The 51467-nt window shown below is 31.9% G+C and overlaps 5 protein-coding genes across 14 annotated transcripts; 3 read left to right on the forward strand and 2 right to left on the reverse strand.

Annotated features, from left to right (window-relative positions):
- The first annotated feature begins 8784 nt into the window (after positions 1-8784).
- On the forward strand, positions 8785-19679 carry LOC114187160. 9 transcript variants are annotated; one of them, XM_028075310.1, is made up of 12 exons: positions 8785-9544; positions 9623-9753; positions 9852-9891; positions 14326-14567; positions 17114-17240; positions 17504-17796; positions 17877-18127; positions 18221-18433; positions 18522-18614; positions 18691-18792; positions 18876-19226; positions 19469-19679. In XM_028075310.1, the coding sequence occupies exons 6-12, from the start codon at positions 17565-17567 to the stop codon at positions 19469-19471; spliced, it is 1245 nt and encodes a 414-aa protein (XP_027931111.1). In that variant the 5' UTR covers positions 8785-9544; positions 9623-9753; positions 9852-9891; positions 14326-14567; positions 17114-17240; positions 17504-17564; the 3' UTR covers positions 19472-19679. The 9 variants fall into 9 exon arrangements, 7 of the variants coding, with proteins under 7 accessions (XP_027931111.1, XP_027931113.1, XP_027931115.1 ...); XM_028075312.1 differs by lacking the exon at positions 14326-14567; XM_028075314.1 differs by lacking the exon at positions 14326-14567 and having other exon boundaries at positions 17117-17240.
- On the reverse strand, positions 16122-16518 carry LOC114187161 (peptidyl-prolyl cis-trans isomerase FKBP20-1-like; the record flags this gene model as incomplete). The annotated part of the gene is made up of 2 exons (XM_028075316.1): positions 16122-16301; positions 16381-16518. Coding segments are annotated over 2 exons (300 nt in total), but the record flags the coding sequence as incomplete, so codon positions are not given.
- Positions 19680-21264: 1585 nt separating the features above from the next.
- On the forward strand, positions 21265-26186 carry LOC114188187 (tryptophan synthase beta chain 1). Its single transcript, XM_028076742.1, has 5 exons — positions 21265-21790; positions 22921-23277; positions 24061-24503; positions 24610-24704; positions 25785-26186. The coding sequence occupies exons 1-5, from the start codon at positions 21440-21442 to the stop codon at positions 25958-25960; spliced, it is 1422 nt and encodes a 473-aa protein (XP_027932543.1). The 5' UTR covers positions 21265-21439; the 3' UTR covers positions 25961-26186.
- Positions 26187-31303: 5117 nt separating this feature from the next.
- On the forward strand, positions 31304-40021 carry LOC114186802 (DDB1- and CUL4-associated factor 13). Its single transcript, XM_028074824.1, has 17 exons — positions 31304-31531; positions 31642-31731; positions 31848-31959; positions 34297-34324; positions 34958-35056; positions 35152-35221; positions 35308-35342; positions 35444-35518; positions 35621-35716; positions 37447-37510; positions 37754-37807; positions 37946-38031; positions 38114-38174; positions 38263-38327; positions 38780-38885; positions 39413-39501; positions 39630-40021. Exons 1-17 carry the CDS (start codon positions 31466-31468, stop codon positions 39790-39792), a joined length of 1359 nt encoding a protein of 452 aa, XP_027930625.1. The 5' UTR covers positions 31304-31465; the 3' UTR covers positions 39793-40021.
- A 3242-nt stretch (positions 40022-43263) lies between these two features.
- LOC114187946 (glucose-6-phosphate/phosphate translocator 1, chloroplastic-like) lies at positions 43264-48065 on the reverse strand. Of its 2 annotated transcripts, XM_028076383.1 has the most exons (7): positions 47883-48065; positions 47778-47795; positions 46930-47618; positions 46227-46452; positions 45644-45866; positions 44479-44692; positions 43487-43667 (listed from the first exon to the last, which is right to left on the reverse strand). In XM_028076383.1, the coding sequence occupies exons 3-7, from the start codon at positions 47434-47436 to the stop codon at positions 43656-43658; spliced, it is 1182 nt and encodes a 393-aa protein (XP_027932184.1). In that variant the 5' UTR covers positions 47437-47618; positions 47778-47795; positions 47883-48065; the 3' UTR covers positions 43487-43655. The 2 variants fall into 2 exon arrangements, with proteins under 2 accessions (XP_027932183.1, XP_027932184.1); XM_028076382.1 differs by lacking the exons at positions 47778-47795; positions 47883-48065 and having other exon boundaries at positions 43264-43667; positions 46930-47436.
- Between the last annotated feature and the right edge of the window lie 3402 nt (positions 48066-51467).

The raw sequence follows: 51467 nt of genomic DNA on the forward strand, positions 1-51467 counted from the left end.
CAGAAGCCATTAATGGTGATAATTCTGATAAGTGGTTAGATGCCATGAAAGATGAGCTTAAATCAATGACACATAATGACGTATGGGACCTTGTGGAATTGCCAGAAGGATGCAAGAGAGTTGGGTGTAAATGGGTCTTTAAGACTAAGCGTGACTCTCAAGGCAATATTGAACGTTACAAGGCCCGTCTTGTTGCCAAAGGTTTTACTCAAAAAGATGGCGTTGACTATAAACTTTTTCGCCTGTTTCTAAGAAAGACTCTTTTAGAATTATCATGGCATTAGTAGCTCATTATGATCTTGAGTTGCATCAAATGGATGTTAAAACTGCTTTTCTGAATGGGGATTTAGAAGAGGATGTCTATATGGACCAACCGGTGGGGTTCGCTGAAGAAGGAAAGGAGCACATGGTGTGTAAACTTAAGAGATCGATATATGGACTTAAACAAGCTTCTCGGCAATGGTATCTTAAGTTCAATGATACTATTGTGTCCTTTGGATTTAAGGAAAACACCGTTGATCGGTGTATATATCTGAAGGTCAGTGGGAGTAAGTTTATATTTCTGATTCTGTATGTTGATGATATCTTGCTTGCGACGAATGATCTTGGTCTATTAAGTGAGACTAAGAGGTTTCTCTCTAATAACTTTGAAATGAAAGATATGGGTGAGGCATACTATGTGATAGGAATAGAAATATTCCGTGACAGATCACAAGGATTGTTAGGTTTGTCTCAGAATGCATATATTAATAAAGTTTTAGAGAGATTCAGAATGGATAAATGTTCAGCATCTCCTGTTCCAATACAAAAAGGAGACAAGTTTAGTCTCATGCAATGTCCAAAGAATGATTTGGAACGGAAACAGATGGAAAATATCCCTTATGCATCTGTTGTTGGGAGTTTGATGTATGCTCAAACCTGTACGAGGCCAGATATTAGCTTTGCAGTTGGTATGCTTGGTAGATACCAAAGTAATCCAGGTCTGGAGCATTGGAAAGCTGCAAAGAAAGTTTTAAGATACCTACAAGGAACAAAGAATCACATGCTTACTTATAGAAAATCTGATCACCTTGAGGTGATAGGTTATACAGATTCAGACTTTGCCGGCTGCGTGGATACAAGAAAGTCTACATTTGGTTATGTGTATCTTTTAGCCGGAGGAGCGATTTCATGGAATAGTGCGAAGCAGTCTGTCATTGTTGCATCCACCATGGAAGCTGAATTTGTGGCATGCTTTGAGGCCACAGTTCAGGCTAATTGGTTGCGGAACTTTATTTCAGGACTTGGAGTAGTCGACAGTATTTCCAAGCCGCTGAAAATTTATTGTGATAATTCCGCAGCAGTCTTCTTTTCTAAAAACGACAAGTATTCTAAAGGTGCTAAACATATGGAGTTGAAATACTTTGCCGTTAAAGAAGAAGTTCAGAAACGTAAAGTGTCAATAGAACATATTAGCACAGATCTTATGATTGCTGACCCTTTAACAAAAGGGTTACCGCCCAAATTGTATGCTGGTCATGTAAAGAATATGGGCATTATGTCTACTAGTGAATGTTAAATGTTGAATGTTAATGTTTTTAATGTTGATGTGACACTTTGAGCTCCCTAATGTATAAATTTCTGAAATCTGTGTTTTCTTCTTTATGTTTATGCATGCAAATTATGATGAAGAAAACAAATTATGTTATGTTATTGTTTTGTAAAATGACATTATGTTTGAACCCATTATGGACTTCTCGTTTTTAAGGTCATATTAAGGAGAAAGGGATGATATAGTAGTACATGGAAGGGATCATGTCGATCAAATGATGTGTGACCGCCATGACTCTTATTATGTCTGTATCTTTAATTATGAATAATGATGGAACCAATTTATGCAAGGTCTTTTATTGCGCATTATGTTTATGTATTAAATCACATAATGTTATGACATCGTATGAGTCAAGTGGGAGAATGTTAGAATTAATTGACGAATTAATTCTATTAGTGACTCATTTGAAATATTATGATGGGCCCAATTGTGATTTAATAAATATAGAGACTTATTGGTTATTATTATGGGAAGTGATAATAAAATAAAATAAAGATAAAGATAAAATAAAACTCAACTTGATGGACGTTGGTATAAAAAGGAATTGGGGTTCTGTCTCTGGCCATAAGGTTCTTTTCACTGTAACCCATCAAGTACGTGTGAGAAGAGAAAGAAAGGCAAAGAGATAGATTGGGAAACGGTGGTTGAAGAGCACACAAGATTATAAATTTGAAGAACGCATATTCACAGGATCTCTCATGGATCAAGGTTAGTGCTCTATTATGTTTTATCGAGTGAGAATCATAAATCTTAAAGATCCTTAATTAAGTTTTACAAATCTTCCATTCTATAACCTCTTACAAAAAACTAGTTTTCAAATTCAACATTTAGGAAAATAATTCTTGCATTTTTCATAGAACCAACTGATCCATTGGATCCAAAATCTTAAAAAAATTATAAAGATGTTTATATTTAAAACTTCAAAAAAAATTAAGAAAGTTTTCATTAAAAAATATTATTTTTATAAATTTTACTAAAATCCACTTCGAGTAGTCTTGAGACAATTAAAATTCCCCTTAAACAAATTAATCAATTTAAATTCACATAAATCTAAATTTAAGCCATTCAACTTGAACAACCTATATAGATTTTAGAGTAGACATTCAATTTAAATTAAATTTTTGAACAAAACATTTGAAAAGTTACCTAAAGAGTTGTTACATTCTCTTGAACTATAACTATAGGTGTGATGGTGTGTTTTTCAAAAGGACAATGATACCATGACTTCATCATTTACTTCTTTACGTAGTTTAGTGTGGATCATTGATTAATGTATCATTATCTTTTCCTTTTTCTTTTGAAAAAATCATTTACTCACATTAAGCCACGCTAGAAGTAAAGGATGAGAGTAAAAAAATGGGAGTCAAAGTATAATTTTCCTTCTCAAGAATAGATTAGTAAGTATAATCAATTATAACAAATTGAAATTAATTTTTTTTAATAAAAATATTGAAAAGTATTTATCAAATAGTTAGTTTCACTTAAATGCAGTAAATGGAATATGTGAAAACCTAGAAAATGATTATGAGTAGGAAGATGTTTTATAAAATGAACTATTCAATATTTTTATTATGTTTAATTACTCGGAACATGTCCAGTTTGATTCCAAAATTTTAAAATGGTACCCACTTTTAAGTTTGTCTCAATTTAGTACCCAAATTCGTAATGTGCATCAATGTAGTACCCTCATTTAAGTTTTCGCAAACGCCATTAAGTACCTTGCCACGTGTCAGCCTCTGGTTTTGTTACATTGATATTTTTTATACTCATGAATAACAAAGTTTTGGTAAATTTGTTATTCATGACTTTTACCATTAACTTTAATATAAATTTCAATACTTAATTTTATAAGTCATTTTTAGTAACAAATATCAATATAACATTTATATAAATAATAAATTTTGTCTTAAAAGAGATACAATATTTCTCTATTTTTAAAAAAAAAAATATTTGAACAAAATTCAAACAAATAGAGCGTGTACTAAATTAAAACAAATAGACATATATGGGGACTAAGTTGAAATCAAGACAATGACAATTGGCAGCTATCTTGCCACGTGTCACTGTCAATGCCACGTGTCACATCAAGGATCTGACACGTGGTATTTTTTAAAAAAAAATTAAAAAAAATTAAAAATTAAAAAAATAAATAAAAAAAAACCAGAGGCTGACACGTGGCAAGGTACTTAATTGCGTTTGCGAAAACTTAACGGAGGGTACTACATTGATGCACATTACGAATTTGGGTACTAAATTGAGACAAACTTAAAAGTAGGTACCATTTTGAAATTTTGGAACCAAACTGGGTATTTTTCGAGTAATTAAGCCATTTTTATTATTAAATAGTTAGGTATAAATAGAATTCTATTAGAAACATCTATCTATCTATCTAGAAATTCTCTTTAGAAATTTTCTTGTCCTCTCTAAAAATCTAACTCCATCTTTCCTTTTTTTTTTCAAGATTCAAGCATACCTTTGTATTCCTAGCATCAAGAGTAATATTCTTGACCTATCAATTTCTCAAATAAAATAAGTTCATTTTTTCCTATTTTTGACTCAAATTTGATCTTGATTGATTTAGAAAGTTTCATCGTTTTTCTTGTTCTGTTGTAATTCTACAAATATGCTTAGATAATTCATCTAAGCTCTGTTTGTATTTTAGCACATCTTGTGAGACGTAGAAAGTAAAAATAGTTTAAACATAACATTTCAAAAGAGGCAAGGAAAGTTAGTTTTAGTTTCTTGCTTGTGATAATTGTTGAGAATCGTAACTTTGAATTATTTGATTAGAAGATGCTTGGCGGATCTTGACGAATAATGTTGGGGAGCCAAAAAATACGTTCAAAATTTATATATTTAATTACTCTCACAAATACAACAAAAATGAATACAAAATTTAGCATAACTAAAACTATAAAATAAATCACATATATTTGAAGGATTGTCCTTCACTCTCGCTCTTTCATATTTTTTAACTCATAAATAATTAAATCATAACTAACATTTTAACTATTTATTTTTCAATGTAAATAACAACAAAAAAATTAACCTTACCAAAGATTAACATAATTCAAACATGTTAATAAATCTTCAAATATGGACGGTTAGGAGCATCAACAACAATTTTTTTTTTAACGTTGTATTTCATATAGCCCCAATTTTAAATAAGTTTTTATACTTTCATTTCTTTTACTCATTACATATTCTCATATTTGAAAACATTTTCTTGAATCATGTTTCAATGAATTAATATGAACTTCTCATATGTAATTCTTTTAACATTAAGAAAGGCTCCTCTAATTGCACAACTAAATCATTAGCAATATGTTTTAAAATATGTTAAGAAGTTGAACTTGTTGTCTCATCCTCATTCATAACTTTCCTTTTATTACTTCTAAGAAAATAATCTATTATTTTATTATTCATCTATATACTTTTTATCTTTTAAAAAGAAAAGTTGAAGACTATAAAATAACTTATCATAATTTAATACAAAAATTGAGAGACGTCATTACTAAAAAAATCTATAATTATAAAACACAAATAAAAATCGGTTATGAAAAGATACATTATACATAATTTTTCTTTTATATTCATAAAAAAATAAATATACATAAACTAAAAAAAAATATTAAAGTAATATTTTACGATCAAGTAAGACAAGAAAAATGTATTTTTTTTCAAGAATGAAACAAAAATAATAAAAAATGAATGAAAATAATAAATTTGTGTCTAACTTGATTTTTTTTTTCTTAAAAACAAAAAAAAATGACTAAAAAAATGCCTAATTTATATATTACATTTAATTTTTAGTATATATTACATTAGTTTAAAAAGTTTCAAAAACTTTGGGGGGCCATGGTGAACCCTGCTCCTTCCTAAATCCACCGATGCTTGATTGAGTTGTTGGACTGATTAGATGTGTGAAATTTGGTGCTTAGATGTGGGTATGAATGATTATTGTTTTCTCAATTTCGGAAACTGGATGTGAGAATTGGGGTTTCAACATCTATATGAAGTATACCATTTTTACAAAGAAAATAGAGAAAAAAGTAAAATGTAATAGAAATAAACAAATACAAAAACTATATTATACTATTTATTATATGAATTGAAAGAAAAAAAAAATATATATATATATATATATATATATATATATATATATATATATATATATATATATATATATATATATATATATATATAAAATTTGAAATACAAGGTTTCTCAGGACTTTGTTGAAAAATACTTGTTTTTTTTAAAGAAATATTTGTATTGATTCATTACAAACTATGTCTACTTCTTTTTCACCAATTTATAAAAAAGTTCACTAATTTATATCATTACACACTGTTTTTTATATTACTCCATAATACAATTTAATTATAGTTTATTTTGTGGATACTATTTAACCTGGTTTCAATTTTAATTAAAATATATGGATATTTGTATGAGTGTGTAATACTTGATATTTTAATTTCAACCTAACAAATATGAATCTTTTACTAAGTAATTTGCAAAACTTGTTTTAACTTTTATTTGGTCGTTAGTTTTGTGTTGTTGTTTACTCATTTGTACTCTTTTCTATATAGTTATTTGATCTTTATCTAATTATTGCCAGATATGTATAGTTATAGTTTCTTTATTAATAATTAACATTGAAGGAAAAAATAATAATATTGAATCATTGATAATATATAAACCCCAAGTGAAAACAAAAACATAAAACTTTCATCAACAACTCAACCATATAATACAAATTGGTCTCTAGATGATGATTAAATTAGTAAAAAAAAGTTTACATGGAAATAAGATGGAATAAGTTAAATCACATAAGGTAAACAAACATGTACCCATAGTAACCAAGTGCAGAACAAAAACATAAAAATTTTATCAACAATTGAACCACGTAATACAAATTGATCTCGTAAGAGATGATCATAAAAAGTAAAAGAAAATTAGATAAGATTAAGAAAAAAAATAAAAATATCATAACAAATATAAAGTAAGATTAAGAAAAAGAAAACAATAACATTACAAATCCAAAAGAACCCAACAAATATACTCTTCAATATGCTTAACTCCGCAAAAAAAAAAAAAAAAAAAACACAACCCAAAAGTTAAGAATGGCAAGGATATATTAGAACGAATATACGAGAAAAAAAATAGGTTCAAGAAAACCAAACATTTAGGACTATAGTTACCGGACAAATAGCCATGGTCCCCATTTCTTTTTTTTATATATATTTATGTAAATTGATATATAATTAATATACTTAATATATTTTGTTGTATAAATATTCTTGCTTTCATCTATTTAGGATCAATTTTTCAAGTGCAAAGTATTTTTTTTTTCATTGTTGTCTCTTTACAAAGTCGGTTTAAGGATAAAGTAAATAAAACACTGGTTTAGACTTTCAGAAAAAAGAAGGCCTCAACATTTTTTTTATTACTAATATTTCTTTATTAAATTAATTATAAATTATGTTTAAGAAAAAAACACTTCATATTTTTTTCTGTAATAATATACCTCTATTAAATTAATTATAAAATTATGTTTAAGAAATAAAAAAAGGTCTAAACAAAATATTTTATTACTAATATATCTCTATTAAATTAACTATAAGTTTATATTTGTGAATAAAATTCAATTAACTTATTATTAGTATATGTTAATTTGTCTTGGTATTAATAACGATAATTAATGCGTTAAAATTTTTAGTTAGTAAATTATAATTTTGTTTAGGAAAGAAAAAATAATTAGTTATCTTTATTATCTTATAATGAATCAGGATTCTATTTTCTTCTTCTTCTTTTTTTCCTTTTTATCTCTTTGTGACTATCTTGCCTCTAGTTACTTTATTCTCTTCTAAAAGTCATTTTTTTTAGGGTTTTGACATATTACATTTCTTGAATCTTATATTGTTCGTGTGTACCAATTTTTTCATCCTCATTTACAGTTAGTATGTTTTTTTATTTCGATTTGTGTTGTTATTGTTTTTATTCTGTTTTGGATTTGTATAGAATTATAAATGCATTTCTTTTGCCCAATTTTGTTTTTCGCTACTTTTCAACTTACGAGTTTCCAGAGTTTTTTGTATATATCTTGACGAAAAATTGATTTTTTTCTACAAAATATTAATTAGATTCGAGTTTAGTCATCTCAATTTATTGAGTAATGATTTACAATCAAAAGATATGTGTTTTAATGAAACTATTGAACAATTAAAAGGTCTTCTTTCATTTCTTATAATTGTCCAGAGAAATTGGAATTGTAAATGCATTGATTTCTGCAAAGGAAATTGCTTTTGAAATGAATATAAAATCTAAGCTTCGTAAAAAATGTATTAGAGGTAGAAAGAAACAATTTGACAAAAACGTTGAGAATGAAATTGTAAAATCTTTTCAATAATCAATTAGAGTTGATTACTTTTTGTATGCAATTACCACACTTCAAAGTATATTTCAACAATTTAAAATATGTGAAGATATTTTTGGTTTTTTTTATTTAGTGTTAAAAAATTAAAGTTACTAGATTGTACATTTTTGAAAGAAAAATGCTTAAATCTTGAAAAATCTTTAAAATGTGATAATTTGTTGGATATTAATGAATTTGATTTATTTTCAAAATTAAATATACAAGAGAAATTATGTTTGGAAAATGATAGACCAATTGACATTCTTAGTTATATAAAGAGAATATGTTTTTTTTTTTCAAATGCATATATAACTTATAGAATAATGTTAACATTTTGATGTTAGTTACTTTTGAGAGGAGTTTCTTAAAACTAAAAGATAATACAAATTTATTTAAGATCAACTATGTTTGAAGAAAAATGATATGAATTAGTCTTATTATTTATTGAAAAGAAATGTTAAATAGAATTAATTGTCACAATTTAATAATTATTTTGCATAAAAAAATTCAAAAAATAAATTTTTAAGTTTGCATCGGCTCTTTCAAACTCTTGAACCGGCCCTTAAGAGGTGAACTTGGATTACTAAAAAAGTGCATTAATTTAACTTTGTTGTTTCTTTTATTAGTGAAGTAACTTGATTTCTTTCAGAGAATGATCAGACATTAATTTCACAAGACACAAATAAATAAGATGACTCAGAACTCAAACTTTTATTGATAATTATATATATATATATATATATATATAGACACTACAAAAAAAAGAATATATAGCATGAGTCATTTTATGGAGGTTAAAAAGACCTCCACAAATAAAAATCATATAAACTGATTATGATAAATTTTCTAAAAGCTAATAATAGTGGAGGTTTTCTATTTTTTTTAGGAGGTTTACGATCTCCGCAAATTACGACACATTCTTCTCTGAAGTAAAACACATTCTTCTCTGAAGTAAATGAAATTTTCCAAGTGAAAGCTAAGTTAACACTGCCATAAGTTCACAGTGCGGAAACCTCATCCAATTGAAAACCTAAGTCGACCAATTGAAACCATGTCGTAGCTCCGTCGCGCTACACCGTCTTCGTCGCATCGTCGCGCCCATCTCCGTCGCGCTGCGCCGTCTTCGCCCATCTTCGTCGCGCTGCGCCGTCTTCGACCATCTCCGTCGCGCTGCGCCGTCTTCGCCCATCTCCGTCGCGCTGCACCGTCTTCGCCCATCTCCGTCACGCTGCGCCGTCTTCGCCCATCTCCGTCGCGCTGCGCCGTCTTCGTCGCGCAGTCTTCGTCGCGCAGTCTCTGTCGCGGCGTCTCCGTCGCGCACTCTCCCTTACGCCGTCTCTGTCGCGCAATCTCTATCGCGCCGTCTTCGTCGCGCCATCTCTATCGGCCTTCTCTTCTTCGCTTCATCTCGGTCGCGCTTTCTCCGTTTCCCGTCTCCGTCGCGTCATCATCCCGGTTAGCCTCTGTGGTAGCCTCTTTCGTTACGCCCTCTCCTTCACTCTGGCCCTCCATCACATTCAGTGGCTTCTTTACAGGTACACCTGGAAATTTGGATTGTGATAAACCTTTGAATTGCCTGTGTGAAGAGTTCAATTTCTTTTACTGTGACGTAGGAATCATAAGTATCATCTAGAAGAGAGATACAACCAATCAATTTGCTCTCTATCTTTCTTGCAATACTATATTAAGCTTTGTAAGTCATGGTCACTGACCACAAATAACACTCAACTACCCTATCTCTTGCGTAAGACACCTTTGTCGCACTATCTCTTGTCCAATGCTTTCTGAGAGTATCACTTATGGTCAATTAATGTGTTTCTTCACTTTTGTTTTTACTTGCAGCTGTCAATGGACTCATTAATTAATCTCAACTAGCATCCTGGTTTTATTCTCTCTCTTTATTCATTTGTCATTTGTCATGTTTATGTTGCCTATATTATTAAAACTAGCATTATTTGTGTAGCCTACATTGAAGAACAACTACCATCTGTGTTTTTAGTCTTGTCTTTATTCTGCAGAAAATTTAAAAACTGTTCTAAAGTATATCCTAATACTAAAACTTACAAAACATTATTATAACAATGCTAACAAACCTAAATTTTCCTTTAGAAACTATTCTTAAAATTATCTACTCTCTAGAATTATAACAGCAAAATAAAAAAGTGCACTTATGAAAAAAAAATACCAAAACTAAAACTGCAGCAAAACTCCAATCATAAAAAAAGTGTGCCGTACATTTCCTATAGAATATAATTTACTTTTTTAATAGTCTTTTTATAATACATTATGTGTATCTTTATTAGTATCTCCTTTCAATTTTAGAGCACATTATCATTTTGATCATTATTCTTCCTACATGCATAATGGACTTCAACTTAATAATTGGTTCTCAAATTTTATTTTCTTTGTACCGATTTAAATTGGTTATATGTAACATTTCAAATGAGAAATTCTTTATTAGTGAGAAAATGAAATAAAATTTGTAAATAAAGATTAAAATGAAAGGGTTACATATTTATTTATTGGTGAACCATATTTCTTATATTCTTCTATGCTTTATAAGTGTTTGTGTATTTTATAAAATACTCATTGCCATTTTGTTTAGGTATCTATTCCAATGGATAAATCTTGGATTGTTAAGCCTCGGAATACAATTGAATACTCAATTGGTTTAAAAAAATTCTTAGATTTTGCTTTTGAAAATGGGGCTGTTGGAGATACAATTAAATGCCCATGTCCTAAATGTGGGTTTATGAAATGGCAAACTAGAGGCGTAGTTGAGGAGCACTTGATTTTAAAAGCATTTCCCAAAAATTATGTTATATGGAATCTTCATGGTGAGAAACAAATAGAAGATATTTCTAGTAATGAAGATGATATACAAGAGGCATTTCATTATGAAAATCCAATGGAAACAATGATCAATGAAGCATTTGGGCACTATAGGCAAGAAGGTACTAATCTAGGCAAAACACAACCATTGGGTGTAGATGATGTTTTGAATGAAAGGCCAAAGGAGTATCATAATGAGTTTATTGATTTTCTCAATGATGGAAATCAAACATTGTGTGACGGGAACAAGTACACAAAATTAGAGTTTGTAATCAAATTATATCACATCAAGGTTTTGTGTGGATTAAGTGACAAGGAAATGACTATGATCCTAGATTTGTTAAAAGATGCATTTAATGAAGCAAACTTGCCTCTTTCTTTTTATGAGGCTAAGAAAACCATCAACAAACTTGGTCTTAGTTATACCAAAATAGATGCATGTCCGAATGATTGTATGTTATATTTAAGAGATGATGAAAAAGATTTGCAAACATGCAAACATTGCGGTACATCTAGATGGAACCCAAAGAAGAAAAAAAAACAACCTGCAAAAGTTTTGCGTTACTTTCCATTGAAACCAAGATTGCAAAGATTGTTTATGTGTTCTAAGACTGCAGAGCATATGAGATGGCATTCTTTAGAGAACAAAGATGGGTTCATAAGGCATCCAAGGGACGGTGAGGCATGGAAAACATTTAGTTTATTGCATCCTGAGTTTGCTTCTGATCCTCGAAATGTTCGTTTAGGCCTTGCTAGTGATGGTTTTAATCCTTTTGGTACTATGAGTTCTACTTATAGTATTTGGCCAGTGTTTTTAATTCCATACAATCTTCCACCATGGATATGTATGAAGCACACTTCATTGATCCTATCCATGATCATTCCAGGCAAGCAAATGCCAGGAAATAATATTGATGTGTACTTACAACCCCTTGTGGATGAGTTACGTGAGCTATGGAATGATGGTGTGGAGACCTTTGATTCTTCATTGAATGAAACTTTTAGGATGCGAGTAGCTCTTATGTGGACAATTAGTGACTTTCCTGGCCTAGGCATTTTATCTGGTTGGAACACACACACAGGTTTAGCTTGCCCTACTTGTAACTTTGATGCAATACCTTGTCGTCTTCCTTATAGTAAGAAGTGGTGTTTTATGGGGCATCGTCGCTTTTTGAGTAGAAACCATAGATTCAGATTGAATCGTGTTCGCTTTGATGGAAACACTGAAACAAGGAATCCACCACTAAAATTATCAGGATCTGACATTTTTAGGCAAGTTGAAAATATTAATGTTACATTTGGGAGAGGAGTAATTTTGGATGGTAGAGGAAAAAGATCTAGAGAAGAAGTTAAACAATGGAAAAAAAGAAGCATTTTCTTTGAACTTCCGTATTGGGAGTCTAATTTGTTACGCCATAATTTAGATTTCATGCATATTGAAAAAAATGTATTTGACAATTTGGTATATACTTTGTTAAATGAAAAGCCTAAATCCAAAGACAATGTAAATGCTAGGAAAGATTTAAAGGAAATGGGCATAAGAGAGGATCTTTGGCCAGATGATAATGGAAGATATCACCTTGCTTTGTTTTCACTAACTCGTGATACCAAAAAGTTGTTTCTCAAAACTTTGAAAAATGTTATAGTACCGGATGGTTACTCAAGTAACATTTCTAGATGTGTTGATGAGGTGCAACAAAAAATATTTGGGCTAAAAAGTCACGATTGCCATATTATTATGGAGCAATTACTACCGCTGGCAATACGTAATTTGTTACCAAACCATGTCACTGCAACCTTGGTGGAGTTTTGCTCATTTTTTAAAGTCCTTTGTAGTAAAAGTTTAAATCCACAAGAACTTGAAATGCTTCAAGATCGCATTGTGCTAACACTTTGCCACTTAGAGATGTTATTCCCACCATCATTCTTCACAATTATGGTTCATTTAACTGTCCATCTGGTAGAGGAAGCAAAACTTGGAGGTCCAGTTCATTATCGATATATGTATCCTATAGAAAGGTAATGCTTAGTACTTTTAGATTAAGGTATCATTATCATAAATATCCAAGTTGTTTACTATAATTATTTCTCATTATTATAGGGAATTAGGTCATTTAAAGACCTTTGTACGAAACAAGGCAAAACCAGAAGGTTCTATAGCTGAGGGATACTTAGCTGAAGAGTCTCTTACCTTTTGTTCTAGATACATTGAAGATATAGAGACAAGGTTCAATAGACCAAGACGTGTTTGTGATAAAACAGGTGATAATGTGCCTTTTCTGTCATCTATCTTCCCACAAGGTGGGAAGCCAGTAGGAGGTTCCTCGAATTTTACTTTAACTCAGATGCAAAAACTACAAGCCCATCGATATGTGCTTTTAAATTGTCCAATAGTCACACCATTTGTTGAGTGAGTAATCTACATTAAGTGTGTGATTTGTATTTAAACTAATTAAATTATATTAGTCATGTTGTTTGATTATATATGTAGTGAATTTAGACAACTAATAAAAAGAAGTTCAAAGGGAAGGCAACCTTCAACCACTGAGATCGAAACTAGAGTGTTTAAAGAGTTTGTTGATTGGTTTCAAAGGCGGGTAGGTTATCAAATAGTACACTTTCTGTTATTTACTATGTTTTCTTTCAATTATGGCTAACATAACTTCTTTATTTAGATTATGAATCCAGAAACAACAAATACAATGTCTAATGACTTAAAGTTTCTAGCACGAGGTCCATTGGAAAATGCTAACAGATTTACTGCGTACAACATCAATGGGTTTAAATTTCGAACATTGACTCGAGATGAGGGATTGAGAACACAAAATAGTGGTGTGTTTTTAACATCTAATACAACTTGTGTATCAAGCAGTGTTGACAGGAACTTAAGGCAAGTGGACTTATCCTATTATGGAAAGTTGGAGGATATCATTGAGCTTAATTATTATGGTCAATTCAAAGTTGTTCTTTTCAAGTGTAAGTGGGCAGATACTACACGAGAAAGAGGATATAAAAAGGATCAATGGAATTTTAATTGTGTTAACTTTGATAGACTAATTCATATTGGAGATCGTGAAGAACATGAACCTTATATTTTGGCATCTCAAGCACAAATGGTATATTATGTAGATGATGTGGTCAATAAAGGATGGAGTGTTGTTGTGCATTTAAAGCCAAGAGATTTGTATGAAATGGGAGAAATAGTAGAAGAGGTATATGAAAATGAGCCATACCAAGATCAAGAGCTAGAGAAATTTTATAGTAATGACAATGAATATGTGCAATTGGCTACAAACCATTTAGATGGTGATATCCCTGACTCAAATGTATGAGTTGAAAAAATAATTAGTAATAAATTTTATCTTAAAGGTAATATTTTTTATATTCAAAGTTATTTTCAATGCATGTATACTTGACTCATGTTTGATTTCTTAATGTTATTTTCTTAAGGTGATTATATGTTGCTTCCTCTTATCAATTTCAGGTTAGGAAGGACATATATATAAAGAACCTATAATAAAAAGTGTACTCTTTATTCTCTGGTTCTCTTTCTTCTCTAGTTCTCTTTCTTCTCTGGTTCTCTTCACAGGTTATAACTTATATATAGTTTCTTGCACTTCATTAAATGCATTCTGGTTGTGAATTTTAACTATCTAAAGCATTTTTTTTCATCTGTTAGGTCTGACCTTGTTGTGAACTTACCAATTGTTCTGATCTAAGTGCACCGTAAGTGAAATGGTTCACTCCTAAAGAAGTATTTATTAATTTCCTATAAATTGCAGTGCTTTTATGTTATCCATCATGATTTTTTCTGTAAATGATGTTGAAACTGAAACTGAAACTGAAACTAAAAATAGACATGCTGTAAATGATTTTTTCTGTTACAGTCACTTGGTACTTTCATCAAGTGAATCATCAAATTCTATAAGCTGTGGCAGTGTTCCCTTCAAGTGAGGTAGGTCTACACCATGCAGCAGAGTGATGAGATCAAATTATATATATTGTGAACTTTGCCACACAAACATTACCAAAATAATTGAATATCAAATTAGGATAGTGGTTCCACACAAGAATGCATAGCAGATAGTGACCGAAATTTGGCTTAGAAAAATCATAGGTACTGTATGATTTGTGTTGACTGCCACACCTTTTTCAAATTTGTCTCAAGGGAAATTATTGTTAGAGATATTAATAGATTCCACCATTTTAAAGATGGCTCATGTTCCTGTGGTGATTACTGGTAATATCATCATCATCCATTCCCAGTTTCATAAGATACGTAGATTCTTTATCTTTACTACTGCAATTGTTTCATGACTATAGTCACTATTGAAACACTGTTTCAATAGGTGCTAGCCAAGCAAGCAAGCCATAACACAGCAGTGGTGAATATTTCTTAGCCCTTGGTTCTGATAATAGTGATTGTGCCTCTTCCCTGTGTGTGAATTCTAGTAAGGGCCACCACTGCTTTCCCTGCTAGCCATAACACATCCAAAAAGAAAGAAAAGAAAATTGAAGAGGAAAAGAGTAGTTAGAGAAAAAAAAAAGCATTACAGAGTGAACAAAAAAACTATTTCATTATTTTAGTGTTACTGTTAGCATTGTTAGAACAAGACATCAAAAGTTAAAATCTGTAAATTGATTTTAACTGAGAGAAACTTAATGTTTGTTACCTTTTTATTTTCTTCTATTAAAAGTATTTATAGGAGAGTTTATGCAAACAAGACCATAGTTTTCTATTACTGTACCATTTGTTTGATTATTAGTAATATGCTATGAATGCTATGAATCTTGGTAATATGCTATAACCAAAACAACTTATCAGTCTGGTTTACCAAGTTATGATTAATTGGAGCACAAAAATTTGATTACTTTTCTGTGGTAGACTTATGCATGGATGCTATTGTAATACTGCAGCTACAAACTTCCACTGGTAATTTCTCTTGATTGTGCTTGTTTTTGTCTTTGTTATTGTCAATTTTAGTTAAGTAGAATCCTTGTTCTCGACCTATAGAAAGTAGTTAATTGCTTCATGTTGAACACAAGTGTTGGTCTCACACAGAGATAAACTAGATCAATATAAAAAAGTTGTTCTTTCAGATTGTTGTTCTCACACAAAGTTGTTCTCACACAAAGTTGTTCTTTCAGATCAATATAAAAACTAGATCACCCACACCACTGACTCTTCCAAATGTTGATGTTTCTTTTGGTATATCTTTCAGATTGTTTTCTCCTAGAGTGCTCATCTTAATATAAATGGAGCATAAATCTATCTCATCTACATTTTTTTATCATGTGTTACCTATATGATCTAGAATTGGATAGATTAGTCCAATTGGATAGATAAGTTTTCTTTATTGTTGTGGCATGAGAATAGTACTCTAGAGGAATATCTGGAGGAGATCCCGCACTGCCATATGCATATTCTGGCTTGCAAGTTATTTTTGCAACTTCTCCGACCTAGCAAGATTAGCAGATAAATATCAGGATCAAATCCATTATCTAAATACAGTTTCATCAAAAGTATGCTTTCTTAGACCTTCATGGTTTTGAATGCAATCTCCCAAGCCTTGATAACACTGCCCTTCCCAATCTCAAAAGAAAATATAGTGTTATCTTCATGTGTTGTGTCAAAAACTTCACTGGTATCAGCAAGTGTGCCTTCATAGTGAACTGATCAGCACAAAAAAACATTTAGATGAGAATCAGTAAAATCAAGCATTTCATGCAAACAAACTTCAAACACATCCAATTTAGAGAATTAAAACTTATGGTCAGATTAGATATACTTCATAGGCCAAAAAAGCTATCATATAAAAGGTCCACTTTTGAATATTGTCATTAGATACTCAACTAATATGTGACAGTGAAGCTACCATTCACATTCCATGAGCAGATTAAACACAATGACCAAATTGCATACATGCTCACTAAATAGAGATATTCTACATTGTTAGCCGTTATTAGGTTTCCCTATATTATACTTTGAATGATTATAAATAAAGGGTTTACAAGTGTGATTATACACTCAATTCACAATAACAGAATAACTCTATATCTAAATGGAAAACTCACCCTGAGCTAGAGACTAATCCAACCCACTGTATAATAGTCCAACATGATATCTCTATAACACTCTCAAATAGATGGGCCTTGACACAGAGATACTCGTGAAGATAATTACATTTTCACATATAAGGGGAAATTTTAACATTCAATTAAAATTTGAAACAGCTCCCCAAGTGAAGTCCTGTGTTCTTTCTTTGCTGCAGCAGTTGTTTCAGACAATTCAATAGCTGTTCCAAAGAGATATCTCTGGAGTGGACAAATTGCAGCACCATTTCCATTTGGTTCTGCACCTTCTATTGGCTTTCCACTGAGTGTTATTATCTGGAATTTGTAAGTCAGTGTAGCCTAAACCTCTCTGGCATAATGATATTCTGTTTCTATTCTATCCAAAGCAGCATTTTGTTTATATTATACCTTGTAACATGCAGACTAATTATTCGCACTCAAGAATTATAGTAGGGTGATAACCTTAGATTTTCTTGTTTTTTCTATTTCCATCTCTGTTATTATGTTAATGTATTTTCACTATGAACAACAAGTTGGTTCTATTATATGTGTACTTTTGTAATGACAAATTCATTGCATGTAAATAGGTTTGAGTTGAGGGTACTCACCCTTGGATTTCACTTGGATTTCTCATAAATATATGTAGCCATGCCAAAGGTGAAGCGTTTCCGAAATCCACAAAAATCATCACTTCAGCCTCCAACTAATTCTTTACCATCAACAAATCCTGCACCAACAAATGAAACCTCATCACACACTTCAATGAGTACAACACCACCAATAAATTCCTCATTACCCAATGAGAACTCACAACAACCTGAAACATCTACAAAACATGCTCGACGTGAATCTTCATCATATTGGACTGTTCATGCGATAGGTATATGTCATATTTATTTTTACATGACCATAATTTTTAAAATTTTACTTATGGTTAAGTAAGTTGTTTTATGGTTAAAGACTTAGAAGGAGTTATCAAGAAAATTAAGGTGAAGGTCAGAGAAGTAAATAACTTACCTCGTGGGAAACGCATCATTGTGGACTTTGATGAGTTAGGCATGGCAATTGGTGAAGGACAAGGCGTGCTTGCAGGATATTGTGGTACATTGGCAATTGATTGTAATTTGTTTCCGATTAATTTTGAAAGATGGTCTGGGAAAACAGGCATGCCTGACACTTACTTTTTGGAATGCTTTAAGGAAATATTACAGGTATATCTTTATGCATGTATGACCTTATATCTTTTGTAAATGTTACATTTACTCAAATGTTTACACACTAACTATGTCTTCTTTTTTCAAAAGCCTCGGTTTTGTTTTAAGACTGGTGAAGCTAGTGCACAACGGTATTGCAAGCTAACTCTTGGTAGGAAGTGGGCTGCACATAGGCAGAATTTATGGAATGAGTTCTATGATCCAACAAAAAGCAAAAATGAAATCATAAGTAATGTGCCAAATGGTATAGACAGAACTCAGTGGGCTCATTTTGTTACTTATCGTCTAAAACCGGAAACATTGGTACAAGTTACATTATTTTGAATGGTGTGAATTGTTTGTGTAGATATTTTTTTATTGTTGTGTGAACTTACAATTTTTTTGTTCATAGGAGATTTGTAAAAAGAATAGAGAAAATCGCAAAAAGCAAGTAATTCCTCATATCGGTGGTTCTAAACCTATGTCAAGAAGAAGACATGAGATGGTAATGATATTAGTTAACATGACACTATACTATTTTTTAATTTTTACTATTTAACTTAACTTCTCTTTTTATTTAGTTTTTGGAAACTGGACAGCTGCCTAGTCGGGGAAAGTTATACATTGATACTCATAAAAGAAAGGATGGGTCATTTGTAAATGATGCGGCAAAGGCTATATCGGTTAGTTGTACCATAATATGATATTTTCGTGCATTTTCCTTCAATGTTTAGCGTTTTCACTACATATTGTTGTATGTCTATAGGAACAAATTGAAGTGGGTTTGACTCAAAGCACTAATGATGAATCAGAGGTTTCCCCTAATGATGTTGTTGGTAAAGTGTTAGGCCCAGAGCATTCTGGGAGGGTGCGATGCATGGGTTTAGGAGCAGCTCCTACTAACTCATTTAGAAATACAAGATTTCGACTTTCAGATTTAAGCATTGCTTCATCTAGTGCTGCCACATCATCAACATCTTCTGATCAGTGGCAACAGAAGTACACTAATTTAGAATCCCAAATTCAAACCACCTTGGGTGCACTAAAAGCCTACATGATAATGAAGGAAGGAAAGATCCCTGATGAATTAATTGCCTTCTTTGATCCTCAACCACAAGTAAGTTATGTCCAGCCTTTGGAAACTAATTATCTTGGTACTTATTTGTGATGTGATTTTTGATACAAGAATTATACTGTCTCTGTGTGAGTTAATCATCGATACCAAATAATCATGATTTTTGTGCAGGTTAATGATTTAGTAATAAACTATTTTAGTATATGCATGTTGATTTCATGTTGGTTTCATGATTTGAGGTTGACTTCCTTCTTGCAGCTAATATTTATCTTTTATAATTTCAGTAAACAGGTGATGCAAATGAGCCTGAGTCTTCTATGGGTACAAGAGGATCATCTGGTGGTAGCAACATTTAGGATGTTGATGATGTTTTTTAGGTTGAAACCATTTTAATGTATTATGAACTTTGAGTAAGTATGGATTAAGTTGTCATTGTTTCAATTTAAATTGTTTTTATGTTAATATGTTGATTTTGAGAATCAAAAGTTCTAATGATATATATTTGAGCACTTTGGTTGAAGTATTTGATTGAAGTTTACAAAAAATATTGTTGATGTAAAAATATAAGTACCTCAAATGATGACATACATTGTCAAGTATAATAGGAAATTCTAATTACAAACAAAATATTTTTTTTTTATGAGATTTGAATAATGCTAGAAAAATACAGTATTAAATCTACAAATTAAATAATACAAACGAAACAGGTTAAAATTTTTACAGTATAATCCTCAAATTGAGGAGGGTATTAACCCCCACAAAAAAAATGAAAAATAGGAATTTTGGAATTAAATAGGTTTATGGAAATAAAGGAGGTTTTAAACCTCTACAAAATAATAGTCATGAATAGGAGAGGTTATAACCCTCCATTAAAAAACTTCCACAATATAAACATGATACCAGGGGTTATGGAAAACCTCCACAAATAACTTGTGGGGAACCTAACTGTGGAGGTTTGAAAAACCCCTGCAAATTATTTTGTGGAGGGTAAAAACCTCCACTAAACGAAATTAAAACCTCCACAATTTAGCTTTTTTTTTTAGTGAGATAAACAAGATCCCAAATTTTATATTTATATAAATTAGTATATAATTTAAATTATTTTTTAATTTAATATTTTTAATATATTTCGCACTCTTAAAATTTTTATACATTTATATAAAAAATTTAACGCTCCTAAAATATTTATAAAAAAAACCTCAAACAGAGACGAAGAAGAAGAGAAAGAGAAAGAAATCAATCTTATACATCAACCCATTCAATGTGTGTATTTCGTAGCATAACAAGATAAATATAAAATTACTATTTTGCAAAAGAAGATTTCAGATGATAAAATAACCTTATTTTTAGACGAGTATCAAAACAATAGACAGAGTTAGTTATGTAATTTTTGTAATGGTAGTTTTTCTTAAAAGTATAAGAAATTATTTAACTAATATTTAGAATGATAAGAAAACCCTTTTAAGCATACCATCATGAAAATGAGATAAAAATTAACTAAACATTTTAAAATAACAAGATATTGTATTAAAACATATTAATACTTATTTCACTTTAACGTATATATATATACTATTGACAATTTAATACTTTTTATCATAAAATCATTGACAATTTAATACTTTTTATCATAAAATCATTAGATCTAATAGAGTCACATAATTCCATCCAATAACTTAAAACTCAATTATCCAATCCAAGTCTAAAAGAACCACATCATTCACTATGTAGTATACTATAATTAATATGTTAATTATATCTTATTATCTTAAAGTGTAAATGTTTATTAATTATATCTTTTTATCCTTAAAGTGTAAATGTTTATTAGTTATATCTTTTTATAATAAGCTACCAATTTCTTCCGTGTATACGTTTTTTATTCCATATGTTTTTCTTTTTCAATTTAATAATAATAAAAATTATCTTTTCCATTTTTGGTGTCTATCCTGTAACAAACAGAGCATAATTTCACCGTATCCATGTCAAATTTGGCAAGCAAAAAAGTAAATAGTTAATAAATAAATAATCCAATAATAGTCCAAAACCATTTAGGGTATGAAATGTTGATATCTTTTCTGTTGTCAGCAAATCATAGCTATGAATTCTGTCTCTGGATATAGACAAAAACACCAAAGCAAAGACTCAAACAAAATCTCTGTGACTCCACAACAATCTTTTGCCCTATAAATTAAAACCCCACCAACAAGAAGTATCCAGATCAATTTCTTTCAGAACAAAAGAAAAGTCAGTTGAAAATGGCTGCTTCCATGATATTCACAGGCCTCAACTCCTCAAGGGTGCTTCCCATTACCAGCCAACCGCACCCATCTTCCCATTTCCCCTCAAACATGCTAAAGTTTGCACCTTTGAGGACCCCTTCTGCTTATTCTTCTTCTGTGTCATGTTCTGCCACCAGGGACCCTTCCTCTGTTCTGCCACTGGAGGAACACCGCAATTTGGATAATGGGTCGGTTTTGCCCAGTAGGCCCGATTCGTTTGGGAGGTTTGGCAAGTTTGGGGGGAAGTATGTCCCTGAGACTTTGATGCATGCACTCACTGAGCTTGAGGCTGCTTTTCATTCCCTCACTGCAGATGAGCAGTTTCAGGTTTTGTGACTCAGGCTCAGCTTTTTCAGCTTTTGCGTTAATGGGGATTTTTTTTTTTTTTTTTTTTTTTGGATTTGGATGTGTGTTGAGTGGTTTAGTGGGTTTTGGCGGAAGTGGGTATCCCAGGCAATGTGCGGTTAGGCTGAAGGTTTTTTATGGCTATGTGGGTTGGTCTTTTAGTCCTTTTGCATAATGCTTGCTGGTATTGCTCACAAATTGGTTGTTGAAATGTGGCACTGATGATGATTGTAACTGTTTTTGAAAGCTTAGGGTGTTTGGGATTGTTGCTTTGTTTGTTGAATTGAATCCTCTATCCATGGCATGACGGAAATGGGGCATAGCCAGAAACTGAACCGAGACTTAGTTTTTGCAAGGTTTCTAAAAATGATATGCTACTGCAACTGCGATTGCAACGAGGAGGTTTTTGGGGTATTTGCAACCGCAGTTGTGGCCATATCAGCCGTATTTATCTAGCAAATTTCTGCAAGATCAGGGATAGCCACTAAACTGTGATAGCAATTTAAAACCCTTGAGCTTTTTTTCTCTAGAACGGCCGAGAGTTACATACAATCAATATTGTTATTTTGTAACCTTGATGTTTTATTTTTTTTCCTTTGTGCTGTTCCTTTTATTTTGATGCTTGTGAACTATGAAGTTTGTACAAGCCTCACAAATGGTGTATCCGGTACAAGTTGAAAGACATTTTTTTTCTCTTTGAAATAATTTTGACATGGTTCTGACATATGTCAATAAGGACAAATACAATTATTTTCCGAAAACCCATAAATTTGAAAATTTATGGTATAAGTTTCTATTATGATTATAGAAATAAGGAACAAATCTCATATGGTCACTACTTTTCACTTTTTGGATATTAGATAGATAGATCAAATTCATTTTTGTATTAGGTGACAATATGTGACAATATGTTTAGATTATTATATTTGACTATTTGGAACTCCATATTGATCTTCACTTAATAATTCAAAGAATAAGTTTCTTTAGCTCTTTTACACACTGCTCCGTCTCTTATTCTCTTGTATGCTTACGACATTCAGCAGAGGCCATGCAATGTAGTTTCTTGGGGAAAAATAATGTAAATTTTCTGAGGTAGATGTTTTAAATTGCAGACAGTGCTGGCTGGGATCCTGAAAGATTATGTGGGTCGAGAGAGTCCTCTTTATTTTGCAGAAAGGTTGACAGAGCATTATAAGAGGCCTAATGGTGAAGGGCCTCACATTTATCTTAAGAGGGAAGATCTCAATCATACCGGTGCTCACAAAATTAACAATGCTGTTGCTCAAGCATTGCTTGCAAAGAGTTTGGGAAAAAAACGTATAATTGCTGAAACTGGAGCTGGTCAGCATGGAGTTGCCACTGCTACTGTATGTGCTCGATTTGGTTTGGAATGCATCATTTATATGGGAGCACAGGATATGGAAAGACAAGCTCTCAATGTTTTCAGAATGCGTCTCCTTGGTGCTGAGGTATGTCATTTTTTATTGTTGTGATAGATGTAAATATTATCTTACTGTGGATTTGCAGTGATATTTTGAATATAAATGTCTTTTAGTCTGTTGTTTGTTTCCTTTTCCTTGTAATATACATATAGGGGACATGATCCCTCCATGAACAAGCTTTTCATTGTTTCTCTTTTGTTAGACCTACGCCACAGTCTTTCATGCACATTATTTTTGTATGTTGACTTATGCATAAAATAAATTGAATATTCTGCTTTGTTCTATTTTGCAATCATTACCTGTATTATGTTATTCTCAGATTCATTTATGAATATTCTGTAAGTGTATGGTTTGTAGTGAAAATCAAGGTTTTGTTTCTACACACCAATGTTTAAAATTCTTTTCGTTAACATTTTTTCTGATCCGATGGCTTACACTTCATAGTTGGTACATGCCATTTTCTGAAGAATTATGGTGTACTATACATGCATGAATGCATCATGATAAAAGCGCAGGACTGTAAAATTGGGGACAAGATAATGACACTTGCAAGAGAATGTCAAAAGCAAATGGAAAAAAAAATCAGTATTGTATTATTATAATTGGTTGTATGTGGCTAACTGTAGATCCAAAAAGATCAATTGTTGATTGTTTTACATGAAAAAAAACACTAGGATTGATTTATTACATTTTTGATGAAGGAAATTATATGCTCTTTGTCTGATAGGAAAAAGTGTTGCTATATATTGAATTCAAAAGATCTGTTTCTGTTTATTGATCTGTCTGATAGGATATATTTTTGTGATATAGGTGAGAGCAGTTCATTCTGGGACTGCTACCCTCAAGGATGCTACATCAGAGGCTATAAGGGACTGGGTGACTAATGTAGAGACAACTCATTATATTTTGGGTTCTGTTGCAGGGCCACATCCATATCCAATGATGGTCAGAGAGTTTCATGCTGTGATTGGCAAGGAGACCAGAAAACAAGCTTTGGAAAAATGGGGAGGGAAGCCAGATGTTCTGATTGCATGTATTGGTGGGGGTTCAAATGCCATCGGCCTTTTCCACGAATTTGTTGATGACAAAGATGTTAGGCTAATTGGTGTGGAGGCTGCTGGATTTGGCCTAGACAGTGGCAAGCATGCTGCAACTTTAACAAAAGGAGAAGTTGGGGTTTTGCATGGAGCTATGAGCTATCTTTTGCAGGATGATGATGGACAAATAGTTGAGCCTCACTCTATTAGCGCAGGGTAATTCATCTTACTGATAGTTTGTTATATCAGTGTTTTGTGTTTCTTGCAATTCTGCTAGTTCTGATTGTGTAATTATGTTTTTAACAACAAAAATTGTGTGCAGCTTGGACTATCCTGGTGTGGGTCCGGAACATAGCTTTTTGAAAGATTTAGGACGAGCTGAATATTATAGCATCACTGACGAAGAAGCATTGGAAGGTTAGGATTACCTTGAGCACACAGATACAAATTTTTGCATAAAAATTTAGTATAAAGTAGAAATTGCATAGATTTTGAATTTCATTTATCATTTGTTTCTCTCCCTCCTTTGTATTGGCAAACACTATGGTAAGGTAACTAATCTCAATCACTTGTTCAAAATATACAATTATATCATTCTGCTAATCTTGATCTGATCTTAATTTTCTTTTGGCACTTATTCTGCACAAGTTTTCCATAGAATGGTGTGTTCTACGATCTAAGAAAATGTTTTCCACTGTTCTGTTAAATGTCATATATTCTTAATTTCTTTGTTCATACAATTGTTCTACAGCTTCAAATCTAAATGCCTGTGATCTTTGAAAATATCATGATATTTTGTTGTAATTCCTAATTTCTTACAGAATAAAAAAATAGTTCATACATTTAACAAATTATCTTTTATAGGGATCAAAACCATGATTTTGGTAATTGTAGGAACTAAATGAATAAAAATTGTGTTGACTAGAACTGTAATTTCTTGGAGTTTCAAATTTCTAGAACGAGTTGCTGTTTGTACTAGTTAATACGGCTGGAAGTCTCACATTGACTAGAGATGAGATAAAATTAATTCATAATGTATAAGTGGGTGTAAGTCTAACCATACAAGCCTGTTTTGTAGGATTAATTTAGGCTTAAAGTTCATTTTTTAACATAGTATCAAAGTTATGGATTAGAGTCTATTCTAACAAAATTTGTTGTTTTAAAGTCCACTTCTTAATTCATACCAATAGATATCACAAACTTACAGTTAGTGTCCTTTATGTAATGTCACTGCTGATCTCTTACATCTCCTGCATGCATCTATGGTTACTGATATGAATTCTGCTATCATATAAAACATAGGCACTAATGGGAGTATTGTAACTGTGGAAGTAGCAACAAGATGCATATAAGTTTATACTTCTTACCATTTTCCCACACCAGCATTTAACAAGATGCATATAAGTTTATACTTCTTCGGGTTGATGTAAAACAATGTTTCCCTTGTATTATCACTTCCTGTTTCTCTCTGAAACTTTGATTTTTTGTTATGTGTAGCTTTCAAGAGAGTTTCAAGACTTGAAGGCATAATTCCAGCTTTGGAAACATCTCATGCATTGGCATATCTAGAGAAGGTGTGTCCAAACCTTCCCAATGGAGCCAAGGTTGTGGTTAACTTCAGTGGCAGGGGTGATAAGGATGTTCAAACTGCCATCAAGTACTTGAAGATTTGAAAGGTTCATCTTGTCATGTGGAATGGGTGCTGAACTGAGTTTACTCATAGAGACATGATTAATACAATTTATTTTCAGACCAAGTTAAATAACAATGCACATTTGCATCAGAAAACTGTTGCTGTTCAATCCTCAATGATAATCTTGGTTTATGTTATTATAATAAATGTTGTGACTAAATGCAATAAAAATCCTATATGCAAGAAGCTCATAGACTTGTAAAGGTTAACAAGTTTGCATAATGGAAAAACTGTGTGACAATTTTAGTACGTTTTTCAAATTGAGATTCAGAAAGAAACGATGATTTTAACATGAAAAATGCTTGGTATAAATGTTTGTGGATTCATGTTCTATCAATTTGACTGAGGTGAAAGTAGTTGGAATATAAATAAGATAATGTTGATTGAGAGATTAAAATTTGGTTCACATGTGTGGATAATATTATTTTTACCAAACAGATTGTTAGAATAAAAACATAGATGAATGTGAAGTGGTGTTTATATGTGTAGCATTACTTTTATTATTTTCATTATTGTTAAAAAAGCTTATTACACTTGTTTTTGCCTAAAAAGATGTGATATTGTAAATTTTATTTTTTAATCTATATACTATCGTGAACTTTGTTCTGACGTAATTAAATTGTCACGATGAAAAAAAAATTCCATGTAGACAATGTGAGTTTTTAAAATTTGGTGATACAGTTTTAAAAGTAAATTTTATAAAAAAAAATTCACAAAATTATTTAATTTTGGAGGAAAAAAGAAGGAAGACAAACTTTTTTTTTATAAATATTTCATATTTTTATTTTACTCTTAATTATGTTTTCAAATTAAAAAGAAGAAAAATATTTATATCATGACAAATAAATAGAATATGGCATTTAATATACACATTTCATGTTTCTATTTTAGTTTTGGTCAGATTCGTAGATGTCTAGAAAGAAATTACTCTATAGAAACTTATTTTGATTCTAGAGGGAGGGGAGAGAATATGAAATTTCTCGTTTATTTATGGTTGAAAGTATACAAGAGAGGAAAGGTGAGGAGAGACAAGCGGGAGACAAGTAGAGAGAAGGCAGAGGTAGAGAGAGAGAAGGGTTAAGAGAAAGAGGGGGTTCAGAGTTCTTGCCCAGCATAAGGGATTTAAAGACTCTTTTATAGAAAAACTTTGAAACCTGTAACTTGTTGAACCGGTTTTCAAGTGACCGGTTACCTAGAGTCTAAGTCATCTGGTGACGTGGTCTGTATTTGAACGTTGTGTGTTTTTACCCTTCAGTCTATTACCCAGTTATGAGTAAAATTACTGTGTCACAGGTAAGAACACTTTACTGTCCTCTTTTGGAGACTACCGTAGAAATCATGTCTTCGGGATCTTCCTCAAGTATTTGGTCTGAGTCTTCATTGTCAGAAGGAAAGAAGATCCAGGAGTTCCTTGTCTGTGGCTTCCTGTTTCTTCATAAATTTCTCTATATATCCTTTCTTTTTCAAATCTTTTAACCAGTATTGGACTGACTTCTATAGGGAAAGGATGAAATTTGTTTCCCATAAACTTTTTCCAGTATATTTTGGTGTTTATGGTTTCTTTTAAAAGGATATATTCGGTATTATCCTTTCTGGAGAAATTCCAATTTGACCCTTCAACGTAAGCTTTCCAAAGTTGGTACTGGATTTGATTCTGTGAATAGTTTTATGACATGTGTTGCCACACTATCAGGGGTTGTGGCGCTTTTTGGGGAAGAGGTGATTTGTAAACAGATATTGGTCATATATTTTGCCTGTATTTCATTTACTACCGAGTTTATCTCCTGGGTTAGAGAGTTGAATTTTTCGGTAGGTGGGATAAGCAGTGTTTGGAGACATCCTGCCTCTAATAATAGTGAAGGACATATGACTATGTCTCTATATAATTGATTTTTAAAGGTTTTTAAATCAATTTGAGCCTTTCTAAAAATGAATTTTATTTGGCATGTGCATTTTGTGGTTACTGTTTTGCAATAGTCCGAAGACTCTTGGCATGGTGTTTTTGTGTCAAAATAAGTCTGGGGTTTTACAAATAATCCATTGTAATTTTGTGTTTCTGCATGAACTTCAAACAAGAACTCTTGTATGACTTCGAATTTTGCAAGGAAAATGTTTGGGTTCATTTGTGGTGAGAAGCTACAAGAGGCAGCATAGGTATGTGTTTGGGTTCTTGGTTCAAATGTCAACCCTGTTTTTATTTTTTCTTCGTCAATAGTTCCCAGCTTTAAAGCCATTTGGGCTTCTTCTAAAGAATTAAAGCCTTTGTAAGTAGACCAAAATTGGTCTTGTTTTGCCTCAGAAAGGTCTTTGGAGGTCATATCCAAACAACGGGGATAGTTACAAGATAATCTCTCTGGAAGAAATGAATGGGAAGCTTTCTAATGGAAGTTTATCTAATGGGGTCATAATATCTCCTGATCATGGATCAGGTAAAGGTGGATTGAGCCCCCAAGACCTTCTATACCAGTTGAGTCCTGAGTCGGGAAGTCCACATGCACATAAGGGTGGTATGAAAGGATGCATTCCTCGCGGTGCACAGAAGAATAGTTTGAAAGCACGACTTTTGGAAGCTAGAATGGAAAGCCAGAAGGTTCAGTTGCGCCATGTTCTTAAACAGAAGATTTAGTTAAGGGCATAGGCATATTGCACAGATTGGTAACCAAATGATTGACGAAAAGTAGTTCATTTTGGATTGTGAATGTACAAATATATGCTGCTCACAGAAAATTTGCTCAAAAGTGCTGAGGGGTCATGAATTGTTGCACATTTTCTGCCTCGTATTAGTTCTTATTTCAGTTCTTCATCATTCATATTAAGCTTTAAGCATATACCCTTTTCACTCTTGTGCCAAATGCTTCATACCTTGAGATATCTGGGCAAAACGCTCATTCTGTATTACTAGCCTTAGGTAGGGTCTTGAGAAAAATGATGAGGTAACTCCCATGTTAAATAACCTTTCAATAAGAATACAACATATTATGAAAGTAATGGAAGACACTTGTACACATATTGCAATACAAAAATAATTAAAAAATTCTGATTATGGAATTTGTAAACAAATATACAATCCACAACAATACAATCAAAATAAAAAATATATGCCCAGAAGAAAACCTAGACATAGCCAACTTTATAGTCATAAGTCTCAATCGACTGTACAAAGACCAACTAATTCTAGAAAGACTTATACTATTAGATCCTCAAATTCTAGGAAACTCACTCTAAACCCTGACAGGCACGTTAGAAAATTTAGAGAAAATAAAAATTACAAACAAACATTAAAATGTTATGCTTGTAGCCAAACTGGACATTTCTCAAGAGATTGTCCAAACATAGCAAATCTTTATACAAAAGAAGCAGAGCTCATCAAATCTTGCCACATGAATCTTCTTCCAATTGACGAAGATGTATCTACTGATTCTGAAATATTATCAGTAGTTAGTATAACAGAATACAATGATGAAATTAATTTAGAAAAACAACCCAAAAATTATGACTTAATAAATGATTTCACAAATAATGAATTTATCCAAATTTACCCTAAAGAATATGATTTCGAATTAAATGACAAATATAATGAATTGGGCGAAATATTAGATGATTCTGGATATTATCTAATGAATATAACTGAAACAAATATATGTTCTCATACATTACAATACTTTTCAGGACCAACATCTATTCCCTGCCAGTATTGTGATAGATATTTTCATAAATCACAAAGGGCTCATTGTCCTTTATGCTACAAAAATTTTTGTATAAAATGTATTGCAACACATCTAAAAATACAAGAAATACCAATTTTTTTAGAAGAAAAAGAAAACATAAAAGATAAAAACATAATTGATACTAGGACTTCAATTTTAGAAACCATAATAAATAACCTTGAAGAAAAAAATTAAAAATATATTTAAAGCCGTATATATTTGTATTCTTATTTTATCTTTCATTATATTTTAGAATTAAAATATAAAAAAATTAAATAAATAAAAATAGAATCGGTTCATGTGTTTGTGTTAGTAAGAAAACCGGTTAACGTGATTTGGGTGGGTTGTGCCAATGATGTTGGGCATGTAGTGTCAACGATTTATTTGATTTGGTTTGCAAAAGTAAATTGCGGACGTTGACAACAAATTTAGGTGAAAGAGTAAATAGTGTGAGCTATAAATAACATGCATGTGTGATGTGGATGACTTTGTTTGCACTGCTTATATTACTGACTTAAAAATGATTTCGTATTAGTTTCACCATAAAGGATAATTTAATACATTTCATATTCTTATCAATTTTAAATTTTATTATTTATCACATTTCAGTTATATTATTTATAATTTTCACAAAATTTATTTTTAACCTCTCAATCATTTAAAAAAATACAAAAATTCTTCTTCTCGTTCCTCTTTCACCTACCCCTAAGAACACATCCTTATCAAATACTTTTTGTTTAAAAAGACACAATTTCTTTCCACTTTTATAATATAAAACTAATTTATTTTGTTACACCATTAGAAAAAGTAAAAATAAATTAAAATAGAAAAAATAAATTAATTATTAATTATAGTAATTAATTTGACTTATTTAGGTAACAAATACCTAATCTCACCCCAAAATTATCAAGTGGAACAAAGTAAACTTTTTAAATGAGGATAGATGTAAGGTTTTTCTTTTTCTTTTTTTTTTTCTTTTTAGCTGAGGGACTTTAATGTTATATACCAAAAAACAATTATTCAACTACAAACTCTGATTTCATCTGTAATATGTTATCCTTGTTTAACAAATAAATATAAACAATATATATACACACACGTGTTTACCTTTTTTTCTTATAATAATACAAAATTGATTATTATAATAATACTTAAAATAAATTTGTTTATTAATTTTATTTTGAAACAATAGAAAAGTTATAAATAAAATAATTATATTTTAATAATTTTGTAATATATATATATATATAATTTTATATTATGATGAGTAATTTTTTTAAAAATCATCAAAGTAATAAAAATAATTACTTATATTTACAAAGACAAAAATAACAAATAAATATGTGTACAAAATAGTATTTAAAAAATAAATTTATAATACTAAAAACGATGAAAGAATGTATACACTAAGAAAATTACAAAACACAATTTCTAAAATCTACATATTATATATTTTAAATTAATTTGAGAAAATTAAACATTATCAAATTAATTTTAATTTCTACATATACTGATTCGATATATAAAATTTAATACCTGTATATGTTTTAATGAAATTTATAGTTATTATTTTAAAAATGTTTAGCTCATAAATTTATTTTTTGGCCCGACCCGTATCCATATGTCCGTGAACAAATTGAGCACTAAAACCCTTTCTTCCTCGTACCTTGGTTCCTTCCGCCAATCTTATTAGGGTTTTTCCGCTCTCTAATTTGGAGGTTGAAGAACCAAAACACAGTGACTCATTGTTCTCACTTCTTCCGCTGCTTCAACGCGCAATGAAGGTCAAAGTTATATCACGCTCCGTCGATGAGTTCACCCGAGAACGAAGTCAAGACCTTCAGGTGATTCAATGCACACGACCCTTTACCAATAGCTTTATTCTAATTGCTCAGTTCAATCGAATTTTCAATCTTTTTTCTTTTTCTGAAACCTCCCCTTTGATTTTGTACAGAGGGTGTTCCGGAATTACGATCCCGGCCTTCGTCCTCAAGAGAAGGCGGTGGAGTATGTGCGGGCTCTTAATGCAGTGAAGTTGGACAAGGTCCGCTTATATGTTATTTTTTTTTTTTTGCTTTCAGTTTCGTAATCAGTGTGTTTCTATTGCATGTGAAGTTTATCTGTTTCTTATTGTGTGTTTTTTAATCTATGAGGGTTTAGATTTTTGCAAGACCATTTATTGGCGCATTAGATGGACATATAGATGCTATTTCGTGTATGGCGAAGAACCCTAGCCAGTTGAAAGGGATATTCTCTGGTTCAATGGATGGAGGTAGTTCATTTTACCTTTTTTAGTTATGTCCTTGCAGCTATGTGTAGTTGTAGTCGTAGGAAGTAATGGCTGAATCATACTCTTGGTTTGGAGATAGAGAAGAGGAAGAAATTTGTTTTTGTTATATGATGGATAAAAAAATTTGAATTCCGGAAGTGGTTAAATTTTGTTATGAAACATAGCTCTTTAAAGAAGTAGCGTGATTCTTTTTGCATAATAGATTGTATAAATAATCAACATAAATAAGAAATAATTGTGTGGGCATGTTAGGAATCCAGAATTGAAAAGAGAAAAAGAGTAATATTTTTATTGAATAGACGGAAAAGAACACAAAATAGGAGAGCACTCTCTCCTCCAAGGGTTTCCCTCCACAAAGAGTTAAAGCTCAATCTACAAAATTTTCATTCTCCCCCTCTCCTCTCCCATACATGACAATATATAGACTTTTACAAAAAGTCTTCATCTCATTTCACATAACAACTAACAGTTAACCAATTAACTGTTTCTATTTTTATTTTTCTGCCTATAGTATACTTTCAAGACCCCCTCCTTTTTCCCTTGCCTATCATTACTCGTACTTCTGAAACAACCTTGTCCTCAAGGATGAATTCAGGAAACTGTATCTTCCCACATGGCTGATTTGGACTTGCTCCTTTACCATTGCACCAACACTTGTTGTGGTAGCTCTTGTGCTTTTGCTTCCATGACCTTGTCCCACAGTGCACATCTTCTAAAACAAATTGTTGAGCAAGATGAAGCTCATCCAACAAAAGCCAACAGCCCTCCTCCAATGCTTCTTTGAGCCCAAAATCTTTTCCCCAAGCAATCATTAAATTGGTTTTCCTTACACCTAGACTAGCGTCTAGTGGAACATACTTTGGAAGTTGCATAGTTCGCAAAACTCTCAGTGCATTACTGCAAGCAGTTGGCACCAAGAAATCAAATCCACCATCCTCAAGAATGCCAATATCTTTATGGATATAGAGAAGATCAATGTCTAATAAACCATCATGTTGTGTATTATTACTAGGCGGCACATCAATAGCATAACCAAATTCACCCCAATTATTGTTTCTCACTTCAAATTCTTGAATGTAATCTTCCACCCTTTATTGTTGTCTAATCGCTGCCATTTTTTCAACAATGGCTCTGCATTCTATGCCCCCAAACTTTTCAAAAATGGTGCTGCCTTCTCTGCTCCTGAAATCCTACAGAGGGCTTTAGAAAGATCTTCCCAAGAAGGATTCTTGAATTTTTGTTGCCAGATTTTTAATCCCTCGACTGCATTTTCTTCCACGCAGATGAGGGCTAGGTGTGCTTTTGTTGATCCTTTGATGTTTCGAATTTCCAAAACATTTGTTGATCTGACCTTGGGGGTCATTCCCTTCCAGTGTGGGCAACTCCACCCTTTTAACCCCAGGGCAAAGTGGTTATTCCTCACCCTTATTAATTCCGTTATTGTCAATGGCATCCTCTTCGCTTTGCTTTTCCTGTTCGATTGAATTTTCTCCTCTTTCTTTCCTTTGTTGATGTCTTGAGGCAGATCTTTGATCTCTTTTATGTCCTGCAAGCCATCTTTCACAATACCCAAACCAGTCTTTACCTCTTTCTTTCCTCTGTTGATCTTGAAGAAGTTCTTTAATCTCCCGTAGGGTATCTATGATAATAGATAGATCTGTCTTCATGTCCACAATCACTCTTCCTTGGTTGCTGGCAAATCTTTCCAAAGAACTTACTCTACTTTCCAAAATTCTCCCTTCTTCAGATCCAGCAAGTCGGACCAATTTGTTAGAACCCAGAATTGAAAAGAGAAAGAAGAGTAATATTTTTTATTGAATAGATTGAAAAGAACACAAAACAGGAGAGCACTTTCTCCTCCTAGGGTTTCCCCTCCACAAAGAGCTAAAGCTCAATCTACAAAATTTTCATTCTCCCCCTCTCCTCTCCTATACATGACAATAAATACACTTTTTCAAAAACTCGTCATCTCATTTCACATAACAACTATCTGTTAACCAATTAACTGTTTCTAATTTATTTTTCTTCCTATAGTATACTTTCAAGACTTCCTTCTTTTTCCCTTGCCTATCAGGGCATGTCTTACATATCCATTCACTTTTACTATTCATCTCTATCTTGTAATTTTATCATTTCTTTCTTGGTTCTTTTTCGTTGGTTCTTCTACATGGTATTAGGTTTTATGCGTTACTTACACTACCATCCTTTTAAAGATTTGGCTCAATCCACTGTACATTGTTATCTTTGTAAAATGGTGGATGAGTTGAGTTGCATACATATAAAAGAAACCTATAACATTTGTCTTTGTTGTTTTTACAGATATTCGTCTCTGGGATTTAGCATCAAGGTAATTGTTTCTTCATTAATTTGTTTTTTTTACAGAAAGAAAATATTTGTATTGGGAATTTGAATCAAGTTTATGGTATTTAGTAATCTTTTTGAAATGAAAAGCATTTCTTTGTATACTGTACATTTCTTTGCATCTGTCCGCTTAGAGGATAGCACAAATATTAAGGAGTATAATTACTATTCTCTTCTATATTAAAATTGCTGTTAACGCCCTAGTGATCTTTACAGTTATTTCTGTCATGTATGATTATTTTTTTATGTATTTAAGATTTAGTTAGATCCTTAGAGGGCATATATGAAAAGAAATGGGTGCTGTAGTAATTAACAATACAGAGCCACTTCTTTATATCCTTTCTGTTTGCATTGTATGGACTATCAATAGATAATAAGTTTATCTCAGAGGAAAGTAATAATTTCTGTCTTGTTAGTTATGAATGAACTGTAGTTTACTGTATCAAATATGACTTGAGATTTTCTTATTATTTCTCTGTTTAAGGGGGTATGTTGGCTTACTGAAGACTGGTAGTTCTTGTATGATAAATTTATTTGCAATATGCATGATAGTTAATGCTACAACATTTTAGACTACTATATGTATCTAATTTGGTGCCCATTGTATTTGATATAAAAGACAGACAGTTTGCCAGTTTCCTGGTCATCAAGGTGCTGTACGGGGTTTGGCAGCATCTACTGATGGACGCATTCTTGTGTCCTGTGGAACTGATGCCTGGTAATAATCAATCTTTTTCCCTATTATATCTATTTATCAATCATATTTAGCCTTCAATAGCTATTTTTCTGATGTAACCTGGAATTTGAATTCAGTATCAGACTCTGGAATGTTCCTATTACTTCTCTTATGGAGTCAGATGACTCAACCAAGAGCACTGTTGAGGTGAAATTTTGTGCTGGCATATTTTACTTTTACCTTTTTTTAAGTATAAGTGTGAATTTTATGAACCTTTTTTTGTTTTTGTGCAGCCAGCAAGTGTTTATGTTTGGAAGAATGCATTTTGGTAAGTTTTGGAGTGAATTATCCCGGAGGAAGATATTGAAGTTTGTTATTTTACTATACTTTTATGCTTACTGAACCTTGTTTTACTTTCTTAATTTTTAGGGGCGTTGATCACCAGTGGGATGGTGAGCTTTTTGCCACAGTTGGTGCTCAAGTAGATATATGGAATCACAACAGGTGCTCAATTTCTGTTTGGTTTACTTGTTTTGCTAGAATCACAGTAGTTGACCATTCTAAACTTCATGTTTATTTCATGTTGTTGTTACCAACTTTCTGCAGGTCTCAGCCAATTAATAGTTTTGAATGGGGGACAGATACAGTAATTTCTGTCCGGTTTAATCCTGGAGAACCAAATCTTTTGGCCACCTCAGCTAGGTACGTGAGATTGCCTATAGGTCAAGGACTACAATGTTAATCACAATACAATCCGGTTTTTTCACCCAATAGATATACTGATCTTTTATTTTGTGTTGCTTGTTTGCTCTTTGGTTGTCTCATTGAATTTGTGTTTTTCCTCCATTATTTAATGAGTATTTATACTGTTTTAATGAGTTAATTTTCCTGCTTGTTTACTATCACATTTTAATGTTCCATTTCCAAGATTAAAGCCCTGGTACTATCAACTTGATTGAAGTTGTAATTGAAATAGGTTCCTGAGTATGAGAAAAATCCATTTTATGTTTTGTTGTGGATGGAAGAGATTGGTACTAATCTAATAGGTTGTTGTTTTTTGTTGAAATTATTTGGAAGAAGGAAATTTGAAAAATAAATATTCAAAATAATATAATGTGTATAATGATGTGGTAAATAGAATCTAAAAGACAAAGTACTTAGTGTAATTACATGTCTTGTGCCCCTAATTATATCCAGATACAAATCATCAATGATGAAATATAAAGAATATGGAAGCTAGTTCCTAGAGATTATAGATGCTCTAAACTATTTTAAAAGATAATCATAATGTTATAAGGTATCCTGTTATATTTCAAGAGACAAAGATGAACAGAGAGAGGGGGAAATTCTTTATTCTGAATTGTGTTAATAGGTGAGTTTTGAAGGTGAGGTACTGTTATTTATATGATACAAAGGAAAGCTTCTCTAAGAAGCTTTCCAGCTAGCGAGCTAGTTAACTGAATACAGTTGCCAAGGACAGAAAACGCAGTAGGGGTTGAATACTCCTCCAGCCACAGTAAGGCTTAGCATGCTAAATTAGATGTACAGAAAACGGACTGATGCAAAGTCATTCTACATAAATAAGCTGGGGTGATCTAAATAACGCATACCAGAATATGATAGCCAAAACCTCATTTCAACTATAGCAAAAAGAGAGACATTGAGTGGAAACCGTTTCTGAGACAACATGGATGCTTTATTTATGTTGAGAAAACGGAATCAATATAATACAGAGAGACACATTGAGCTGAAACCATGTTTTTTTGAGACTGAATGAAAGTTATTTATATTGAGAAAACGGAATTAATTAATACAATAAACAAAGGAAATTTGATATTCTCTCGTCATAAGGATATGACTTAGGATTTACCCCTTATAATTATAACAAAACTTGAAAACGAGAGTAGGAGCAAACAATGAACAAAAAACTATAGTGCGGTCATCAATTTCCTTGAACACAACTCAATGGAAAGGGAAAGCATTCTCAAGGTGCATTACAGGACCCGGATACGATGTTGGCGTTACAGGGATTTAAGTATTGAAGGAGAGGAAATGAGGATATCATTCGAAAGACAATGCTAAGCTCTATATATACTAATAGTACACTATAGTCTAAACTAAGTGCGGAAAGAAATTGAGAAATATAAAGATATATGAAAATTTTCCTGAGGGTGTATTTAGACATCTGCTGTATATTCCAACAGTGTCATTTATCTGGTGAAAAGTGCATTTCATTCATTGAATGGAAAGGAATATCTAATAAGGGGACTTTGTTTTGTTTCTTTTGGTATGCTTTTTTTTTTCAGGTTTTACTTAGATTTTGAATGGTTTTACTTTAATCTACTTTATAAGTCCTGACAATGTTGGTGGCTTAACCTACTTTACTCTTGTATGTAAATTACCTGCCTTTTTAACCCGTTTTCTTATTTCAGTGACAGGAGCATAAATTTGTATGATTTACGTATGGCTTCCCCTGTGAGGAAAATGATAATGATGGTAATTACTTTTTTTTTCATTGCTTTTAAATTATAACATATGGTTGCTGTTTTTTATTATGTTATTTCTAAACATCATATTTTGTTAACGGAAGTCCCTAATATTTTGTGGTTCTTAAATTGCACATAGTATTATATCATTGCAACATTTCTCAACATCATTTCTGCTGAGTTGTCCCATCCTCATTTGGCTTCTATTCCAAATATATTCATGACTGCACTAACTATTGCTTCATTGTGACAGACCAAAACCAATTCTATATGTTGGAATCCAATGGAACCCATAAATTTTACAGCTGTAAGTTGATCATATGAATTCATTCAATGGTTCTCAAGCTATAATTTGGGGTTTTCGTTAAGGCTAACATTAGATATTACTGGGTTGAGACATCTTCAATAGAGATATGTTATATTCTTGTCAACAAATTTTATGCAGGCAAATGAAGACGGCAACTGCTATAGCTATGATACTAGGAAGTTGGATGAAGCTAAATGTGTTCATAAAGATCATGTTTCTGCAGTGTAAGATGATTTTTCTTTAAATGTTGTGTTCTCGTAATCCTAGAATTTTATCATGCATGCTTTATCATATTTTATTCTACAGGATGGATATTGACTACTCACCAACTGGGCGAGAATTTGTCACTGGATCTTATGATAGAACAGTTAGTTCCTTGACTCTTGTTTTCAGTCATCTGAGGTTTGGTCTTACTAAGAATGGTTTCCTATTTATTGATGATTTCTCATTTGTAGGTGAGACTTTTCCAGTATAACGGTGGTCACAGCAAAGAGATTTATCACACTAAGAGAATGCAAAGGTTCACTTAATTTATATTAGAAATTGAACATTATATTGCTTTATTACCCATGTCACTTTTCAACTAATGTAAACCTTGGATGTGTAACGAGATACTATTTCCAACAAAAGATGTTACGAACCAAGAATTGAAAACAAATATTTTTATCTAGTAATATGAAAATATCAAGAAATGGGAGAACACTTTCTCCTCCAATTGTTTCCCTTCACAAAGGCTTTCTCCTTTCACAAAGGGTTGACGCTCACTCTAAGAAGTGAAAATCCCCCTTTGCTATGGTATCCTCGTATTTATAGATATGATTGGCCTTACCCATGATATCCCTCTAATTAGTAACTTCTATTCTTCCCTTTATTCTACATCCCAACAAAATGCTATTGCTGTTTTTTCCAACTTTTTCTGCTGAAAGATTTCTATCTTCGTATGGTAGGCTGATCTTTATCTTTGTTATGCAGGGTATTTTGTGTCAAGTTCAGTGGTGATGGAAGTTATGTGATTTCAGGAAGTGATGATACTAACCTTAGGATTTGGAAGGCAAAGGCATCTGAGCAACTTGGAGTAGTAAGACATCTTCCTTGCTTCTATTACATAGATTTGAGTGAAATAATTAACGTGTTAGAGCATATCCTCAGCATCATGTGGCAATGCTTATTTCATAGAAAGATGAATCTCAATTTTGTTTGTTTATATATATTTTCTTTACATTTATTTGAATTTGAACCTACTTTCATCTCCCGACATGGCTGTCATTGTCATCTTAGTAGTGAGATAGACACCATTTTTTAGTACAAGGGAAGGGAAGGCCTATCTTACCTCTTCATGGTTCCAAATTCCTTCTGGTCTATAAAAATGCTAAGGTCATGCTTGGACTAGAGTTGGGAGGATCCAAATACATTTTATAGTTTAGTTGAGTTTCATTGTTCCCTGACATCCTTGTCTGTCGTACATTAAAAGATGAACAATGATTAAGATCCTTAAATCATCATAATTTGGAGTCTTGTTTGTTTTCCAATTTGCTACCCCTGATTATTTTTGTTCTTAGAAGCCCTTCATTGACTGATGATTATGTCTTCGTAATCATGCCACAGATTCTTCCAAGAGAACGTAAGAAGCACGACTATCACGAGGCCGTAAAGAAACGCTATAAGCACCTCCCTGAGGTTAACCGGATTACAAGGTGAGATTTGATCAAGCATTTATACTATGAACCATACCTGAAAAATTGTCATAAATTACATATTTCCGCAATAAAGTTTTTCCTGTGCATAATCGTCACGTTTTGCTTTTTTCTGATTTGCTCAACAGACATAGACACTTGCCTAGACCAATATTCAAAGCTTCTGCTTTAATGCGTGTTATGGCTGATGCCAAGAGGAGGAAGGAAGATAAGAGGAAAGCTCACAGTGCTCCAGGGAGCATTACAACACAACCCTTACGGCGACGAAGAATTATCAAAGAAGTTGAGTAAGATTTTTCTGATCCACTGTCCAAACAAAATATAACAAGTATTTAGGTTCTCACTACTGATATCACCATTCTCTGCTCATTTCTTGGCTTAGCTGAGAGTTGCATGTTTAGTATGGCATCCTATATTTATGTATGTACGTGAAAGATTGGTGAAATGAGGTTGTATTTTTGTTATTCTTCTTCTTGGTTCAGTTTACTCCCAGTGCAAGAAAATTTTGTTTATTCTTCAATTCAGTTCCTTTCCCTTAAAGCATGTTTTCAGGTTCTTCATTTTTGTTCACTTTCAATCTCAGAAGATTCCAATTTGTATTAGAAAATGAAATTAAAGAAAGTAATCATCCAATCAGTTCTAATTGATACGAAATGTATGAAAAAAACAAATGATATTAAACGCTATGCATCATTATTCATAGAAGCCTAAAATTGATATAAAAATATAAATAGAGAAAGAAAAACATCTTAACTTAGAGTTGTGTCCATGTGAAACCATTAAAAGGGTAAGTTTTTAAATCTTTCACTGTAAATCTCATTGAAAATTCTTCCAGTTTACTTTGAAAAATAAATCCCTAATGAAATTCTCGTGATATTAATTTTTTTGTATTTGATATTAAAACAAAACAATTTAGGTATATGACTTTGTAAACTAAAATATTTAAATCAAAGTTTAAAACTTTCTACTTTGTAAAATTTTACTATTTATCACGTTATTTTATTACTTAATACAATGTAACCATAACATTATATAGGTTAAATTATCCTTTTGGTCTCTCTATTTGTCATGAAATTTTATTTTGGTCTGTTTTTCGTTGTCTCAATTTGGTCCTTATTTTCTTAAAAATGACTCAATTTGGTCTTCATCGTTAATTTTGATCAGACGGTGTTAAAGTCAACGTCACGTGTCAATTTATGGTTTTTTTGAATTTTTTTAATATTTTTGAATTATTCTTTTATTTTTTTGAATTTTTTTTTTCTTGACACGTGTCACTTCACAGTTTTGTCACGTGTCAAAATAACTCAATTTGGTCCCTATATTTGTTTTTAGTTTCAATTTAGGAATCAAATTGAGTCACTTTGACATGTGGCACGGTGAAATTATACGTGTCAAAAATAAAAAAATTCAAAAAATTCAAAAAAAGTATTAAAAAAATTTAAAAAAATTAAAAATTGACACGTGACATTGACTTTAACACCGTTTAGTCAAACTTTTAAGAAAATGAGGACCAAATTGAGACAACGAAAAATGTGAGGATCAAAATGAAATTTCATGACAAATAGAAAAACAAAAAGGTAATTTAACCCATTGTACACTACTGAATGTCACTACACTGATATGTATAAATTACAGCAATAAGAGAGGTAATGTTGCCCAAACCAGTAATGATTCGTATGATATTAAAGCTTTTAAAGCGTAAAATATGATGTGAAACAAACTTTTATTAGATGTAATAGACGTTTCATTAAATTTGATTAGAATTCTTATAAATAATACTTAAAATAGTTTTCTTACAAAACAATAGTCTATCGAAATTTGATAGAGTAGGGGTGAGAATAACACTTCTCAATTACCAACCTAAAAAGTGAAGGCCCAGTAGCTATGTTGTCGAAGGCTTTTACTTCCTGCACTCCCACATTTTCTTCGCACATCTCATCAAATTTTCAAAATGGTCATATTTTTTCTATTCAAAGTGATTTTTGAATTATATATTCTGAAAAATTTTTGAAATAAGTTTTTTGAAATTTTTTTTTAAAAAAAGAAAGATTTTTGGAATAACATTTTCAGAACGCATTCCAACCCTAGTGTTTCGAAATGGGATGTCCAAAAAAACTTTCTTAAACACAAATAATGTCTCAGAATGAATTTTCTGAAACCCTCATACATAAAATGAATTTTTTTTTTCACATTTTCTCCTTTTTTTTCCTTTTAGAGTGGTCTCCCACACATTTTCCAGAATGAGGTTTTCTGAGTATTTATCCTATTATGGTGGAGGTGCAGTTATTAATTGTGGAGTAGCAGGAAGCAACAGGATTTGTTGAATTGGAGAGGGTGAAACAAATTCTTGTCCAAGTTTAATTCTGGTTTCTATTGAAATCTTATCCACAAAATCCTTATATTAGAGGCTTCAATCACAACAAACAAAATAGTGTTTCTTCAACATTTTAGTTCACCATTTCTTGTTCTTCTTATCTACAATGCTTTCTTATAAGAATATCATTAACAAGAGCAATTCCATGGAAGCTCAACTATCAATAATATGGAACTTCATCACTGAAGTATGCTCACAGATTGTCTCCATCAAACTGGTTCACCTCTCTCTCTCTCTCTCTCTCTCTCTCTCTCTCTCTCTCATTTCTCTCCTTACATTTCTACCATTATTCCTTTACAATTTCTCAAATTTAGTATTGGTCTTACTTTTTCTCCTCTAATATGCATTTTTTTTTAATTTTGGTTGTCAAAATGTTTATAATTAACATATTTAATGGTAGTTATAAACCCTCACAAAATAAGAAAAAAAATTGCATAATTCTGGTAAAGTGAAATTAAGATGAAGCTACTGGAAAAATGAAACCGAATTGGAGAAATTTTTATCCAAATTCAATCTGAAGTCAGAGTTAATTAGATTCTCCGGCGATTTTAATATCATGCACAATCAATTTTCAACGAATTGAAATTTATTTTATGAATTATGTTTTATTAATTTTGATTCTTATTGAATTAAGGTGTATCTATACTATCAGTATTTTCAAATTATATCCATTTTTTTATTAAACTAAAATTTTACTTTCTGTGGACTTGTTATATCAAATTGAAAAAACACGTTAGTCTTATTTAGACTCTGATTTCAATTTATAATTAACTAGTTAAGAAGCTTACCATTTTGTTTTAATTAACCTCGTTATTTATTTTACCTCTTACACTTTCTTTTAATTTTCTTTTGGATAAAAAATGACCTTTATACACGAATTTTGTAAGAGAAACAAAAAATAAATAAATTAAAGAATAAACTAATATACTTAAAATTATATACAACTCCATAAACATTGTAATTTTTCCCTTATCATTAATCAAACAACTAAGTTTATTGAACATTCTAACGACTTTCACTTTTTAGATAAAAAGTAACTTCAAAAGATTCAGTTATACACCATCACTATTTTTTATCAAAAACAACTATAAAAGACAAACAAAAAAATTATACAGCATGTCAAATATAATTGATGATGAAACAATGAACCACTAACAACCCCAAATATACCCCACACATCAGGAATCAATGCTGGAATATTCTCTGATTAATTATTCTATGAATTAGGTTAGAAATATCAACAATGAACATAGACATGAAGAGTGAGAACATGTCCATTAGAAAAGTGAAGAGTCACTTTCTCACTACAGAAAGCAAAACACCATCACATGGGAAGGGTCAAAGGGCATAGAAATGGAAGGACCATAATGCACCTCTCAAGTTTCATCTTCACTAACAACATCAAACATTTATATATTGTGAAACTCAAATTGATCATGGGATTCATCACATTATTGCAAGCTCCTTACAGAAAACAATGTTTTGAGAGATTATTCTCAAAACACATGAACATAAAACATTTATTTCAAATCGTAGGCATTGCAGAAATTGACAAAAAAAAAAACTCTACCTAATGATAATAATCTGTATTATAATAATGTTTCCTCAGCAGCAGCATTCTTATTATTATATCTATCTACAGATGGACTGACAAACCGGATCATCCTAGTCTTACAAAAATCCAGCAGTGTGACACATTCCAAATTTAACTTTCTTGTCCCTGGTTGAGCATGAAGAACAGTAACAAACAAATCCATAGAGGAATCATAGTCCACCAAATCTATTGTTTTGCCTGCAGATATAAGAAGAATAAGAAATAAGTATACCTACCAAACAAAATCATTATTTCTGACAGAAAACCACATGTTTGTTTTTGTTTAAGAAACTGGTAATCTAATTGTTATTCTCTTTGTCTTTAACCCTTTTGTTTTTTCTTAATTTTCTAAGATTCCCACCCACTTGACAGCTATTTTCAAGGAACATGCCTAAGATGCTTTCATTAGAAGCCTCATTGTGAAGGTATGAACCGAAGCATGTGGTAAAGTATATGGTGTGGACAACTTTGGAAAGTCTACAAGGTAAGCTAACTTATATTGAAGATTGACTTAGAAAAGAAGTTGGATGGGTAGGTTCAATGTAAGAACCAAAGGAGTTAGGTGGCAATTTAAAAGGCTACTCACCAATAAAAAACCAGATCACCTAACTTGAGCAGAATATTATTCATTAGATTGGGAAGGTAAAAACATAAGGTACATTCATAACCAACTCCACCCTATGAACCATGTTTTTTCTCCATGGTAAACTCTCACCAAATCATTCCTCTTCATGGTTACACAAAAACCCTTTTAAAATTTGACAGTTTGAAGATCAGACAAAGTAACAATGCAAAGGGTTCAAGTTCACATAAATAGGTATCAACAATCAACCTAAACACATTCTCTCTCTAATGGACCCTCGGACCAGTATAATAGGTAACACAATGTGTGTTTGATGTTTCAAATATAAATAACATTTTTCTTTTGGTGGTAAAAATATCACCTGCCAAAGGACATGATAAACAATGATAAACATAACAACATTAAAATGTGAAGAACAGAAAATACCTGTGAATATAAGAAGGTTCCAAGGATAGCAATAGCGGCACCAAGAGCATTGACAGGTTGAACTGGAGTGTGGAAGATAATAATTGAAGACACTATGACAGATATACGTTTCATGGTGTTTCCAATGCTAAATGTCAAGGGAGAGATCTCATCCAGAGACATGTATGATACTTGGTTGTATAAATGATAGAATACACTTTGAGCTGCTATCCACCTGTGGTGTACAATTACCAGCCAAAAATTTAGTCATAAGATTGAGAGAGCAGAAGCTTATGATCACAAGACAAAGAGCACAAACAAGAGACAGCTCAATAAGAATGAAGAAATTGAAGTCAGATGTTTGGTTAAAATGTTAAAACTAAACTTTACAACAGGTATAAGCTTTTCTTCAGATTACGACACAAAATAAAAAAATCAGGTATTTGATAATCAGTACATTGGCAAGCACAGTTGATCTATCAATCTACGAGTCTTAAATTAGCATAGGGACACGATCATCAATTAGTAGCAGAAAAGACCAAGGAAGTTGACATTGGTGTCTTCTATCCAACAGTAAATGTCCTAATGCATTCTATATATAGATTGAATCTCTGAAGTTAGTTTATATTTTCTCCAATTTATAAGGATAGATAAATAGGTAATCAACCAAGGTATAAATATGCAAGCCAACTGAATAAAGCATTTAATACAGAATCTCCAACACTAGGAGAGATGCAAATATCTCAGTCACTTCAAAATTACAAACTATCAAGTTGACCCCGAACAACTAGAAAACATTCAACTTTATTAAACATAAAGATGATGAAAAGGACAGTATTCTAAATAACTACCAACAACTCAAGTCATCTTCAGATTGATGGTCAGGAATTGGGACCAGCAACAACACCTTCCCCCATACTGTTGTTAAATGTCACTCAAAAACAAATGAACTTTGAACTTTGAACACTAGCCATATATTATGAAAAATATAAAATATGTTGCATTCCCACATAAGGATAAAATAAAAGATGTTTGAACTTTGAACATTAACCATATATTAAGAAAAAATCAACATATAACCTTAGAGCATGGAAAGTGGAGACACATACAAATAGAGATGAGTGTGAACATGATAACAACACAACAAGGATATCATCATTACAGTATGCAGTCTTCTTGAAATTACCATATGAGTTGGTTTCCGATCTGAGAGATGGATGTTTTCCATCCGGCAATCCACATCTGTGGCCCTTCCACGGCAATTGCAAAGGGTGTGAGAATTGCAAGGGATAAAATAGATAAACAAGCATAGTAATTCATTCCACTGACAGACTTTCCCTTCATTCCCTTTTTTGAAAAGATATTACGGAATACAAATGCCAAATTCGATATCATAGCACCCATGAAACCTGAAAAAGAATGATGAAAATTAAGTCAGAAAAGTGAAGAGCTACTTGCAGCAAACTTTATAAGAAAGCCATTTCAGCTCAAATAGATAACCTCTAATGACACCATTACTCAAGTTAATTATTAACAAATTACCCTTGCTCTTGAGAGATAAACTCAAGCAAGAATAGACAACAAAGTGTAGTAAAGGCCAGTTCACTAACACTAAAAGAAAAAAGTAATAGCTAAAACATAACCAAATTTAATTAAACACAGACAGGTTATCTTTTTTCTAGTCAAATTCAAGATCCAAATCATCTTATTACTGTGCTTAACAACAATATTAAAGATAAACAAAATCCTTCAAAGGAAAAATTTATTACCAGTCATGTTGAAATTGAGTTCAGTCACAGCTGCAAGTGCACACCCACCAATGATCGGAAGTAAAGACAGATAGACTGGCACAGGGAAGGTCTCACCCAAGAGAAATCTTGAAACCAGAACACTAAAAGCAGGCTCACCACTCTTGATTATATGTGTAAATGATACCGCAACTTTTGACATACTAACAGTTGCTGCCACATGTCCTATTGTATGTGCAACGGCAACCTGAAGGACAAACAAAACAAAAACTAAGGTCTCCATCCATCCAAAATGATAAATAAATAAATAAAGAAAGGAGAGTGACAAAATTGATCCACAACTTTTTGGAAACAATTATACAGGCATACCAAAAATTTAAAGAATTTTATAGGGTGGAGGAAGAAACTTTGCTGATTGTCCAGCTAAAGTAAAACCACTTTTTCAAAACTTGAAAATTGTTAGAATTGATAAACCAAAGATCTCAAAATTAATTCAGTCCAATTGAGCCACAAGGTTTGATAGGAACATACTCAGTTTTCTCTACTTTGTACGTTTCTGGAGTTAACCAACATAGTCATCCAGATATGTGTCCAAAATTGTCAAAAAGAAAAACATTTTTTGCAAGAACAAAAAACACAAGAGCAAACAAAACAAAGCCATCACTTCCTTCCATCAATTTTCTTTCCCCAAGAAACAAACAAACAAAACCAATTCGATACTTACAGGGAACAAAGACTTCCAAAACTCTGGATCAGTCTTCGGGGCTTCTGCAATCCCAGTGGCCCAAGAGATCAACATCATAAGAGACCCACATGCAAGTGAGAGAGTTGAAGTCAGCCATGGGAAGGGGTAGGCATTCAACACCTTCTTGTTATAAATATTAAACACCACATTCAGAGCCCACCAGGTTGCAAAATATATGCCAATCTTCACCTTCTTTGAAGCCTCTGATGGTGTGTTTGAAGACTCAACCTCTGATCTGTCTGCCTCATAGGCCTCACACTTCACCGAATCACCCTTTCCATCACTCTTCACTGACACAAAATTTCGACCACCAAGAGAAGAAGCAATGTGCAGTGGCTTATGCACTGAAACCAGAGATCCCTGCCCCTTTTCCCTTGCCAAAGAAGGCAAAAACGACCGTGCCTTAACTGGGGTTGCATGTCTTTGCCTCAAAAGAAGATCAGAACCACTGATCCCCACAACAGGCTGTCTCAAGGAAGATATCATTGTAAAGGGCAGGCTCAAAATTCAAACTTTTCTGACAGAACCCTGTGGGGTGCTGAAAATTTTCAAGGAGAAAAGAAACAAAGATCAAATCAGAGACACTCTTTATATGTGAGAGTGTGTCTAGGCTTTGATCTTCTGCCCCTCTGAGATCTTGAAAGGCTAATTTATGTCAAACCAAAACCCTGCAAAACAATAATAACAAGAATAATAATAATTAAAATATATATATATATATATATATATATATCAAAAAAGGATTTTTAACAGAAAATTCAAGACAAAACCCAAAAGCATAGAAGAAAAAACAAAAGGAAAGAGGGAATGATTCCTTGGAATCTTACCTTCCAATGAGATGAAAACTGCAAAAAAACAATGTGTTTTGGTCAAAAGATGTTGGTGTCTGGTGTTGTTACGTATAAATAATAAAAAATGGCTGAGAAAAGTACTGTATTTGTGGGGTTTGGTGGCGGAAACGTGACCGTGAGGGTCAGTGTTCTTACTTCCTTCCTTCTCTCTCGGGCTTGATGATGGCTTTGAATCAAAACACGAAATAAACAAAGTTAACAGCTTTGAAATCTCAGTCCAATTTGGAAAATTTCTCTGCAATGACAAACATCACATGATTATTTAAACATGTTTTAGTGATGTAAATATCATATATCTCTAATTTTAAATCTGTTAATATTTTCTTAATCTTTATAATTGATATAATCATTTAAAATAAAAATATTAATTAATATAATTAAAGTAACAAGCTTTTCAAATAAGACTTTTTCAACGCACATTTTGATTAAGTGAAATATTTATTATTTAACATAAACAGAATAACTTTATAGGCTACTTTTACGTTTAATATTGTATTATAATTAAAAATAGTTATATTTTACGGATAACTTTTAAGTTATTTTAATTTTAATTTAGATATAATAATAATGAAAATAAACTTTTTTTAATATATTATGAACGGGAATGTCATCTAAAGATAAAAGCAATAACCCATGTTTCTTATTTTCTGAATAAATAACTACAATATATGATAATTCTATTTTTGAACTAATAATTATAATATATAAAAATTGCATCTTAGAATAGAAACTTCAAATTTAAGTTTCAAACTACAATTTTTTCAAATAGTTTCTAGCATATAATTTATAATTTATTTAATTTTTTCTATCGCTATCATTTATATTCTAATATATTTTCTTATTATATGTATATCTAATATATTTTTAGCTAGTTTGTGAAAACTGTTTTTATTAAAAGTTCCTTTAAAGTATAATATCCGTCCATTAGATATTCTACCAAATGTTTTCTATTGTCCTTTCAAAAAAATTTCCAAACCCTATTCAACCTGCATTCTCAGGTTAACATGTTATTTCATTGATTATTTTTTTTTTGTCAATGAAGCCACGCCGATGTCCACAAACCTTAAAAGCAATTTTTTATAGGTTTAATTGGTCCTTTAATCTTTGTTAACAATTTTAATTAGGTTTCTTATTTTTTTTATTAATTAAGTCATAGTTTTTTGAAAAAATAATTTAATTAGGTTACCAACACTTTAAAGACATGGGACATGCCAAATCATATAATTTTTTCTTCTGTTTTTTTTTAAGTTGTCCAATTGTCAAGTCTGGGACGTGCCACATACAATGTCATGTGACATTGTTAGTGCAAGACTGATGGAGCCCCAACATGAGGTGGATGCTAGAAACTCCATAGGCAACGGAAATGGAATGCAGACAAGTGTTTAAGACTCTGGTAGTAATGATATTTGGAGTGGTGAAAGGAGAACTAGACTAGAAACTAGGCTAGTGAAAGGTGGCTAGAGGAAATGTGGTAAACCTCTAGTTTAGGTGCTCCCAAAATAATAGAAGAGTGGAGTGATATCAACAAAAACATTTTATTAAAAATTTCAAGAGTAAACTCTACAAATTACTATAGGACTCTCTTTTATAAAAGAGAAGATCACTAATGCACATGCACATGAAATTACATTGGAAATGAAATGCAAGTCTTAGAGAAGAAGTCTCTCTCGACCCTTGGATGTTCATGATGGCTTGGATGTGTGACAAGTGGCATGACACTCCTTTGCAAGTTAGAAGTCGCACCTCCCTTGTGGTAAGTGGATGTCTTGGCCAAAGCTCCCTATTGGGATTGGATTAGCCCAATTAAAATCCAATGAACAAGTTTATTTAGCTCACTCTTTATGAAAGCAATGCCTAAACAATGGACCCAATTTTAAAAGCTACTCTAATGCTCAATCATGCAATCTTTTCATATCTCCACATCTTCTTTGGCCCATGAAAAGAGTAATTGAAGCCCATGAGAAGTGTGACCATTTTGAGAAAAGCTCATTTGGAACTTCTTTAAGATGTTCCTTGTTATTTGGCCTCTTGGTGGGCTTTGGACTTGAGATGAATGTTGGTCATGAATTGAGCCTTGAGCATGATGTGGGCCTAGAGGGTCTTTATAAAAGACCTTGAGAAATTATAATAATTAAAAAATAAATAAACAAATAAGGTTAAATAGATATTTTAAATAAAAGATAAAAATGTGTAGTAATTATTTAATTAAAAAGATATAAAATATTGTTAGATATCAATAAGTGATAATTAAACATTTTAAAAAGATTTATTTACAACATTATTATAAGAGATATAATGGTTTATTAATTAAAAAGAATTATTGTATTTAAAAGATTTTTTTAGAAATTAAAAGATTTGGTGAATAATTAGTTATAAAATATTAAACATATTTCTAAAAGATATATAAAGTGGTTATTATAATACAAGTTATTTATGATAGTTATTTCTTAAACGGGTTTATTAAAAAGATATAAGATTTATTATGTGTGTGATTTTAGTTATATACAAGATATTTTCCAAGAAACAGAAACAAAAAAAGTAGGAAAAAATATATTTAATATTTCATGATTGTTAGAAGGATCACTTAAAATCTCTTAAGAATATATAAGGTTTTAAGAGTAAGAGTGAATGCCATAAAAATATACCAACTAAACGAGTGAGTGAGTGTTACACTTGGGTGAGAAAGAACACAAGTGAATATACTTGAAGGAAAAGTTAGAGTAAGATTCAAATATAGAGAGAGAAGACCTAGGATATGGAAGTTAATATTTCATGTGATTGTGAGATGAGTATCATTATTCATTTCATGTTTCTAAGTTGATGAATTGATGGTATGATTAGACGAGTGTGAGTGTGTCTCCATGAGTGCTCTTAGATGTAAGAGCAGGTCCCCTCATCTGTTACGACTTGGGCAGGTCTCCATGGTTTGGGCAGGTCTCAATGACTACTACGGTTTGGGTAGGTGTAACATCCCGTCAGGATATTACGAATTTAATAAAATAATTCAAAGTAAAATAATTGCACTGCATTTATTAATACCTCATTTCCTAAAAAACACGGGAAATTTAAAAACATTAATTGCAGCACAACTCAAATATTCGCAATTACTTTAATATAAAATATACCAAAGTTCAACATAATCATAATTTACATCAAAATCCTTTAAATTAAAATCCTTTCAAAAGCCCCAGGTAGACCCTGCTCTCCGTCTCTAAGTAGCTCCTGGCCCACCTGTCACATCATCTGCTCCCAGATAACAAGTTACCCGATCATCGCCACACACACACAGAAAGGGTGAGCTATGCACAACATATATATAAAGAAACATGAGTATAAATATGTTTCCCAACCCAAAATAACATAACTAATTTCATATTTCATAATCACCCAATCATGACCTCGTAGTTCGTCATGAGTCATATGCATGAACTAGGTCTTGGGACTTCCCTGTGCTCCCACGAAACTGACTCATTCGTGGTCCAACCCTATGAGCCTATCCCGCTCATAGTCCTGCCCTATAGACTCCTCGTCTGTAGTAAAAATATCCAAGTCTCTCACTTGGACCCTGACACGCACGCAATCACCATACTATGGACTCCTCGCCCAATAGTAGCCGACGGGAACATCACAGTTCCTTGCCCATCGTGCGCCCGACACATGCAATCA

This window comes from Vigna unguiculata, chromosome 6 (assembly GCF_004118075.2).
Source record: "Vigna unguiculata cultivar IT97K-499-35 chromosome 6, ASM411807v1, whole genome shotgun sequence".
Classification (NCBI taxonomy): Eukaryota; Viridiplantae; Streptophyta; class Magnoliopsida; order Fabales; family Fabaceae; genus Vigna; species Vigna unguiculata.

Excerpts from the sequence above, each read along its gene's own strand:
- LOC114187946 (XM_028076382.1), bottom strand. The coding sequence starts at position 47,436 with ATGATATCTTCCTTGAGACAGCCTGTTGTGGGGATCAGTGGTTCTGAT. Across the intron at positions 46,453-46,929 it reads TTTGGAAGTCTTTGTTCCCT|GTTGCCGTTGCACATACAAT; the intron begins GTAAGTATCGAA and ends TTTGTCCTTCAG. Across the intron at positions 44,693-45,643 it reads ATCGGAAACCAACTCATATG|GTGGATAGCAGCTCAAAGTG; the intron begins GTAATTTCAAGA and ends TGTACACCACAG.
- LOC114188187 (XM_028076742.1), top strand. The coding sequence starts at position 21,440 with ATGGCTGCTTCCATGATATTCACAGGCCTCAACTCCTCAAGGGTGCTT. Across the intron at positions 23,278-24,060 it reads TGCGTCTCCTTGGTGCTGAG|GTGAGAGCAGTTCATTCTGG; the intron begins GTATGTCATTTT and ends TTTGTGATATAG. Across the intron at positions 24,705-25,784 it reads TGACGAAGAAGCATTGGAAG|CTTTCAAGAGAGTTTCAAGA; the intron begins GTTAGGATTACC and ends TGTTATGTGTAG.
- LOC114187160 (XM_028075309.1), top strand. The coding sequence starts at position 10,627 with ATGGATAAATCTTGGATTGTTAAGCCTCGGAATACAATTGAATACTCA.
- LOC114186802 (XM_028074824.1), top strand. The coding sequence starts at position 31,466 with ATGAAGGTCAAAGTTATATCACGCTCCGTCGATGAGTTCACCCGAGAA. Across the intron at positions 38,032-38,113 it reads AAAGATCATGTTTCTGCAGT|GATGGATATTGACTACTCAC; the intron begins GTAAGATGATTT and ends TTTATTCTACAG. Across the intron at positions 38,886-39,412 it reads CATCTGAGCAACTTGGAGTA|ATTCTTCCAAGAGAACGTAA; the intron begins GTAAGACATCTT and ends ATCATGCCACAG.